General features: G+C 41.3%; 1 protein-coding gene across 1 annotated transcript; it reads right to left on the reverse strand.

Annotated features, from left to right (window-relative positions):
• Positions 1 to 15202: 15202 nt before the first annotated feature.
• Positions 15203 to 57667, reverse strand: LOC102076239 (uncharacterized). The gene is made up of 10 exons (XM_025904484.1): positions 57589 to 57667; positions 55974 to 56052; positions 55669 to 55891; positions 54263 to 54543; positions 39449 to 44688; positions 24320 to 24536; positions 20453 to 20679; positions 19589 to 20096; positions 19391 to 19500; positions 15203 to 18046 (listed from the first exon to the last, which is right to left on the reverse strand). The coding sequence occupies exons 2-8, from the start codon at positions 56040 to 56042 to the stop codon at positions 19721 to 19723; spliced, it is 6633 nt and encodes a 2210-aa protein (XP_025760269.1). The 5' UTR covers positions 56043 to 56052; positions 57589 to 57667; the 3' UTR covers positions 15203 to 18046; positions 19391 to 19500; positions 19589 to 19720.
• Between the last annotated feature and the right edge of the window lie 14422 nt (positions 57668 to 72089).

A 72089-nucleotide genomic window follows, 5' to 3' on the forward strand; every position in this document is an offset into this window, starting at 1 on the left:
TTTTTTGGGGTGCACATGTATATACAGGCAATATGTCCATACAGACAATATTGAAAAATGATTAACTAACAATCTTGTCAAAACAAAGTTCTTCATTCAGAGCACATTTCTACAAGAAACATAAGTTACTGAAAAAGTACTTGTGCTTAAAGTGCATAGCCAATCCTTGATAATATTGTAGACAAAGTTAAACGTAATCATCACATCGGCCTCCTCTGACGACCTGTTTGCTGCTGCCTGCCGCTGAAAGGCAGTGGGGAGAGGGGACGCTTGGGCAGTGGACTTATCGCAGCATGTAATGTGTTTTCTGGATACACTGTGCTTTTTCAGTGTTCACAGACTGAAGGCTCCATGTCAGAGCACTGGCTATGAATTTCAGATGGATCAGGCCTTAACAAAAAAGTTATCAATCGTGCTTTTCATCTTTTCTTATTACGCACAGCTACATCCACTTCTGTCGAGCATAGGCTACTCAGTAGGGCTTGGGGTGATCGTGGCTCAAAAGATGGGAGTTTGCCTTGTAATTCGAAGGTTGCTGGTTCGAACCCCAGCTTGGACAGTCACTGATGGCAGCCTATTTAGCATTAACTTCTCACATCATTATGACACAAGAGAACAGGGTATTAGTGTTAGCTACTAATGCTTATCCACCTCAAATTAGCTTTAGCTGCTCACATTGCTCAGCATTAACTCTTCACATTGTTATAACGCAAGGGAAAAGTGTCACTCATGGCAGCCTATTTAGCATTAACTTCTCACATTATGACACAAGAGAAAAGGGTATTAGCATTAGCTACTAATGCTGATGTAACGGGTGTATTAAAAAATAATTTATATTTCACCAAAGATTGATCCTGCAGTGTTTTTTTTTTTTTTTTTTTTTTCTTTGTTAGTATTGGTTATGTATATTTGTTTATTTATATATGTTTATTTTCTGTATTTATATTTTGGGAGCTTTTATTTTATTTGTGTGACCTTTGACTTTCCACGAAGTCACTTCCTGTAGCTGCGCGCTATTTTCCTCAGTCGCCTAGAGGCCCCGCTGAGGAGAGGTGAGCATACGCTAGTGTTCTCAGTTACAGAGCGAATAAACATAGTTAAAGTAATTCAAGCACTGCTCGTTCCCTTTGTGCATTTTGTCTCACAGTTATGCTAGATGTTTTAGTATGAATTATTGTTTCTCTGTCAAGTATAGCTTTTTTTTGTAACATGCTAGTTAGCCATTCTCAGATGAGAGCATAAGAACATGCACGTGGCTTCTCATGTGGTCCGCTATCCTTCTCTCTCCCTTGAAGGTGTTCATGCTGAAGTCCAGTAAAGTGAAGTTGCTGTACTGTTTTATTTTTATTTTAAACAGTTATGGGAGAATAAATCTGCCCCAGCTGGGAAAGTGAGAGCTGACTCTGGTCATTCGCACAATACAACACGGCAATCAGAGTTTAAGGCCAGACCGGCTACACTTATTCACCTCAAATTACCTTTGGCTGCTAATGGCAGCCTACTTAGCATTAACTCCTCACTAATATAATGCTAATTCACATCAAATTAGCATTAGCTGCTCACATTGTTACAAGGAAAGAGAAAATGGTATTAGCATTAGCTGCTAATAATTATTCACCCGTAATTAGAATAAGCGGCTAATGGCAGCCTACTTAGAATTAACTCCTCACATCGTTGTAGCCCAAGGGAAGAGAGTATTAGTATTAGCTACTATTATTGTTAAACTGTAAGAGAAAACAGTGTTAGCATTATTTGATAATGCTAACTCACATTAATTTAGCATTAGCTATTAAGCATTAGCTGCTCACATTGTTATAATGCAAGGGAAAAGCGGTAGCATTAACGGATGATGCTATTTCAAGTCAAATTAGCATTGGCTAGTAACGGCAGCCTACTTAGCATTAACTCTTCACAGCGTTATAATGCAAGGGCAATTTTTAGCATTATCGGATAATGCTAATTCACATCAAATTAGCATTAGTTAATAACGGCAACCTACTCGGTATTAGCTGCTCACATTGTTAAAATTGAAGGAAAAACAGTGTTACCATCAGCAACTCATATTGTTAAGAAAAAACATTGTTAGCATTAGCAGATAAATTAGCATTAGCTAATAACGACAACCTACTTAGCATTAGCTGCTCACGTTGTTATAATGCAGGGGTAAAGAGTGTTAGCCTTAGCCGTTCACATTGTTATAAAGCAAGGGACAACGGTATTAGGATTAGCTACTAATAATTTTTTAAATCTCAAATTAGCATTAGCTGCCAATGGCAGCCTACTTAGCATTTGTTGCTCACATTGTTTGAAACCACAGGAAAACGTGTCAGTGTTAAATGCTAATTCACATCCTGCCTGAGAGGGATGTGAGGTGGACAAATGAACTGAATAATTTCTTCAACAGATTTGATTCAGCCATGAGGCTGCTCTACCTCTGACATCTCTTCACACGTCCTCTACTCACCCTGTTCACTCCTCCCCACCCCCAACAACAACATCCAATACACACTCAACACAAGGCTCCAGCCTGTCTCCCTCAACCACCCAGGTTAGGAGGGAACTGAGGAGGATTGAAGCCAAGAAGGCAGCGGGCCCAGATGGCATCAGCTCAAGGATCATCAGGTCCTGCGCAGACCAACTGTGTGGGGTGATGGAGCACATCTTCAACCTGAGCCTGAGGCTGGGAAGAGTCCCACAGGTCTGGTAAACCTCCTGTATTGTACCAGTGCCAAAGACTTCACGCCCCAAGGACCTCAACAGCTATAGGCCCGTGGCTCTGGCATCCCACCTGATGAAGACCCTGGAGCGGCTGGTCCTGGCTCAGCTTCGGCACCTGGTGAGCTCATCACTGGACCCACTTCAGTCTGCCTACCAGCCTGGCATTGGAGCGGATGATGCCGTCATTCACCTCCTACATCGTTCCCTCGCTCACCTGGAGACCGCTGGGAGCACTGTGAGAATCATGTTCTTTGATTTCTCCAGTGCCTTCAACACCATTCTTCCCTCAGTTCTGAAGGACAAGCTGGAGAACTCAGGAGTGGACCATCACCTCACTACCTGGATTTTGGACTACCTCACCGACGGACCACAGTATGTGAGGACTCAGAGCTGTGTGTTGGACAGGGTCGTCTGCAGTACGGGGGCCCCACAGGGAATGGTTCTGGCTCCGTTCCTCTTCACCATCTACACTGCAGACTTCTCCCACAACTCCACCCAGTGCTTCCTGCAGAAGTTCTCTGATGACTCTGCAATAGTCGGCCTCATCACTGATGGGGACGACAAGGAGTACAGAGGACTGACTCAGGATTTTGTGGACTGGTGCCAGCTGAACTACCTCCAGATCAATGCCAGTAAAACCAAGGAGCTGGTGGTAGACTTCCGCAGGCACAAGCATCCTCCACTGCAACCACTGAACATCCAAGGTATGGACATTGAGGCTGTGGACAGCTACAGGTACCTTGGTGTTCATCTGAACAGCAAATTGGACTGAACTCATAACTCAGACGCCCTCTACAGGAAAGGGCAGAGCAGACTGTACCTGCTGCGGAGACTCAGGTCGTTTGGAGCGGAGGGCCCACTCCTGAAGACCTTCTATGACTCTGTGGTGGCCTCAGCCATCTTTTATGGTGTTGTCTGCTGGGGAGGCAGCATCTCTGCTGGGGACAGGAAGAGACTGAACAGGCTGATCCGAAGGGCCAGCTCTGTTCTAGGATGCCCTCTGGACCCAGTGGAGGTGGTGAGTGACAGGAGAATGGTGGCTAAGCTGTCATCCCTGTTGGACAACATCTCCCACCCCATGCATGAGACTCTGACAGCACTGAGCAGCTCCTTCAGTGGGAGACTGCGGCACCCACGGTGTGGGACGGAGAGATTTCGCAGGTCTTTCCCCCCGACTGCTGTCAGACTCCACAACAAAGACTTCAACTGATCAACACACACATCCACACATGTGCAATAAGACTATGTACAATACAGGGAGTGCAGAATTATTAGGCAAGTTGTATTTTTGAGGAATAATTTTATTATTGAACAACAACCATGTTCTCAATGAACCCAAAAAACTCATTAATATCAAAGCTGAATGTTTTTGGAAGTAGTTTTTAGTTTTAGCTATTTTCGGGGGATATCTGTGTGTGCAGGTGACTATTACTGTGCATAATTATTAGGCAACTTAACAAAAAACAAATATATACCCATTTCAATTATTTATTTTTAGCAGTGAAACCAATATAACATCTCCACATTCACAAATATACATTTCTGACATTCAAAAACAAAACAAAAACAAATCAGCGACCAATATAGCCACCTTTCTTTGCAAGGACACTCAAAAGCCTGCCATCCATGGATTCTGTCAGTGTTTTGATCTGTTCACCATCAACATTGCGTGCAGCAGCAACCACAGCCTCCCAGACACTGTTCAGAGAGGTGTACTGTTTTCCCTCCTTGTAAATCTCACATTTGATGATGGACCACAGGTTCTCAATGGGGTTCAGATCAGGTGAACAAGGAGGCCATGTCATTAGTTTTTCTTCTTTTATACCCTTTCTTGCCAGCCACGCTGTGGAGTACTTGGACGCGTGTGATGGAGCATTGTCCTGCATGAAAATCATGTTTTTCTTGAAGGATGCAGACTTCTTCCTGTACCACTGCTTGAAGAAGGTGTCTTCCAGAAACTGGCAGTAGGACTGGGAGTTGAGCTTGACTCCATCCTCAACCCGAAAAGGCCCCACAAGCTCATCTTTGATGATACCAGCCCAAACCAGTACTCCACCTCCACCTTGCTGGCGTCTGAGTCGGACCGGAGCTCTCTGCCCTTTACCAATCCAGCCACGGGCCCATCCATCTGGCCCATCAAGACTCACTCTCATTTCATCAGTCCATAAAACCTTAGAAAAATCAGTCTTGAGATATTTCTTGGCCAATCTTGACGTTTCAGCTTGTGTGTCTTGTTCAGTGGTGGTCGTCTTTCAGCCTTTCTTACCTTGGCCATGTCTCTGAGTATTGCACACCTTGTGCTTTTGGGCACTCCAGTGATGTTCCAGCTCTGAAATATGGCCAAACTGGTGGCAAGTGGCATCTTGGCAGCTGCACGCTTGACTTTTCTCAGTTCATGGGCAGTTATTTTGCACCTTGGTTTTTCCTCATGCTTCTTGCGACCCTGTTGACTATTTTGAATGAAACGCTTGATTGTTCGATGATCACGCTTCAGAAGCTTTGCAATTTTAAGACTGCTGCATCCCTCTGCAAGATATCTCACTATTTTTGACTTTTCTGAGCCTGTCAAGTCCTTCTTTTGACCCATTTTGCCAAAGGAAAGGAGGTTGGCTAATAATTATGCACACCTGATATAGGGTGTTGATGTCATTAGACCACACCCCTTCTCATTACAGAGATGCACATCACCTAATATGCTTAATTGGTAGTAGGCTTTCGAGCCTATACAGCTTGGAGTAAGACAACATGCATGAAGAGGATGATGTGGACAAAATACTCATTTGCCTAATAATTCTGCACTCCCTGTACTCTTTTCTAGCATCGTTGTATTTTTACTCAGTTGTATATAGAATTTTTATTCTATTTTTATCCTATTGTATAGCTTCTTCTATTTTATTCTACCGTATATAGTATTTTATTTTATTTTATTCTGTACAGTTGTGTACTGTATTTTATTCTTATTGTATTCTAATTTTTGCTACATAAGTTTTGCAATGTCCACTTCCTGCTGTGACAAAACAAATTAACCACGTGTCGGACTAATAAAGGTTATCTTATCTTATCAAAATGGCATTTGCTGTAACAGGAGCCTACTTAGCATTAGCTGCTCACATTGTTATAAATTAAGGGACAACGGTATTATCATTTTCACCTTAAATTAGCGTTAGCTGCTAATGGCAGCCTATTTAGCATTAACATCTCACATTGTCTTAACGCAAGGGTAAAGGGTATAAGTGTTAGCTATTCAGATAGTTAAAAGGGAAGGGAAAACGGTGTTAGCACTAGCAGATAATGCTAATAATTTATAATGCTAATACACATGAAATTAGTAGAGCGATTAGAGCATGTTGTAGGTATTACAGGTACTGCGCTGCAGTGGTTTGTATCATATCTATCTAATAGACTCCAATTTGTACATGTAAATGGAGAGTCCTCTTCACACACTAAGGTCAATTATGGAGTTCCACAGGGTTCAGTGCTAGGACCAATTCTGTTTACATTATACATGCTTCCCTTAGGCAGTATCATTAGAAGACATAGGATACATTTTCACTGCTATGCAGATGACACGCAGCTCTATCTGTCCATGAAGCCAGATAACACACACCAATTAGTTAAACTGCAGGAATGTCTTAAAGACATAAAGACCTGGATGGCCGCTAACGTTCTGCGTCTTAATTCAGATCAAACTGAGGTTTTTGTACTCGGCTCTGAAAATCTTAGAAATATGGTATCTAACCAGATTCTGTCAAGAGGAGAGATGTTATACTGCTATTATTTGCTGCTATTTTTATAATCATCATTACCATTTCATTATAAATAGTGATGTTGCATGCAGATGCATTCAGATGTTCGAATATATTGGTATTATATTAGTCTTTATTACAGGTCCAAGAAGAACCACCTTAAACTGTTGAGTTGAATCTATAACCCGAAATGCTTTTGAATTTATAATCTTAAATGTTTGTATGCAGACTGCATGGGGAAAGAAAAGGCCCCACGTAGAGTAACTCCAAAATGAGACAGGAAGTTACATGTGTTTGAAGTTGCATGCTTCTGCAGAAGTGAAACCGAAAGCAGAGTCTGAGTGCAAGCCAAGAGTAGGTTATTTTATTATGCATTAATATCTCTGATTAAGTTTTAAGTAGTTGTGTTAGATTGAAACAGTTGTTTTATACATTTTACATATAAGTCAAGATCAGTACACACAGGATGGCCTTAGCCTGGTTGCCTAAGTTGAGGTCAACTAAGGTGCAGAGAGCATCTGTGCACGCACAGACAGACATACACACACATACACACACACACATAGTTTCAGTTGAGCTGGCCTTCTGTCTAGTGGAAAGGTTACAAGGTTTAGCTGGGGGGCTGAGAGGTGAAATAAAGGGCAGCAGAAGCTGACATATACATACACACACATATTAGATAGACGCATTTATATAGGTAAGAGTTTAATCATGTTTTGCTATGGCTGCAAAGTGGGGGTGCGTACGTGTTAATCTGTTCCAGGAAGTACACCAGATGTCCCAGAGATAAGCGACAGCGAAGACGAGCTGAGGGGAAGCACCGAGCCGAAGACGATGACTGGGTTCAAAGTTAACTGAATATTTGTGGTTTTGAGTTGACGTATGCTGTATTGTGTCTGAGAGGGGGGGGGAGCAGTATCACCCCCAACCCTATAAAGCTTTTGTCTGACTATTGTAAGGTAGTTCGACGCTGAAATCTGCACAGCATTCGGACTCCGCACGTGTGTACATTAAAATGCCGTCTAATTGCACCCGGCCGGATCTGTGCTTATTTTGAATTCCTCCTCAACATTTTTGAACCTTAACAATTCTTACTCTGGATGGCATTACCTTGGCCTCCAGTAACACTGTGAGGAACCTTGGAGTCTTTTTTGTCCAGGACATGTCCTTCAATGCACATATTAAACAAATATGTAAGACTGCTTTCTTCCATTTGTGCAACATCTCTAAAGTTAGAAATATCCTCTTCTGTGGAACCAGCTTCCAGTTTGGATTCGGGAGACAGACACTATCTCTACTTTCAAGATTAGGCTTCAAACTTTCCTTTTTGCTAAAGCATATAGTTAGGGCTGGACCAGGTGTCCCTGAATCCTCCCTTAGTTATGCTGCAATAGACGTAGGCTGCCGGGGATTCCCATGATGCATTGAGTTTTTCCTTTCCAGTCACCTTCTCACTCACTATGTGTTAATAGACCTCTCTGCATCGAATCATATCTGTTATTAATCTCTGTCTCTCTTCCACAGCATGTCTTTATCCTGTCTTCCTTCTCTCACCCCAACCGGTCGCAGCAGATGGCCCCGCCCCTCCCTGATCCTGGTTCTGCCGAGGGTTCTTCCTGTTAAAAGGGAGTTTTTCCTTCCCGCTGTCTCCAAAGTGCTTGCTCATAGGGGGTCATATGATTGTTAGGTTTTTGTCTGTATCTATGAAGCATCTTGAGGCAACTTTTGTTGTAATTTGATGCTATATAAATGAAATTGAATTGAATTGAATCCTTGAAGTGTATTTGTGAAAATGTTGGGGTGTTCCTTTATCAGTGTCTAACAGTATGTTTATGAGAGCCATATAATGTCGAGAGAGAGAGAGTGAGTTTTGATACGTGAGAGATTTGTGATGTTTAGCGTGTTTGGAGGCTACAGTTAGTGTGTCGTTAGTGTGTAGTTAGTGTGTAGTGTAGTCGTTGTTGTGTTTGTGTCAGTTCTATAGTGAACGTCACAGTTGCTGCCTTAAAGCCACCAAAGCCAGATTGCAGTGTAAACACTGTCTCCACATGGAAAAGAGGAGTGATCCACCTCCTGCTGTCTGTGCTGAGAAACACTCTGACTGTTGAACAGATAGTTCAGTCTGTACATGTCTTTCTCTTTCACTCACAAACACATTTTCAGGTTCATTGATTCAATCAGTTGATGTTAGAAACTGTTCTAAATTGTTCTGGACAGTCTCGGTCGTTGTGTCCTTGGGCAAGACACTTCACCCGTTGCCTACTGGTGGTGGTCAGAGGGCCAGGTGGCGCCAGTGTCCGGCAGCCTCGCCTCTATCAGTGCGCCCCAGGGTGGCTGTGGCTACAATGTAGCTTGCCATCACCAGTGTGTGAATGTGTGTGTGAATGAGTGGATGACTGGATATGTAAAGCGCTTTGGGGTCCTTAGGGACTATTAAAGCGCTATATAAATACAGGCCATTTACCATTTACCATTTAAATGATTCCTTGTAAACTTCTTCCTCTTCAGTCCTTTAAAGATGGAAGCTCCCATTATTCTAGGATCCACATGTTGGTTAGTTAGTTGTTTGATTGCCAGCCGAGCCTCCTGTGAGGAAAAGCCAGAGGCGGCTGCCAGTGATGTAGCCGACTGTCTAGGATCAGTGGTAACTATCATGATCTATGTGTTATACAAAACATGACGTCACTGGGGGCGCTAGTGAGCACCGAATGGAGTAGACGTGTTTCTGTGGAGCTCCTCATACGCTCTTCACATTTTGGACTTTATTGTCTTATCCCTCACAATTCTTGGTTTCACTGAAGAATACTTGTTTCCTAACTCAAGCAGGATGCTCAAATCAAAAGCTGAAAAAGCTAAAAAGCAGGATAAGCCTCCAAACGGGACCGACACCGCTCCCCTTGAACCAGTCGACGAAGCTGTGCTAACCTCGGAGCCTGCTAAAGAAGCAGACAATTGTGATAAAAGTTTTCTCAAGGTTCTTTCTGAAATTCAGAAAATAAATATCACGATGACTGAAAGGTTTGACGGTCTTGAAGCGTCTCTGGCTACAGCACAGGCATCTTTGACAAGTATCTGCGGTCGGCTACAGGAGGTTGAAAACGCTAGCTCTGATCACGATCATCGTCTTTCTCTTGTTGAGAAAACATGTTTAAAATTGCAAGCGGATAACGAGGCACTTCGTCTAAAAGTATTAGATCTGGAGGGTCGGTCCAGACGGCAGAATATTAAAATTGTTGGTCTACCCGAAAAAATTGAAAATGGACGTATGGTGGAATTTTTGTCTAAGTTTCTCCCGAAACTTTTGGGCACGGACAATTTTGACAAGCCTTTGGACACACCGCTTGGGCGGTCGCACCCCGAAAGAGATCATCCCCGGGTAATTATAGCGCGGATTCATCGCGTTCAAGTGAGAGAGAGAAGATACTACAGCTTGCTCGGGAGCAGTTTCCCTTGAGCTATAATGGCAAACGCCTAATAGATGTTGGAGCTCGGTGTAGTTTCCACTATCCAGCGCGTTTTCGAGTAATGCATGGCTCCATGCTCAAAGTGTTCTCCACGGCACGTGAGGCTGAGGATTTTTTGGGAACTATACAGGAAGGCAGTGACTAATTTAAAATCTTTGACATCTCATTTGAAACTCATTGCATCGGGATGTATGTGACTATTTCATTTTTCTCTCAACTATGTTGGCATTGAGGGTATATATATATGTATTATTTTTTCTTTTGTGGGGGGAGGTTGGAAAGCTCATCACCTTGGACCGTTTATTTCGTAATGGTCATGCGGACCCTCTGTGAGTATGCAGGGTTTTTTCTTTGTCTGGGAAAGTGGGATGAGGGGGAAGAGGGTTATGTTTTTTGTGTTGTCGGTATGTTGTACTTATTAATGTTATACAAGGGCAATTCATGTGTACACTGCTATTTATTATTTCTGGAGTGAATTCTAATTCATCATCGCTAAGTGGTGGCATTAGATTTGTGAGCTGGAATGTGCGAGGACTTGGGCATGTGCACAAACGAGCTAAGGTTTTTTCTCACTTAAAATCGCTAGTTGCTGATGTTGTGTATCTTCAGGAAACCCATATGAAACCGACTAAAGAGAGGTTGCTCAGGTGCTCCTGGGCTAATCAGATTTTTCAGTCGACATTCTCCAGTAAAGCCTGTGGAGTGGCTATATTGATCCGTAGAACAGTCCCATTTAGACATGAGTCCACGGTTAGTGATCCGAATGGTCGATTTGTTCTGGTGACGGGCCATATTCATGCAACCCATTTTACTTTACTGAATTCATATGGTCCTAATTTTGATAGCCCAGCTTTCTTTCGACAGATATTTAATTTAGTACCTAGTCTCGCTGATACTCATGTAATTTTAGGAGGCGATTTTAATTGTGTACTTGATAAACAATTAGATAGATCAACTCAAACCTCCCAGTTGTCTAACGCTTTGACTGTTCTGAATAATATGTTGAGTTCTACTAACCCTAGTTGATGTTTGGAGACTATGTAACCCTACTGGTAGAGATTACTCTTATTTTTCACAAGTGCACAAATCGTACTCCAGAATAGATTATTTTTTGCTTGATTCTAAATTGATGTCTAAAGTTATATGCTCAACTTATCACAACATCTTGATCTCGGATCCCTCTCCAACCTCTTTAGTCCTGGACTTCGGTGGTATGAAACAACAGGGTAACGGGCGTTTTCACCCGTCACTCCTGTCTGAGGAGTCTGTCTGTCTGTCTCCTATCTGTCCTGTCTCCTGTCCTTTTGCCAATTTATGACAAGTAAAATATCAGAATTCTTGGAAACTAATGATAAACAAGACATTTCTGATTCGATTTTATGGGAAACATTTAAAGTGGTAATGCAAGGAGAAATTATTTCTTTCGAATCTTCGTTAAAAAAAGAACACCGGAAATGCCTGTTAGAAATAGAAATTGAATTAACACAGTTAGAACAGGACCTCTTTGTTTCAAGACATCATTAAAAGGAAGTTTGAGTATAACACAATTTTATCTAGTCAAGTACCAGATCAGCTATTTAGGATCAGACAGAAGCATTTTGAGTTTGGAGATAATAGGCTTCTTTCTTGGCAGCTGAGAGGCCTACAGGCCAGTAGGGCTATACATAAAATTAAATCAAGATCAGGTGAAATTTTAATTAGCCCTAAAGCTATTAATGAGTGATTTAGAGAATATTATGAAGAGCTCTATATGTCGAATTCTTGGGGCAATATTTCTGATTGGTTAGGGAAGCTGGATCTCCCGAAAATGAATGATGCTGCACGAGAGGCTTTAAACTCAGATATTACTATTGAAGAAGTTTCAAAAGCTGTTAAGTCATTCCCCAATGGAAAGTCCCCAGACCCAGATGGGTTTGGCATTGAATTGTATAAAAAATACTCTGAAAAGGTGGCCCCACTTTTATTGAGAATGTTTAAGCATTCTTTCCATACTCAAGCATTTCACAGTACGCTATATGAAGCTAATATTTCTTTGTTGTTGAAAGAAGGAAAGGATGAAACAGAATGTTCCTCTTATCGACCTATTGCTTTGTTGAATTTGGATATGAAAATTTTCACTAAAATTTTGGCAAACAGATTAAATGGACATGTTGGATCAATTATCCACCCAGATCAAACTGGGTTTGTCCCCCAGAGGTTTTCCTTCTTTAATGTTCGAAGATTGATGAATATTATGTATCATAGGCACTGGGGGGCTTCCAAGATCGCAGTACTGAGCTTAGATGCTGAAAAGGCGTTTGAACAGGTCGAGTGGGCCTATATGCTTCGGGTATTGGAGAAGTTTGGTTTAGGTGAACAGTTTATATCATGGGTTGATATGATATATAGGCACCCCTCTTCTTCCATTCTTACTAACCAAGATAGATCAGTGCCTTTTTTTTTTTACACCGCGCGACACGACAAGGCTGCCCTTTGAGCCCTTTGCTCTTCGCAATGTCTATTGAACCTCTTGCAGCAGCCATTAGGAATGAGCCCTCCATTGACCCTGTCCGATTGGGGAATATCAAGCACTACATTTCTTTATATGCGGATGATGTTGTTTTGTTCTTGTCTAATCCTGAGCGATCTGTTCCTGAACTTTTAGATGTGGTCATTTTGGGGAAATCTCAGGTTATACAATTAATTGGCAGAAGAGTGAGTTTGTGGCTTTAACTGCAAACTTGTGTAACCCAGAGTAAAATCTGTTTTACTAGATTTTAGTAGTTTCCTGCACTTATTTCCTGCCATTGAACACATCACAAATACATGACTCCAGCCACATGACTTTGCTCAGCCAATCGGATAGCATGTAGGTCATAGTAAGCCTGTCCCGGCTTCCTCCTGTCAGATGCGTGGAGGCAAGCCAGGTGACAGAGCTGTTGCAGGTTTGTATTGGCAAACGCTTGCTTTTCCCGTTTTAATGCATCTTTTTTAACACCAACTAACTTTTGCAATTTAGACGCTGATTACTGTGAGCCAGAGCCATAGTGTTGTTGTGCACTGAACAGAACGGAATTGGTGAGTTTGAACTTTTAATTGACTGTTTGTATTGCTACCAGCTGAGGCTAATTGGCTGCTGCCGGTCCAAACAATTTGATTTTGATTTTTGATGTGACCTTTAGTTGTTGAATAACAAATGTTGTGAAGCTATGTAATATGTATATAGCAGTTGAAATGTTTTAGTTAAATCCTTATTGGTTAAATATACTGTTTGTTTATTTATTTATAAATTGTGTACACAGGAACAAGAATAACTTAATGTAGCTTTAATTGGCTGACATTTTTGTATTATTATTGTGATTTCTTATTGGCCTTGTTTATTTAATGCAGGCCAGGTGAACCTTTTTGGGTATGAAAAAGGATGGCGAGCCAATGAACGGTTAGGAGCAGGAATCATTCTGCATTGAAGCTTCCACTGGTTGGGTAGGAAGCTATCAAAGACGACGCTCTGTCCCCATTTTCCAAATACACTGATTTCCACAATCATACACACCATTCCCCACATTTATGGACAATAGCGCTTGGACATCTCTCATGGACATTCAGATAAAACTCATGGACTTCAGTGTGGATCAGTGGCTTTGATGTTAACATGTTATTTATGGGGAACAGTTTTTTTTTTTTTTTTTGAGAATCTATATTGCTTGGTATAAGCCAGAAGAATTTGCTTAGTTGTCTTTGTGCACCCCCACTGGGTTTTTGATTAATTGAATAGCTGCAGCAGGAGTGAGTATTTAAGTTTTCCTTTTCTTTTCTTGTTGTTTTTCTTTGGGGTTTGGTTAAATACATGGTACCTGCAAAAGCATTTTGTGTTGTGTGTATTTATTAATTACTGCCCATCAGCTCCAGTAGCATTCCTAAATCTTCTGATTAATAATAACCATAATATTTCACTCAATACCTACCCTGTATTAATTCATTAGCGCTTCATCAGTGTTACACTTGGATGTTGATTTTTTTTTTTGAAAATATTTCCCTTTTAAAATTACAGACAGATTGAAATACTTGGGTGTTATTTTGCCTAAGGATCCTAAATTGATCTTTAAGTTGAATTAACTTGAACAAGTTGAAAAATTGAAAAAGGACATTGAGAAATGGAGGGCTCTCCCTATTTCCATGGTAGGTCGCATTAATGTAATCAAAATGGTTTCCCTTCCTAAATTTCTAAATTATTTTTAAACTTACCTATTTTTTTGAATAAGCAATTTTTTAAAGTGATCGACTCAGTAGTATTACCATTTGTTTGGGGCTTTAAAACTCACAGGATATCAGAAGTTCATCTATGTAAGTGTAAACTTAAGGGTGGATTTGCTCTGCCACTGTTTCAGTTTGATTATTGGGCTGCAAATGCTAGAACTCCTGCTTACTGGCAGGAAGGGTACAAAAAGGTCATGTCTGCCGACCCCCCCCCCCCCCAATTTTACAGTCCTTCTGAGTTCCCCGGATTCTAAAAACTTGGTTTCTGGTTTTGTGAAAGCCTTTTCTGAGTAAATAAATTTTAAATCAGACTTTTTGAAGATGGCATGGGAGGAAGAGCTTGGTTTGCAAATTGGAGATGAGGTGTGGAGGAGGAGTCTGTGTAGGATCCATTCTTGCTCTATAAATGCAAGGCATCAGTTAATTCAATTCAAAGTGCTTCACAGACTTCATTATTCAAAAACTAAGCTGCACAGGATTTTTCCTTCTATTAGTCTGATATGTGACCTTTGTAAACTTGGAGAAGGCTCTCTCACTCATTTATTTTGGACTTGTCCCAAATTGCATAACTATTGGTTGGACATTTTTAAATGTTTTTCTGATATCTATAATAGCACCTTTCGAGCCGGACCCAATAATTGCATTGTTTGGATCTTCCTCTTCCCTTTTACACCTCAGCTCTGCTGCACAAACTACAATTCTGTTCGCAATGGTAATTGCTAAGAAAGTTATCTTGACTCTCTGGAAATCGGATATTGTACCTCAATTTAAAATGTGGCTGACAGAACTGACTGCTCTACTGCATATGGAGAGAATTAGGTATACATTAGTGGACAAACTTAGTAATTTCTTTGATGTGTGGCAGCCATTTTTAGATCATGTATTAAAACAAAGTCCTGTTTGATCGATCACCAATAACTCAGCCTACTACCCTTGGCGTTTTTCTGTTTATTGCCATTGTTGAAGTAGTATTTTTGTTGTTGCAGTGTAATCTTTTGCCTTATTCATGTGTTTTTGCCCTTGCTGTTGTGTTGTCTGTTTTTTTTTTTTTTTTTTTTTTTTTTTTGTTTGTTTTGTCTCTTTTTTTTCCTTATATCAAAAAATTTCAAACATACTTCAAAAAAACCCCCCCAAAAACATGACGTCACTGGTTTGTTGGTGCTCATAGGCTTGCATGAGTATATGTTAGCTAACTAGTGACGGTGAAAATAAGAACTGTAAATGTAAAATCAGTTCAAGGGGATCACTTTTGTCAGGCTAATGAATGTGTGTAAAAAAACAAGCGTATACAGCCCACTTTACCTGCTTTTTCCCGTGCTGGATTTGTATATCTAAAACTGAAGAAGAGAAACAGAAGTTAATCAAAGTTACTTTGTTTAGTTTTCAGCTCTTAATTTTCAAAATCTGACTGAAAGAAGAAACATGAAGAAGCTTTACAAAGAATGAAGGAACAAGGGTTTCTAGGTTTTGTTTTAGTTTTGTAAGTCATTATTTTTTGTGCAAGTTGCCACGGTCACTATGTGCTGAAAGGTCTTCTGCATGTGTGTCATACACAAACATGTTGGTCTCTATAGATAACTTTCCCCGTGATAACTATCATGAATTATGTGTTATACAAAACATGACGTCACTGGTTGGTTGGTGCTAATAGTTGCATTAGAATATGTTAGCTAACTAGTGACTGAGGGGTCCGACAAAATGCTTTTGCCATTATGTAATCTGTAACTTCCACATAGTATGCTGATCAGTGTCATTTTCAATGATTAAACTGTAGTAGAGACGAGCAAACATATTGGCAGATCTGACAAGAGAGAACCTTTGTTATGAAACTGATTTTAATCTTTTACACATGATTGCATTTGAGCTTATTAAAGAGTTGTGGCTCCTGGTCAAGTGAAGGTCAGAAACTCTTGGCAGGCGTTAATGATCAGCCAACACACGGTGAGGATGACAGGAGCTCTGAAAGGAATTGCAATACACCTGCTTACATGACATATGCCTAGAGCTATTTTTATCTTTTATTACTTATATCCTTTAGAGTTAAGATTTAAGTTTTTATCATTTACACCTTATAGCCTTTTGAGTAAGTTTAAGTTTCATGTGATGTTCATTTTAAGTAAGTTTTCTTCATGGGGTGAGTAGCACCCGTTGAGTGTGACATTTAGTCTAGAAGTCACACATAGTTCAGCTGTGCACGAGCGCAGGCTTTGTGTCTCAGGATGACTGAAGGTGTGAGGTGAGCTGGGGGCAGGAGAGGTCATGACACATGCACAGCAGACGCAGCAGACACTCACACATACACGTACACACCATAAGAGATCGATTTTAGTAGGTAAGAAATTAAGATGTGTTTTTGCTGCAATTGCAAGTTGTGCCGGCATATTGTCAGATGCTTACAGGAAGTGCGCTTGATGTTCGGGGAGATAAGAACGCGTACATGGTGCGACACCGGGATGGAGATGAGACGTAATGTTCTGTAAAACTATGTTAAAAGTTCACGGAACATTTTGTGGTTTAGGTTGACGCAAGCTGTACTATGTCTGTTTTGTAAAAGAGGGGGGGTTTGTTGTTGTACCCATATAAAACCTTTGTCTAATTATTGTAAGTTCAGTCCGGTCACTGACTTTGCCCAGTGGCTGAACTCCGCGCGTGAATCAATAAATCTTCGCTTTGATCACATCTTCTGGACCAGAGTTGTTATTTGCTTGTGAGCCCTCCGTACTCCTTTTCTCCAATTTTTGAACCTTAACATGACCGAACTCAGTGAAAACAAGAACTGTAAATGTAAAATCAGTCCAAGGGGATCACTTTTGTCAGGCTAACGAATGTGTGTAAAAACAAGCGTATACAGCCCACTTTACCTGCTTTTTCCAATGCTTGCTCTTTCTCTTCTAAAACAGGAGGAGAGAAACAAAAGTTAATCAAAGTTATTTTGTGCTCTTAATTTACAAAATCTGACTGAAAGGAGAAACATGAAGCTTTACAAAGAATGAAGGAACAAGGGTCCAAGAGGAGGAGGACAGAGTGATGTGGGATTAATGTTAAAACTGCCTTAGTAAGTCCATGAAGGACAGTCCTCGTAATCAAAATGTATCATTACAAACACAGATAACATATTATTAATATATGATCAAATCATAAATGGCAGGATAGCAGCACTGAGCTGAAATGACCAGGTATTAAAGCCAGCTGGTCTCTCAGTTTGCGCCTTGTGATATTTTCAGTTAAACACAGATTGTTCATTCTAACAGAGTGAACGTAATATCATATTACAATAATAAAGTGATGTAACACAGGCAGAGTGCAGTACTAGTAAACTGAATGATGAAGTCAAATATAGACTGTAACATGTCTGCTCACTGATTACAAACTTCAGTGTGAGTGGATCATGTTTCTGATGGCTGGTTAAAATGTGCAGCTGTTTTTCACCTTTTGTCTTTTCTTTGAATATTTCTTTAAGAATTTCTTTGCACAATTGAGCCACGTCTGGATCCAAACAAACATCAAAGAGAATTTTTTCCAACAGAGCTTTTTCTTGTTCCAAACCAACATCATAGAGAAGTTGTTCCAACAGAGCTTCGTTTTGTTTCAACCAAACATTAAAGAGAAACTCTTCCAACAGATCTTTTTTCGACCCAACATCATAGGGAAGTTGTTCCAACAGAGGTTTGATTTGTTCCAAACAAACATCAGGGTTGCCTTTTTTCAACTGAGCTTCTTTTCGTTCCAACCATTTATAAAGCTTTACTTTTTCCGGCTCTGTGATGACCTTCTGGTTCTTGTAATATTCCACCAACAGCTTGTCTCCAATGTGATGGTATATCCTATCATTTTCATCAAACTTCTCTTCGTTGATCTTCATTTTTGACTTGGAAAATATTTCTGTTAAAAATAAAATTTACACTCATTAAGGAGAGAAAACGTTGTTTCATTGCTGACACACAGTAAATGTTATTGACACCACAGCTGACTAATGTTAAAGTTTACACAATCATTCATAGTTTAAAGGATCATACACAAACATGTTGGTCTCTATAGATGACTTCCCCCGTAGTAACTATCATGATCTATGTGTTATACAAAACATGACGTCACCAGTCATTCAGTTGGTGCTAATAGACTTGCATTAGTATATGTTAGCTAACTACTGATCGAACTCAGTGAAAACAAGAACTGTAAAATACCAGTGCTTAATCTTTTGTTTTTAAAACAAGAGGACAGAAATGGGAGAATCCAGCTTTTACCCTGTAATGTTGAGACATTCTATCGACACTTTCTAAATGATGGCATTGGAGGAGAGCTTGAATAAGCCATGTGACTCAAGCTGGAGTGGACACTTTCCCCTCTGTATTTGATTTTTGGATCACAGGCCGAGCAGGACATCAGCTGACAGTATTAAGGTGTTACTTAATCTTCAGTTATCCCGAGTACATCCAACTAATTTGTAGCATGACAGGTTGGTACATGTGTCACATGACAGATATAACTGTGTTTCTGATCAAAGGATGACCTGGTCTCCTAAGATTCATCAACATCAGTTTTCTACTCTTACGTTTCCTCAATCCTGTTTTGCTCTGTACTCTCTGGCTAAAGATCAACAAATCCACACCACCAAACAATAAAAACAATAACAGTTTTTATCATAAGGCGTTTGAACATGTACACAACACATGAACCACAAGATTTTGTCTTATTTAATCTAGTCTAAAGACTATCTGTACCTTTTTTATGGGTTTATGTTAGATTCACTGTTTTTACATCATGCTGCACTTCACCTGTGTCCTTGTACCTCCTGAAGATGATTAAATGTCAATGAGCTATTTTTGATCGAAAAAGGTGTTTTATTTTGTTATGTTGCTTTCTTGACTCTTTGATTTTTGTGCCAGTCCCTTGTCTTGCTTTAACCTACTTCACTTGTCTCATCGTTGGTGTTTAATCTAGCTGTTCTCCACACCTGTGTCTTTTCGTGTAGTAATGTTACCCAGTATGTGTATATATATATTTGTTGTTGTATCCTCCCTTATGCTTGTGAGCTGCTTGTTTGTATAGTTTAATATTTCAGTCCCAGGCTCCTGTGGATTCTGGGTCCACTCTTTACCTTCCACACACGTTTCATGATATTATGAGTGCTCACACACACACACACACACACACACACACACACACACACACACACACACACACACACACACACACACTGTATATACATTAGTAAAAATCACTTACCTTTAACAACCTTTTTGATGGGTATTGACACCTCTGGATTTGCTGCCATCAGTGACCATTTTATCAGTTTTTCTCCATCACCAGAAAGAAGGGCATGTTGAAGGATTGCACTTTGAGAAAGAACAGAAGAAAGGGAGCTATGCAGAAAAACATCACATTGAGTTCAACTTAAACAAAAAAATATATATTTCCTCTTACCTGATAGCCTGAGCACATGTAGAGTTGCCATAAGTGAGGCCTTTTTCGTGATGTGATTTAAGAACATTTCTGCATGCCCCGTTATCTCCACTTTTACAAATCAGATCATAAAGACTCATCTTCTCAGACATTTTATTTCCAAGGTCCTCCAGTTTTTTTTTTGCTATTCTGATCAGCTTCAAGCTTCATTTTTTTAAGAATCATCTTCTCATACTTATTATTCACAATGCAAATTTCAATGGCTTTTTGTTCAGTGGTTTTCATGATCCAAATCTGTCTCTCCTTGATCTTTTTTATTGTTTGATCTTCATCCTCTATAATTTTCTCAAAGTTCTCAATGGTCTCCTTTACTTTTTTAGAAAGAAGATTTGTAAGTTCTTTATGTTCGGTATCATTGTGCCACTTTGCCACTCTGTAGAAAGGATTTTCATGTAGATTTTTAAAGACACATTTAGGAGGGATATGGTCTGCTTCCACTTTCTCACCCTCGGTCTCTATGTTTTTTAACCTTTAGAAAAGAAACATATTAATGAGAAGGTTACATTCATGTCAGGACTAAATATCATGTCATATGTCATCATATCATTTTGTCCATGGCTGTTGTAACAAATACAGAACCACCAATCATTTCTGTCCCAGCTGACAGTGTGCAAAAGGCAGGTTACATCCTGAACATACAGCAAAACTAACTCAAAGAGACAGACAAGCTGGAGTGAAGCCACACAGGAACAGGGACAATTCATCATTTAGGCTGTGGCACTCATAACGCAAATCATCATCTGTATCTATGTTTTGGCATTTATTTTTACTGCACTTTTAAAATATACTAATTAATACATTAAATGCTTTTCTAAAAATACTTACACATCATGCTTTCCAACCAAACCAAGTTTGCCTGTCTCAATTTTAGGTTTATTACTCCAGCTAGTTATCGAGTTAATTTCATTTTCCCAATCCTTGACAATTTCAGGTTTTTCTTGTTCTTTGTTTTCTCCTCCACAGATGTAATATCTTCCAGGAGATGTACATGTTTCTTCAAATTCTTTCTGCAGCTTCAAAACTTCCACGTATCTCGGTAAGTTTTGTTGAAGCTGAGTGGAGATCAGAGAGCAGAGGAGACAAGTTACCTCAGCAGCAAAATTATTCATGCGTATTGTGAAGAGTAGAAATATTTTACTGCTATTATTTGCTGCTATTTTTTATGATCATTATTACTATTCCATTAATTATTAATATTGATATTGTATTTGGATGTTTAAACATATTGGCACCCAAGTAAGCTTTTATTACAGGTCCAGTAAGAACCACTTTAAACTGTTGAGTTGAATCCATAATTTTAAAGGCTTTTGAAGGTTTTTATATTCTTACACTGAAGTCTTCAGTGGGGGAGAAACTGAGCTGCAGGGACAGGAAATATACTCTGTGCCAAAATGAGACAGGAAGTTACATGTTTTTGAAGTTGCATGCTTTGCAAAAGTGAAACTGAAAGCAGAGTCTGAGTGCAAGTTAAGAGCAGGGTGTTTTATTATGCATTTATATTTTTGATTAAGCTTTAAGTAGTTGTATTAGATTGAAACATTTGTTTTATATATTTTACATATAAGTCAAGATCAGTACACACAGGATGGCCTTAGCCTGGTTGCTTAAGCTGAGGTCAATTAAGGTGCAGCGTGAGGATCACACATGTACAGACATACACACACATAGTTTCAGTTGTGTACATGCTGGCCTTCTGTCTGGTGGAAAGGTTACAAGGTTTAGCTGATGAAGTGAAGGGTGAAATAAAGGGCAGCAGAGGCTGACACCCACATACACACACAGTATTAGACTCATTTATATAGGTAAGAGTTTAATCATGGTTTGCTTGCAACTGCAAAATTGTGCCTGCATGAGTGACAGTTTGTGCAGAACGTGGACCTGATGTTCCAGAAGATAAGCCTGGGCAGGATGGTGACAGGAAGCACCTGGGTTCGAGCCGAAGACAATGTTCTTTTAAACTATGTTAAAAGTCGTCAACAGAACGTTTGTGGTTTTGGATTGACAGCTGTATTGAGTCTGCCTGGTAACAGGCAGACTGCCAACCCTATAAAGTCTTTGTTCTGACTATTGTAAGACAGTTGAAACACTGAATCTGCACAAGTGTTGGACTCCACATGTGTGCATTAAAATCTTCGTCTAATTGCACCAGGCCGGATCAGTGGTTATTATTTTTGGTCTTCCTCCTCAATATCTGAACCCTTAACATATTAAAAGAACAATGTTTGTCTCTTATATATAATACATCTGTATATACACTGTCAGAGATACTTGTCTTTGAGTGATGATTTAAGGTGATAGGAAATATAAATAACTGCAACTTTAATCTTTACTGAAGCTCAGTATTTGACACAGAGTTCAAACTCACTGCTGTAATAACTTATGATGATTAATATAATAACTATAATATTGCCATATCATATTTACACTGACTTTAGTCCCATGAACAACATTAGCTAATTGTTATTTACTAGCTAATCTTAAATGACTGTTCAGTACAGATATAAAGGCCAACAATCATGTTTTACAGTCCTGTGGTCTCAGCCTCAGATACTTATCAAATCACACAAAGCTCATGTAGAAACAAACAAATGAACAAAATATGTTCTCCTTCATTTCTGTCAAACAAAGCTGTATGAAACGTTTCCAGCTGTTAGTATCATGTTCGCTAGGCAACCTGGGCAGAGCGACGGAGGCTAGACCGTCCCATTTCAGAAGCCTACAAGCCTCGCATTTCCGGCCTTAGCGGTCTTTGAGTACGCGGCCCTTGAGGACCGTTGAGGCTGCGTACTTTAAGGCTGCAGACCCTGAATAGGGATACATCCTCTGATGCCATTAGTCCCGGTGTTCTCAAAGGTTATTTCAGCTCTCTGGGTGTTTGACCACATCTTCAGGATGAACCTGAATCTACAAAGGCTCCATGCAAGAGCTCATGACTCGTTCCTTTGCCAAAGACATGATACCCCAGTGGCCCTAAGCACTGCAGACCTGTGGCACTGACATCACACGTCAAGAAGACCACGGGGGACTCATCCTGGACCAGCTCCAGCCCAGTTTGTGTACTAGTCCAGATTTAGAGTTGAAAACATTCTTCCGTCCCTGACTCACCTGTCTAAACACACCTGGATGAGCCAGTGAGCACTTTACAAGTCATGGTGAACAGCTGTGAGAGTTGCAGCAGCTCCCGTCGTGTTTTATGTTTGTGTTTAAAGTTGCGGTTTTAAAAAGATTCTACTTTTTATACACTAAAACCTTAGTGTACTGTGTGTTTCTCTGTTTTTATGGTCCTCATGGCCTTTTAAATAATAATGATAGATTTTATTTGTGGGCACCTTTCTGAAACCCAAGGAAACTGTACAAAGAAAAGATAAACAGTATAAAGGATTAAAAAAAAACAGCATTAGACAAGAATTGGAGTCAATGGTAAAGAGAGTTAGCCAGTTTAAATAGGTGGGTTTAAATCTGAATAAGGCAAGAGTACCAGATATCAGGAGGATATCTGAACCTGATATTAAGAGGAAGTGAATTCCAAAGTCAGGAAGCAGAGTGGCTAAAAGGTTTGTTCTCCATAATGGTGAGACGAGCAGAGGGAACAATAAGGTGAATGGAGGACTAAGATTTAAGGGAACGAGAGGGAGCAGCACTGTGAATTAAATCTGGATGATTTACTTCATCCAGATTTACTTGGATGAAGTAAATCATCCAAGTAAATCTGGATGAGGGGCCAGTTTATCGATAGGTATGACAGTGAGAAGCATTATTTTGAAGGAGACTCTGGAGTCTACAGGCAGCCAGTGGAGCTGATGAAGATGTATGTGCTCTCTGCAGGCTTTGTGAGTTATGATCCAGGCTGCAGAAATCTGCAGAAATCAGCAGCAGCTGGAGTTTGACTTGTTAGGGAGACCAAAGAGAAGAGAATTACAGTAATCAGTCTGAGAAGTGACAAGGCTGTAGACGAGGATAGCAGCAACATGTGGGCTGAGGAAAGGATGGCTGACGCTGCGTGAGTGGAAGTAGGTGGATGGGTGGTGTCATTAACATGAAACTGAAATGACATGCTGTTGAGGAGGACACCCATGCTCTTAACCTGAGGGAAGGGAAGGATGGAACCATCCCTGTTGTTTTAATAGTACTGCTGTTGGTAATGAATCTGTGTTATTAGTGCACAGAGACCATACTGAAATTGTTCATGTACCCCCACAGACATGTCCATGTATGTCTGTGCACTACAAACTAACCACAGAAGACAGCACACTAACAACAGCATGCCAAAATGAAAGAAATGACTGTAAATGCAGACATGTGAGGTTGTGCTGAAAACAATTATACCAAACATTGGTGTCAAACAGCATGAGATGGGGGGAAGGGCAACATATTCTCTATATTACTACTTTTCTTCATTTTTCTAAGAAACATTTCATTATTGACAGCAAGATAAATTAGTAAAGCATACTCATTCTGTAAGCATGCAAAAGAACCTAGTTATGTCACACTTATAACATACTTAAGAATGACTCACAAAGTCTGAAGACATGTTTTTCTAAATAGACTTCAAGATTAGACTGTGGTTAAACCTGCTTTGTGGTACATGAATATGATCATTTTTTTTCTATATTTGCTTGACTAGAAAACCTCTGTTTTTATTTATGAATAACACATTTTTCTGAATGTGTCAACTGATGATCAAATACTTACAGTATGTTTGATTTGATTCCTGAGGATAACCGCCTCATTTCTCATATCACCTTGGTTTTTCCAGGTTGCCTGGACTACAGCATGATAGAGGCAGTTTTGACCCTCTGAATTTACAGGGATCAGAGTGCCATCTGGGCTCAGGATTTCAAAGTGACCACTGCATTGGTTCTGTTCACCCCAGATCCCCTCAGTCATCTCTGAGAAGGATCCTTCTGTCCTGTTTAAAGGAAAAGATTAAAGAATCAACTCAATCAATTAAACATTCATAAGAAAATAGGAAAACTGTAAGAACATCAACAAATCTACCTGCAATTCAAAGCAAGCAATTCTCCAGGCTATTCTAATCTACAAGAGCAGTTTATTAGTGTAAAAATTGTGCTGGATCACATGTTTTCTAACTTTGTGTAGCTCAAGTCTATTAAAATACAACAGTATGCAATATTTCATGTACAATAATGCTAGGAGCTAATGATTTAAACATTTGACATTTCACTTTTAAACTTTTGAAAAATTGGTGATATACAACAAAGGTCAGTTATGGAGAAAACTTATCTGGTGACAGGAAAATCATTAAATAATTAATTTCCTGTCAATACGGGTGCTATTAGTCCATGGATCCTGAATTAGTTTCTTCCCAAAAGGAAGGCTAATTTTGTTGATACTTTAATTAAAAAAAGAGGAAAGACCAGGATAAAGTACAAACAGAACAGAAGACCATACTAGCTGCAACGTCTACATGCTTTGACTGTGTGGGGATGATAATGGCTTTGCCCTATTCTATTAAGTTTCGAAGTAGAAATCTATGATGTAAAGAAAGGGGAAAAGGTGGACGAAGCTTCCAAGACTTTGGCAGAGGACCCTTGAAGGATAGACCAGCAAATTTTTGTGAGAGGCAAATTTTTTATATACATATACATACATATACATATATATATATATATATATATATATATATATATATATATATATATATATATAACTCAGCTCGCCCCTGTGGGCGGTCAATCCTTCAAGCTTTGGTCCTCTACCAGAGGCCTGGGAGCTTGAGGGTCCTGAGTAGTATCTTAGCTGTTCCAGGACTGCGCTCTTCTGGACAGAGATCTCCGATGTTGTTCGTGGTTGTGACCGCACCTAGTGCTCCAATTACCACTGGGACCACCGTTACCTTCACCCTCCACATCCTCTCGAGCTCTTCTCTGAGCCCTTGGTATTTCCCCAGCTTCTCGTGTTCCTTCGTTCTGATTTTGCTGTCATTCTGAGCCGCTACATCGATCACTACCGCCGTCTTCTTCTGTTTGTCTACCACCACTATGTCCGGTTGGTTAGCCACCACCATTTTCTCCGTCTGTATCTGGAAGTCCCACAGGATCTTAGCTCGGTCATTCTCCACCACCCTTGGGGGCGTCTCCCATTTTGACCTCGGCACTTCCAGGTTATACTCAGCACAGATGTTCCTGTACACTATGCCGGCCACGTGGTTATGGCGTTCCATGTATGCCCTGCCTGCTAGCATCTTGCACCCTGCTGTTATGTGCTGGATTGTCTCAGGGGCATCTTTACACAGCCTGCACCTGGGGTCTTGCCTGGTGTGATAGACCCCAGCCTCTATGGATCTTGTGCTCAGTGCTTGTTCCTGTGCTGCCATGATTAGTGCCTCTGTGCTGTCTTTCAGTCCAGCTTTGTCCAGCCACTGGTAGGATTTCTGGATATCAGCCACCTCCTCTATCTGCCGGTGGTACATACCGTGCAGGGGCCTGTCCTTCCATGATGGTTCCTTGTCTCCCTCCTCTTTCTTGGGTTTCTGCTGCCTGAGGTATTCACTGAGCACTCGGTCAGTTGGGGCCATCTTCCTGGACTGTGGCGCTGACACTCACCAGTCCCCGGCCCCCTTCCTTCCGCTTAGCGTACAGCCTCAGGGTGCTGGACTTGGGGTGAAACCCTCCATGCATGGTAAGGAGCTTTCTCATCTTGATGTCAGTGGCTTCTATCTCCTCCTTTGGCCAGCCTATTACCCCAGCAGGGTACCTGATCACGGGCAGGGCGTAGGTGTTGATAGCCTGGATCTTGTTGTTACCGTTCAGCTGACTCCTCAGGACGTGCCTGACCCTCTGCAGGTACTTGGTGGTTGCAGCTTTCCTAGCGGCCTCTTCATGGTTCCCATTTGCCTGCGGGATCCCCAGGTACTTGTAACTGTCCTCTATGTCTGCAATGTTGCCTTCTGGTAGTTTGATCCCCCCCGTTCTGACTACCTTTCCTCTCTTTGTTACCATCCGACTACACTTCTCCAGTCCAAACGACATTCCTATGTCATTGCTGTATAGCCCGGTAGTGTGGATCAGTGAATCGATGTCTCGCTCACACTTGGCATACAACTTGATGTCATCCATGTACAGGAGGTGGCTGACAACTGCTCCATTCCGTAGTCTGTATCCGTAGCCAGTCTTGTCAATTATCTCACTGAGGGGGTTCACTCGCACTTGATGGTGACTTGTGCTATGGGCTTGAAGTTGGCCTCTAGTGTTGTACGCCACATCCCCATTGAGTTCCTGATGAAGGCTCTTAGGGTCCTGTTGATCTTGTACAATTCTAGGCATTCTAGGATCCAGCTGTGGGGCATTGAGTCATAGGCCTTCTTGTAATCAATCCAGGCAGAGCACAGGTTAGTCAACCTAGTCTTGCAGTCTCGGCTGACTGTTCTGTCTACCAGTAGCTGGTGTTTTGCGCCTTTGGTATTTAATCGGGGCACAGAAAGGAATTGGCAAAAACTACACAGAAGCTCCTGTCAGGCAAGGCTGCTCAAAGAATTACTACCATTAATTACATAAAGACTTTTATGCAATTAGTCTCCATTGGTCCACCATCCTATTCTGCATCCGGTAATCAAGTGTTGGTATATCAAAGCTGGAAGTTGACTATCAGTTCTGCCTGATCAACATTAGGTCATATCTATTACCTGCTGCTTGCATCTGTCTGTATTAATAAAGTCTCTCATTGCCTTTCCTAGTTTCTAGCTCTGTGCTCTCACTGACAAATTGCTCTTGTGGAAACACACTCATTTGTTGTTCTTGGTTAGAGTTAAAGCCAGTTAAAAGTTTGGACCTATCTTCTTATTTAATGGTTTTTCTTTATTTTTTAACTATTTTCTACATTGTAGATACAAACTGAAGACCTCAAAGATATGAAGACATATGGAACTATGTAGAAAAAAAGTGATATTTAACTCTAAATATATTTTATACACTGTGTGCACAATTATTAGGCAAGTGGGTATTTTGGCCATATTATAATTCTTACACATATTGTCAAACTTCAAGCTGTAGAAACTTGAGTGCTTATTGGATTCAAGTATATCAGGTGATCTGTATTTGTGTAACGAGTGAGGGTGTGACCTGAGGAGATCAACACTCTATATAAAGGTGTGCATAATTATTAGGCAGCTTCTCTCCCTCAGGCAAAATGGGCAACAAAAGACATTTAAAGCACTTTGAAAAGTCAAAAATTGTAAAAGGTCTTTCAGGAGAATCCAGCACTCTTGCAATTGCGAAGATATTGGGGTGTGACCACCAGTGTTGGTCAAGTTACTTAAAAAAAGTAATCAGTACCTAATTACTGAATACCCCCCCCCCCCCCCAAAAAAAAAGTAATCCTGTTACTTTACTGATTACTTATTTTCAAAAGTAATTCATTACTTAGTTACTTCGTTACTTTTTAAAAACACAATTTACAACCTGAACAGGTGATAAAGCAATAGATCTTTCAGCCCAGTTCTACTTTTTCTGCATAGTCTATAATACAAAATGTAATCAAATGGAAATGTCTCTGTTTAAAACTTGTTTTATTAGTTTTAATATTTTAACTTTATGCATCAAGCAAACATTAAATTATATGCAACATTCTCTGACTGGAAGAAATTTGTTTAACATTTAAACCTATTTTCTACACATTCCAGCACATAAAATAAAATATTTTTTTGTGTTTGCACTCAGTCTTTCAAATAAATGCAAGTGAAACACAGCAGAAAATAAATAAAAATCAAAGACTCAGCGGTCCTGTTGCTCTATTTTCACCTGTATAGCAGGCGGAGGTTTGCCCTGGTGCAGGTGTGCCGCAGCGGTTAGTTGAAGAATCCGTGAGTTTCTCTGTGAATTTCCCATTACAGTCGTAGCGCACTCGGTGCTTGCTCGGAAGTTAAGGGGTTTTTCGCTGTAAAAAGAAGTTTTCTTCCCACGCAGTGAACAGCGGACTCTAATGTTTTTGTCACTTTTTATGGAATCAAACTCAAAGTAAGGTCAGTACTTCCACGCAGTACTATCCATTGTTGATCTGCACACAGCTGTTGCCACGAACGTCGCACTCGCTTACATGATTGTCATGAGACACTCTAGCAAAAAAAAAATCACGGTTTTAGTAACGCAGTAACTCAGCTTACTTACGGGAAAGTAACAGTAATCTAATTACCTTTTTTGCGATAGTAATCCCTTACTTTACTTGTTACTTGAAAGAAAGTAATCGGATTACAGTAACGCGTTACTGCCCATCTCTGGTGACACAGAACTATCAATTTGCAAATAGCAAACAGGGTCGCAAGATATGTATTAAGAAAAAAAGACGCAAGTTAACTGCCAAAGATTTGAGAAGAATCATACGTGAAGCTACCAGGAACCCATTATTCTCCAGTGCTGCCATATTCCTGAACTGCAACCTACCCAGAGTGTTCAGAAGTATGAGGTGTTCAGTGCCTAGAGACATGGCCAAGGAAAGGAAGGCTGAAACCCGACAAAGAGCTCCACTTCGACTCAGACGCCAGCAAGGTGGAGGTGGGGTACTGGTGTGGGCTGGTATTAGGGCGATCGTGGCTTGGACAGTCTCGGTCGTTGTGTCCTTGGGCAAGACACTTCACCCGTTGCCTACTGGTGGTGGTCAGAGGGCCCTCGCCTCTACAATGTAGCTTGCCATCACCAGTGTGTGAATGGGTGGATGACTGTTTGTGTAAAGCGCTAGTCCTTAGGGACTAGTAAAGCGCTATGCAGGCCATTTACCATTTTATCATTAAAGATGAGCTGGTTGGACCTTTTCAGGTTGAAGATGGCCTGAAAATCAACCCCATAACCTACTGACAGTTTTTAGAAGACACTTTCTTCAAGCAGTGGTAAAGGAAAAAGTCTGCATCTTTTAAAAAGGCCATGATTTTTATGCAGGATAATGCTCCATCGCATGCATCGAAGTACTCCACTTCATGGTTAGCCAGTAAAGGCCTTAAGGATGAAAAAATAATGACATGGCCCCCTTCCTTCCCTGACCTAAACCCTACTGAGACCCTGTGGGCCCTGCTTACATGGGAAATTCACAGTGTAGGGAAACAGTCCACCTCTCGGGACATTGTCTGGGAGGCTGTGGTTGCTGCTGCACAAAAAATTGATGGTCATCAATCCAATCCTATCCAACTTTATTTATAGAGCACTTAAACAATAAAGTTGACCAAAGTTCTTTCTAATAATAATACAGAGATAAAAGGTAAAAACCATACATTAAGCAGACAAAGAAATGAATATAAATAACAATAAAATAATTACATAAATGATAAAAAATAAATCAGTACATATATTAAATATTAAAACATGAGTAAAATAGACAATAAAAAATAAAATGAATAAAATTAACAAAATAAAAAGATTAAGAGTGACCAACAGCTGACTCTGTACTACTCCTATAACTAATAATCTACTCCACTTTTAAAATACAGTGCGTTTTTAAAAGTGAACATTTCAAGTGTTGGGGCCAGCCTGATATGGAGGGGCAGCTTATTCAATAATTTGGGGGCAACAGCGAAAGCTTGGCCCCCCAGGTGTTTCAGTCTCGACATGGGGACAGCAATGAGTGAGTGGTCAGTTGATCGGAGAGACCTTTGTGAAGTATGAAGGTGTAGAAGGTCTGACAGGTAAAAAGGAGCCAGGCCATTTAAAACTTTAAAAGCAAACAATAAGATTTTAAAATGAATTCTAAAATGGACAGGCAACCAGTGTAAGGAGGCAAGAACAGGGGTAATGTGGTCACATTTGTTCCTGTCAGCAGGCGAGCAGCAGCATTCTGGACCATTTGTAAGCGAAGCCTGATCAATACCAACATAAAGTGTATTACAATAATCATGGCGAGTGGTCATAAATGCATGTAAAACTTTCTCTAAGTCACAAAAAGAGATAAAAGGTTTGACTTTAGAGAGCTGCCTCAGTTGAAAAAAAGCTTTTTTTTTTCTCACCACTGAGTTTATCTGTTTTTTCCCATGTATGAGCTGTGTCAAATTTGGTTGGTGGCAACAGGTTTGACACAGGATGTGAGAGGACCCGTGTCAGATGGTGGGACACCAAGGCCACTCAGGACAAATATAATGATGTCAGTCTTCTTTTCATTAAAATTTAAAAGATTCAGAGCCACGCTCTGATATCCTTGAGACATTTTAAAATAGGCCTGAGGGGGTTAGGTTCGTTGTGTTTCAGGGGTAGATAAATCTGTCAGTCGTCTGCATAAAAATGAAATGAGACTTCATGTCTTTTTAATTATATGGCCAAGGGGAAGTAAATAAATGCTAAAAAGAAGGGGCTGGAGGATGGGTCCTTGAGGTACGCCACATGGGAGGGGGGCGGAGGATGAATAAAATTTACCAAGTGAGAGAGAAACTTCTGTCAGACAGGTATGACTTGAACCACTCCATGGCAGTGCCTCTAATTCCAACATGATGTTCTAGGCGAGAAATTAAAATGATGTGATTTACTGTATCAAAAGCTGCTGTGAGATCCAAAAGCACAAGTAAGACGGAGTTCCCAGATTCAGCAGTTAGTAAAATATCATTAAAAACTCTCAGAAGTGCAGACTCTGTGCTGTGAAGTGGTTTAAAACCTGACTGAAATTTCCAGGTGGAGGCTGACCATTGGTGGAAGAGGCAATGAGGCCAGCTACAAATTGGCGCCTGACTGGGCCGGCAGCCCCTCCTCCTACTTCCTGTTTCCAGTGAGCTGCGCATTTGGGGCCCTTCGTGCCGTGTGACGGAGTTTTCCGGAATGAGAAGAGCTAGGCTGCAGTAAAAATAGTGTAGAGAGTCGTCTATCTGCACATGGTAGCTGAAGGGGTGGGAAACCGTTTCTTTTTCAACCTTTTTCTCCTATTTTGGGTCAGGGAGACAGGTTAGAGGCTTGTATTTTCTTTTGGGGTTGACTCACTATACAGGGAGTGCAGAATTATTAGGCAAGTTGTATTTTTGAGGAATAATTTTATTATTGAACAAAAACCATGTTCTCAATGAACCCAAAAAACTCATTAATATCAAAGCTGAATGTTTTTGGAAGTAGTTTGTAGTTTGTTTTTAGTTTTAGCTATTTTAGGGGGATATCTGTGTGTGCAGGTGACTATTAATGTGCATAATTATTAGGCAACTTAACAAAAAACAAATATATACCCATTTCAATTATTTATTTTTACCAGTGAAACCAATATAACATCTCCACATTCACAAATATACATTTCTGACATTCAAAAACAAAACAAAAACAAATCAGCGACCAATATAGCCACCTTTCTTTGCAAGGACACTCAAAAGCCTGCCATCCATGGATTCTGTCAGTGTTTTGATCTGTTCACCATCAACATTGCGTGCAGCAGCAACCACAGCCTCCCAGACACTGTTCAGAGAGGTGTACTGTTTTCCCTCCTTGTAAATCTCACATTTGATGATGGACCACAGGTTCTCAATGGGGTTCAGATCAGGTGAACAAGGAGGCCATGTCATTAGTTTTTCTTCTTTTATACCCTTTCTTGCCAGCCACGCTGTGGAGTACTTGGACGCGTGTGATGGAGCATTGTCCTGCATGAAAATCATGTTTTTCTTGAAGGATGCAGACTTCTTCCTGTACCACTGCTTGAAGAAGGTGTCTTCCAGAAACTGGCAGTAGGACTGGGAGTTGAGCTTGACTCCATCCTCAACCCGAAAAGGCCCCACAAGCTCATCTTTGATGATACCAGCCCAAACCAGTACTCCACCTCCACCTTGCTGGCGTCTGAGTGGGACTGGAGCTCTCTGCCCTTTACCAATCCAGCCACGGGCCCATCCATCTGGCCCATCAAGACTCACTCTCATTTCATCAGTCCATAAAACCTTAGAAAAATCAGTCTTGAGATATTTCTTGGCCCAGTCTTGACGTTTCAGCTTGTGTGTCTTGTTCAGTGGTGGTCGTCTTTCAGCCTTTCTTACCTTGGCCATGTCTCTGAGTATTGCACACCTTGTGCTTTTGGGCACTCCAGTGATGTTGCAGCTCTGAAATATGGCCAAACTGGTGGCAAGTGGCATCTTGGCAGCTGCACGCTTGACTTTTCTCAGTTCATGGGCAGTTATTTTGCGCCTTGGTTTTTCCACACGCTTCTTGCGACCCTGTTGACTACTTTGAATGAAACGCGTGATTGTTCAATGATCACGCTTCAGAAGCTTTGCAATTTTAAGACTGCTGCATCCCTCTGCAAGATATCTCACTATTTTTGACTTTTCTGAGCCTGTCAAGTCCTTCTTTTGACCCATTTTGCCAAAGGAAAGGAAGTTGCCTAATAATTATGCACAACTGATATAGGGTGTTGATGTCATTAGACCACACCCCTTCTCATTACAGAGATGCACATCACCTAATATGCTTAATTGGTAGTAGGCTTTCGAGCCTATACAGCTTGGAGTAAGACAACATGCATGAAAAGGATGATGTGGACAAAATACTCATTTGCCTAATAATTCTGCACTCCCTGTATAACGGTGTGCAGAAAGAGTTGATCGCGCACGGGCAGAAATGTTGAGAGCGCGAGCAACTCATTGCGAGCGAGCGCAAATGCAAAAACTGAGCGAGAGGGGCTGCTATTGTGTGTGTGTGTGTGTGTGTGGATAATAGCAAACACTGAAATACATTTTTTGCACGCAGGAATGAATTTTGTTCACTCAAATTCAGCTTTTCTTTGCTCAAAATAAATTTCTCCTCAAAATACAACACTTGCACCTGCAAACTTTTTTACGTGCGCTCAATTTTTTTTTACATGCGCTCAGAATAGTGGCACAAAAATAACGCCATAATAATATGCTTCTTCCCTCGTCTTGAGCAGTTACTCACTACTCGGCCCACTCAGTTAGACAGGTTTCCTGTCAGAGTTTGAATAGAAAACTGACGGCCAGTATTAAAAAGTAATACTGCGAGAAATCACTGAATAATATAAATTTACAAATGTACAAATAACTTCTAAGAATTAGAGCTAACCTAAGTGCTAAAGCCTTTCATGGGTACTAGGTAACAATTATTAAAAATATACGAACATTAAATATACATAAGTACAATATTAAATTATACGATGCTGAGAGATGGTAAACATCCATACTGAGGATGTTTAACATAAGCACTAATATACTCTACGTGGTAAAAGCCAGAGAAACCTACTCTAAAAACGAAAACCAATAAAAACTCACTACCCTACATTCAAACAAGTTGGAGCAGTAAGGCTGGTTTTAATTTTCACCCCCGTGTCTACAGTAGAGACTTTCACTTCAGTAAATCTTCATGGTCTCTGGTCATTTACACTCACAAAGGCAACACTTTGTATGAGCCTGTGTCCACAGTAAAACCTTAAAAACACATAGCATTTTAACAGTGCTGTGAAGGAAGGTGTGGCATTTTCCTTTATCCAGGATCAACTTGCCTAATAATTGTGCACACAGTGTATTTCAGATTCCTGTAAGTATCCTCTCTTTTTTGTTTTGTTGACAGCACTGCAAACCCTCGGCATTCTCTCAGTGAGCTTCATGATGTCGTCACCTGAAATGGTTTCACTTCACAGGTGGGCCTGTCAGGGTTCATTGGTGGAGTTTCTTGCCTTCTTAATGAGGTTGGGACCATCAGTTGTGTTGTGCAGAAGTCAGGTTGGTGCACAGCTGACAGCCCTGTTTCACAACTGTTAGAATTCATATTATGGCAACAACCAGTCCGCTGAGTAATGAGAAACAGCAGTCCATCATTACTTTAAGAACAGTAGGACAGTCAGTCTGGAAAACTGCTAAAATATCGAATGTGTCCCCAAGTGCAGTCACAAAACCCATTAAGTGCTACGCTGAAACTGTCTTACATGAGGACCGCCCCGGGAAAGGAAGACCAAGGCTCACCTCTGCTGCTGAGGATCAGTGTTGGGCAAGTTACTTTGAAAAAGTAATTAATTATAGTTACTAGTTACTTCTTCAAAAAAGTAACTGAGTTAGTAACTGAGTTACAAGATTCTAAAAGTAATTAATTACTTGAAAAGTAACTATTGCGTTACTTAAAAAAAAAAAAAAACGTTTAACCCTCTGGGGTCCAGGGTAGAATTGGCCATTTTTAACTACTTCTGATGTTTCCTCCACATTTTACCTTTAAAATCTATTTACTTTGCCTTGTTTGGTATCATCCTTTTCAGCACAACCTCACGTGTCAGAATTTACAGTTATGTTTTCATTTTGACAAACTGTATTAACACAATTGATCTAAAATCAGACAAAAACATAAAATCAGAGTAGAAAGAGTTATATTTTAGGAGATATTTTAGTAATATGTTAGGAGAGACGGCATCCATCCCACTTTTGATGGAGCAGCTCTCATTTCTAGAAATATGGACCAATTTATTAAACTCCCCAAAATATGACTATCCAGAGTTGGGACCAGGAAGCAGAGTTGCAGTCCTACAAGCCTCTCTGCAGCTTCTCTCCTCCTGCTACCCCCCCAAAAACCCATCTCCATAGAGACTGTGTCAGCTCCCAAACAGACAAAAAACAAACTAAAAACCAGCAATAAACAACTTAAACCAGCGGTCCCCAACCCCCGGGCCTCGGACCGGTACCGGTCCGTGAGTCGTTTGGTACCGGGCCGCGAGAGTTGAGGCTCAGGTGTGAAATGTATGGTTTTCAGGGTTATTTTGTTATCGTTTTTATCGTTAACTCTGTTTTCCTGGGTCTTTTCACGTGTGTTATGAATGAATATTCTTTTTTTCGGTACCGGTACTAGTTTTATTTTGTTGTATTTATCCGCGACACCTTAAAGGCCGGTCCGTGAAAATATTGTCGGGCGTAAACCGGTCCGTGGCGCAAAAAAGGTTGGGGACCGCTGATTTAAACATAAAAAATCACAAAGAAAGAACAATACAGTATCCACATCTGAACCAAAGAGTAAAACAGTGAAATGTGGATTATTAAATATTAGGTCTCTCTCCTCCAAGTCTCTGTTAGTACATGACTTAATAATTGATCAACAAATCGATTTACTCTGCCTTACAGAAACCTGGTTGCAGCCGGATGATTATGTTAGTTTAAATGAATCAACACCCCCGAGTCATTCTAACTACCAGAAACCTCGAAGCACAGGCCAAGGGGGCGGTGTGGCAGCAATTTTTCACACCAGCCTATTAATTAATGAAAGACCAAGACAGACTTTTAATTCATTTGAAAGCCTGATGCTTAGCCTCGTCCACCCCAGCTGTAAAACTCAGAAACCAGTCTTACTTGTTATCATCTATCGTCCACCTGGGCCTTACACAGAGTTTCTCTCTGATTTCTCAGACTTTTTATCTGATTTAGTGCTCAGCTCAGATAAAATAATTATTGTGGGTGATTTTAACATCCATGTAGATGCTAAAAATGACAGGAAGTCCTAAAAACTCCCTGAAAAGTCTTCAGTTAATCCAAAATGCTGCAGCAAGAGTCCTGACAGGGACTAGAAAGAGAGAGCAGATTTCTCCTGTTTTGGCTTCCCTTCATTGGCTTCCTGTTAAATCCAGAATTGAATTCAAAATCCTGCTCCTCACATACAAGGTCTTAAACAATCAGGCCCCATCTTATCTTAATGACCTTGTAGTACCATATCACCCTATTAGAGCACTTCGCTCTCACACTGCAGGCCTACTTGTTGTTCCTAGAGTATTTAAAAGTAGAATGGGAGGCAGAGCCTTCAGTTTTCAGGCCCCTCTTCTGTGGAACCAGCTTCCAGTTTGGATTCAGGAGACAGACACTATCTCTACTTTCAAGATTAGGCTTCAAACTTTCCTTTTTGCTAAAGCATATAGTTAGGGCTGGACCAGGTGACCCTGAATCCTCCCTTAGGCTATGTCCACACGTACCCGGGTATTTTTGAAAACGCAGATTTTTCTATGCGTTTGCACCTTTCGTCCACACGTAAACGGCGTTTTCGGTCACTGAAAACGGAGATTTCTAAAAACTCCGGCCAGGGTGGATATTTTCTAAAACTCCGTTTTTGCATTTACGTGTAGACGAGAAAAACGGAGAAAACGCAGCGTCAAAGGTGTGCGCCTTTTTTGACGTCACACTGTGCGCCACGTTGTTGTTTCGGTGAAATGAATTTTTACAATACTGTTACTGTTAATTGTCCTCTCTGCAGTGTTTAAATGCTTACATATACACACACAGTTACTGTCCCTCCACACATACGACTCGGTTCTGCTTATATGGCCCAGCTTTGTTTACTATTTCCCACCGAGGCTTCTAGACTTCTGATTGGCCAACATTTCTACACGGTTAGGAATATAGCGCCACCTGCTGCTTTGGCATGTTCCTAGCAGCGTTTTCCTTCATTTCTGTCTTTACGTGTGGACGGGATTATTTTTTAAAACGAAAACGGAAAATCTCCGTTTTCAAAAATACCCGTGTACGTGTGGACATAGCCTTAGTTATGCTGCAATAGACGTAGGCTGCCGGGGATTCCCATGATGCATTGAGTTTTTCCTTTCCAGTCACCTTCTCACTCACTATGTGTCAATAGACCTCTCTGCACTGAATCATACTTGATATTAATCTCTGTCTCTCTTCCACAGCATGTCTTTCATCCTGTTTTCCTTCTCTCACCCCAACCAGTCACAGCAGATAGGCCCCGCCCCTCCCTGAGCCTGGTTCTGCCGGAGGTTTCTTCCTGTTAAAAGGGAGTTTTTCCTTCCCACTGTCGCCAAAGTGCTTGCTCATAGGGGGTCATATGATTGTTGGGTTTTTCTCTGTATCTATGAAGCGTCTTGAGGCGACTTTTGTTGTGATTTGGTGCTATATAAATACAATTGAATTGAAATTGAATTGAATTGAATATTTTTTACTGTAACAACCACAAACATGTTTAATGAATCATATTTCATAACTTTAAATGCAAATATAAATTGAAAATTTTAAAATTATATGCACAAGTTCTGCAAACAACATCACAAGCCTGATGCCTGCAGGTCTGACAGCAGCAGGTGTATCACTCATCTCATTGTTCTGACACACAACACAAAACTATCCACAACACTACACACTAACTACACAAGACAACACGTCACTCCTAAAACTTCCCCCTATTTCTAAACAACCAAATGTCATGTTGCCATATCATTTTTTGATTGGTCATGCAGCTGCTTAAAGCTGTAACGCCCAGATTACTTACAGCAACTTCCGTGCAACTGATATAAGATGCGGTAAGCTGAACACAGCTTCAACCGTCTGTTGAAAAATAGTAACGCGACCGCATTTTCTTGTTAGTAACTGTAACGCCGTTGTAACAATAGGAATATTAATTAGTTAGATTACTGTGTCAACAGTTACTTGTAACACCGTTATTCCCATCACTGCTGAGGATACATTTATCTGAGTCACCAGCCTCAGAAATCACAAGTTAACAGCACCTCAGATTAGAGCCCAGATAAATGCCACATAGAGTTCCAGTAACAGACAAATCTCTACATCAGCTGTTCAGAGGAGACTCTGTGAATCAGGCCTTTATGGCCAAATAGCTGCTACAAAACCATGACTAAGGAAAAGCAACAAGCAGAAGAGATTTGTTCGGGCCAAGAAACACAAGGAATGGACATTAGACCAGTGGAAATCTGTACTTTGGTCTGATGAGTCCAAAATTGAGATCTTTGATTCCACCTGCCGTGTCTTTGTGCAGAAAAGGTAAACTGGTGGTATCTACATGCATGGTTCCAACTGTGAAGCATGGAGGAGGAGATGCGATGGCACACTGAACCAGCATGGCTACCACAGCAGTCAAGATGGTTTGGGATGAGATGGACCACAGAGTGAAGGGAAAAGGACCAACAAGTGCTAAGTATCTCTGAGAACTCCTTGAAGAACATTTCATCAGGTGACGACCTCATGAAGCCCATCAAGAGAATGCCAATAGAAGCGGGGGGGGGGCTACTCAACAGAATCTAAAATATAAAACATGTTTAAACTTATTTCACACATTTGTGTTTGCTACATATGTGTTCATTCATACTTATGATGCCTTCAGTGAGAATCTAGAATGTATAGAGCCATAAAAATAAAGAAAACCATTAAATAAGAAGTTGTGTCCAAACTGTAAACTGCTAGTTTGCATGAATGTTAAAGTAACCCACTATAAGGATTTAAACTGTTACGGAATAAATATATATTCTTAGTGCTTATTTTCTGATTATATTGTTTTATGTATTTTAATAATAAAGGCCTGTATAAAGCAAGGCCAGCTGTGAGAGAGAACCAGGTCAGAGGGTGACAGGTCGCCTTAGCAACAGAGGCTTAAGTTAGTGGAAGTTTAAGAAACAGGAAGTTTAGAGCAGAGCTGCAGAGGCATGCTAATAAAATACAGGAAACCAGACAGAAAAAACAGAACTAGTAACACAGAAGGAGTTGTTTTTATCGAAACTATGTGTGACGTGTAACGGACCAAAATAAAATAACACCAACAAAATAACACCTATATGATACACATTTTTGGTTTCTAATGCTAGAGATTTTGCAACTAGCTTTGGGCTGTGCAGGTCTCTCTCTTCCGGAAGATGATTACATAAAAAAATATAAATATTTTGACTAACTGAGTCGTGTTCTCTCTATTCAGTAAAAGAATGGCAAGAACCAGATTTAATAAAACCGAGCATTAAAATTGCACATTGCTTTTAAAGTCCATGAGATTATAACATCTTGAAATGAATGCTTTTAGTCTTTGTTACAATTGAAACTAGCAGTGAAGTGGAAACTTTATGAGGGTCCTGCCAATATCTGATGATTTTAGAATAAAACATTTTAGTGATGACTTATATGATTTCAAATAATTAATATCTGTCACTCACTGTGTTGGATTTTTTGGCTCCTTCTTCAGCTGGAGGACTATATCACCTGCTGAGTCCTCCTTCCCTGGAAAATAGTCTTCTGAAAGCTTCTTCCCATCGTTGTCCACCGTAACCAGTTTGATGCCTTTGCCTTCCAGAGCATCACTTTGAGTGAGGACATGGATGTCCAAAGCTGTAGCAGGGTGGTTAACATCAGAAATTTTCTCTATGTAAGACTCCAAGTCCCTCTTCTCAGACTGTGACAACAGCTCATGTGGACTTTGGATTGCCTTTTTCATATGATGCTTATAAAGCTGGTTTTCACCGAAACTTTGGGCGTCGACACTGCTGAGAATGTTTCTAACAGCACCACCAGCAGCATGGTTTATTTGACTCATGCACATTTTGCTCATGATGGAGGTCATATGTCTGAAACAGGCCTCAACATAAGAGCTTGAAGCACTTTCTGCAATCATGTTGATGAGTTCATGTTTAAAGCGTTTCACATCTGATAGACCACGTCTTCCATCCTGGTCATTCCTTTCTTGGGGTAGATTTTCCATGCTTTGCAACAGCTGAGGAACAAAAGTGTTGTTAATGACCTTCTCCGTAGGTATTGAATCCAGTGTTTGTACATTAACTTGTACATTTTCAGCTGATTTTTCCATTAGATCCAACCCTTTGAGGCCTCCTGTGTGTTGTGTTACAGCACCACACAGTTCTGAAAGTATATTAAGAACCTTAAGAACCATGGTACAATTCATCATCAGGGCAGGAATGACTTCTCTTGTTATCAGATCCACTGACTGAAGCATTTGTTCCTCACACCCTCTGTCAATTATGAATTCACTGGACCCATTCTCCAGGGCAGTCTTTGGTATCCCTGAGCAAATGAAGTTTGTGAGAACTTCATCCAGCTCACGGTTGGCTTTTATCAGTGAAAACACCTTTTTCTCAAAGACGTCCTTCAGAACCTTTTGGAAAAAAGCATCAGTTTCCTTCTCAACAGTATGAGTCAGATCACTGATACATCCTTGCTTCCCCAGTTCCTGAACTGCATACTTTCCCACCTTCAGAAAACACTGTTTTACTGTACAGACAGATGTACTCTTTGCTCCTGTGATCAGACTTTTTGTGCCACTTCGCACTGCACTTCTAGCTTTCTTTAGTCGGCTGAATCCACCAGAGATCAGAGATAATCCAATGGTGATGGCCTTGGAGATTGCCCATTCAGCCCAGTCAAAGCCTCCTTGTATCATTCCTTTGATCCCTTGAATCATGTCAGATACCCCCTCACAAGTCAGTCCAAGTCCAAACTGACTGGCACCACCACATGACAGAGCACAAACAAGAACACCTGCTGCTACTTGAAGGGCACCAAGAACAAAACAAGCAAGGGCATCATAGCAGAACTCAGGCTTCTTCTTAACCTCAAAGACTATGCTAAGGCCATTTTCACAGAGCATCATCAGCTCATTGGTGGTGATTAAGTCTTTATCTTTTGAAAGATGGTACACACTGGAATCCTCTACTTCTGCATCACTTTCGCTGCCGTCGAGCTCTCTCAGAGTTGTCAGGGCACTTTCAATGTATCCTTTCCAAGATTTGAAGATATTCATTCTGGCTTGCATTTGGATCTGGAGGTTGCAGTTTGTGTTGTGTGGAACAAAGGCACTCATCACTGACAAATTACAAAACATCATCGTATTTGTTGATTCTGAGAGATAGACATCCACTGCAGTCTTCGCTTCCTCCAGTAATTTCTTTGCCTCAGCTATGTAGTCTTCTTTTCTGAGGTTGAGTGTGATGTAAGCTTGATTATAAAGCGCCACAGCACTGTAGAAATGATCACACTCTGCAGCTCTCTGCCAGTAAGTCTTTGCTCCAAAGTCACATTTAGTTTTGTTCATGCAGTGCAGGTCAGTTCTGCTTGCTGCCTGTTTGATGTAATCATAGAAATTACAACTGGTCCCCTGCAGAAGGAAGTCACCAGTCTTCTTCAAGTCTTTGGTGAGGTCTTCTCTCAGCTTGCTGATATCATCATGTCTGCTGATGTGCTCTTCATGAAGGATGAGCCACAAAGCCCAAGATTCTTTCAAAGCATTCAGTGCAGTCTGATAGTCAAACTTGTTCTGGTGGATCTTAAAATATTCAGGAACATCCTTCAGTTTTACCTTGGACAGGTCACTCCTTTCTTCCACTGTGTAATTCTTGTCAAAGTCACACAGAAATTCACAAAATGTGGAGAAGAGAGCTTCTTTAATTTCAATGTCACACTTATATTTCTCTATGCTGTCTAAATGTCTGAGCTCATACTCCTCTCTGAGATGCCTCATGGTTTCGATTGAATGGCCTTGGTACGCTGGTGCAAGATGGCCCTGGTTGAGAACCATCTGGACCATCCCTGGGTTTCCTTTCCGGGCAGTGCGTCCAAAGACCTGTTGCTCCACACGGTGACTTCTAGGAAAGTATGTGAGGAGCACAAAGAGACCTCCACACTCATTTACGTCCTGCTGAACATTAATGTCTGTACCTCGGCCACCAAGGTTTGTAGCAATGATAATGTTTCCCTGGCTAAAGTTTTGTTTCTCGATGTTGTGCTTCTCACTGATTGTGTACATGGTGAGCTCACTGGCTTCTCTTTCTGGACGAACCATTTTTGTCTTCAGCTCATCTGCAGTGTTGACATCTTCACAAATGATCAAAACAACTTGCCCTCTGACTGCGGCTCTCTGTGCAGTTTCACAGATCACCTGGATCCACTGAGTGCTGCCTCCACTCACCTGAACTGCTGGCAACTCAACAAGCTTCGTATGGCGGTGAGCTGGAATGACATAGCTTGCTGTTTTGTAATGCCGTTCTAGAAATACTTTCTCAGCTTCATCCCCCAGTGTCCCAGAAACACCAAAAATGCCTTTTCCACTGAGGTACCTTTTAAAGAAATGGACATTGGACATGTAATTTGTCACATTGGACAGCTGTGAAATGGCCAGCTGGTGCTTCATCTCCAGAAACTGTTGTAGGCCCTCACCCCATCGCTTGTTTTTCTCCAACATCCCACTGGCCTCAAAGTCCACAGGAATTATGGCATCATACTGATGACTGTCAGCATCACTGAAACCACCTGTGTCAGCTTCAGGTGCTTTTTCAATCATGTACTCTCTTCCCGGAGTCATTCTAATGGCTTTTAAGGCGTTCTCTGCAAAAAGTGGTAACCGATTCTCAATGTATGTTTTCAAAAATGAAGGGACGATGATAAATCCCTTACATTCATCCAATGATTTCACAGAACACTGGTCAGAATATTTAATTGTTGATTTTAATTTGTCCACAGCTCCTTGGACGAGGGATTCCTCTGACATGATTTCACAGGCACCGCCATTCTCCAGGAGAAGCAGGCTGACATCAGGGTCTCTATGAGAGCTGTCCTTCCGGTAAAGTTTGGCTTTGCTGTCCATTAGTGAGTAACAATCTACAGACACATTCTTTTCTATTTTTGTCTCAAGTTGTCTCAGAAGCTTACACTGTTTTTCCGGTCCAATGTTGGCCATGATGTTCTCTGTGGCTGTCCACTTGGCATCCTTAAAGCTGTCGGTCTCTGTTTGTGTCAGACCCTCTGCTTTATTTAATTCATCCACATCCTCCTGTGAATAAAACCCCAGCTGGGCACCAAGCATCAGTAGGTCAGCGGCTGAAAAATCTTCTGATTCTGAGCCAACCACTGCTTGCATTACAGCCTTGTGGAAGTGCTGGATCCTGGTTCCCCACCTGATCTCCCCCGTTTCAAACATTTCTATTGGCCAGCAGGCAGACATCATGGCCCAGATACTTGCCAGGACTTGCTCCACGTGTCTTAGGCTACGGGCTTGGTCTGACAGATATGTGACCTGCACTCCACAGTCTAGTGTCATGTAGTCCACCTCATCTGCTACCACACATTCAAACCCCCTCAGACCTCGAGTAGTCTTCTTCTCAAACTCTTGCCTCAGTATGTCTGCTGCAAAGGTACCAACTGTACCATAAACGACCTGCTGGCTGTATGCATCCTCAAGCAGCTTGTCATGATCTTTAAAAGAGCAGTTATCCATGTGTGTTGGAGGCACCGTGGATGATGTAATACCAAACATATCATATAATTTTCTCCACTCATCCTGATCACGACTTGCTAACAAAGAAGAGTTTGTCACAATGTCCACCTTTACGCCTCGTGTGGCCTGTATTGTAGCAAACATGGCTAAAATACAAGTTTTGCCCTCTCCGGTGCCAATTTCCAACAGACTACCTTTCTTATCCCCAGACTGTGGCAACAGGAGTAGCAGCAATGAGGCCAGCTGACTGAGTCTTGGGAAGTAGCCCTGAACTTGTTCACCGCTTTGAGTGGTAAAGGTGGTGCATTCCTTTACAGCTCTGGATATGATCATCAGGACTTTCTTCAGAGCATCAATCTTATGATTGTTAAAATCAAGAGAATTTATTATCTTTTTACAATCTTCAATCTTCTTCACCTTAATGGGCTTACTTACATATTTGGGTAGCTCTTCTTCAATATACGTCAGGACTTTTCGCAGGAGTGACAGGATACACTCTGGAAAGTTTTTGTCTTCCAGTTCAGCCAATAGTGTGTCAGCATCTTTGTCACGCTCAGCTCTGTCCACACAATGTTGGATGTAGTCTACAGGATTTTTCTTTTTCAGGGAAGAGAGAGCGTCGTTACAGCTCAGCCTGTAGGTGCACGCTTTGTGGAGAATTTTTGCGACTGTTTCCTGATCCACTCTCGAGGTCTGTCTAATGAAAAGCCTGATTTCTTTTGGTTTCCAGATGTTGTTGAAGACTATGTGACAGAGGATCTCCTTACATGATTGGGACAGCTTTGAGGACAGATCCAGAACATTTGCTAACACGTGTCTGGCCAGTGTTGGATTTTTAGTTTGTAGCTGTTCCTGCAAATTGAAGAGGAACTCAGTCTTCCTGTCTTGTCCAGTCGTGAGGAAACATTTGATATCAGAGTCACCATCTAAGGTCAACTTCACAACTGAATTCAGAATGTTGAACCGCTCAGTCAGAGACAGGTTCACATATCCAGTAGCCTGATCCAAAGCCCACTGTAATGAAGTGGGGATGTGGTGCTCTTTAAAATATTGTAATGTCAGCTCATTTTGGAGAGTTTTCATCCTGTTTTTCAGTGGAATCTTCACATTTTGATCCTCTCTGATGTCATACTTTGATAATAGTTCTTTAAACTTGTCATTAACATCAGTGACCTGTATTGAAAAGGAACACAGAGCATAACATTAGTCTCAGTGAGCAAAACTGGAAGCATTGATATTATGTACAGTGTTATAGCCTATGTAACTTTTAATTGTCCATAATTTTAGTATTAAAAGGAGGCCAGTTTTAAGATGTAGGAAAAGCAAAACAAAATAAAACAGTAATTATTGGATATCATGCAGTACCCCATCTGAATAGCAGTTAAAGTGTATGCTATGCCTTCTGATGATACTGCCTATGGGAAGCATGTATAATGTAAACAGAATTGGTCCTAGCACTGAACCCTGTGGAACACCATAATTAACCTCAGTGTGTGAAGAGGACTCTCCTTTTACATGAACAAATTGGAGTCTATTAGATATGATACAAACCACTGCAGTGCAGTACCTGTAATACCTACAGCATGTTCTAATCGCTCTAGGATATTATGGTCAACAGTATCGACCCCTGACAGTGGTCTCATGTCTGTGCTCATCCTGCTAGACCTCAATGTAGAGAACAAGAGATCTTTTGTAACCTGTGATTAGGACTGTTTGATGTGAGGAAAATTTAACATTGTGATATACAATATATATCGCAATATGTCTTGAGCCCCAGTGCCCCCGGTACTGAAGGCAAAGGAGGTGAGCTGCAGTTTAAGCCTCACCGAAGTCAGGTTTTTTATGTAAATGCCGGCATGTGTGGTATCCACAGAAACCTAGGGATGGGTATCGAAACCCGGTTCTTGTTGAGAACCGGTTCCCACTGTTTCAGTTCCTTGGAATTGTTTGGCATTTTTGCAAACGATTCCCTTATCAATTCCAGTCGCCCCGAATGACGTCACCACGTTGCAGAGCGTCATTTACCTGGCAGGAAACATGGCGCCTAAGCTGCTCAAACGCTCAAAAGTTTGGTTATACTTTACGAGAACGGATGACAACAGGGCAACTTGCAATACTTGCAAAGTAGATATTTCATTTAAGGGAGGAAACACTACGAATATGCAAAAGCATTTGCTCACAAAACACGCGATGACCTTAAATGAATGTCGTGTTTTTAATTCCACTCCGGACTCGTGAATCTCAACCCAGCAGCAGGTAAATAATCAACTAACAGTGCATATTATGTTAGCATGATCTGCCTTATTACAAAACCTGCCATTACTGTGCATTTAGGTGACCATGATGAGAGAGACAGAGTCTGGCTGGCTCAGATGCTGGCAGTTCTCACTGCAGTCTACCGGTAGCGTCTCCTTTCAGGCCCGGATAGACGAATGTCACCGAGCAGTGAATAAGTTTGTGGTAAAAGGCTTGCATAGCAGATGCCCCCGATTTTCAGTAAGTGAATGTGTTTAATTGTAGGCAGGGACATTACTGGACATTTTTGTGTAATTGCTACAGAATAATTTATGTTATACTTTGTTATTGCTACAGAAGAATATTTATTTTATTATTTTACATTTACAATTTTTTTCCTGGGGACCCTGTGACACCACTTTGAAGAGACATAGGCTGTGGATCTCTTAAGATCTCACTGTTGGGTTTGTAAGGCCATGTTACTCCTAAATTTCTATCTTGTTCAAAGAGAAGATATAAAACAAAGTTCTAAGCTAATCGACCTTAGTGTTCTCCTTTTTTTAAAAGAATCGATAAAGAATCGAATCGTTAAACAGAATCGAAAATGGAATCGGAATTGTGAAAATCTTATTCAATTCAATTCAATTCAATTTTATTTATATAGCGCCAAATCACAACAAAAGTCGCCTCAAGGCGCTTTATATTGTACAGTAGATAGCACAATAATAAATACAGAGAAAAACCCAACAATCATATGACCCCCTATGAGCAAGCACTTTGGCGACAGTGGGAAGGAAAAACTCCCTTTTAACAGGAAGAAACCTCCGGCAGAACCAGGCTCAGGGAGGGGCGGCCATCTGCTGCGACCGGTTGGGGTGAAAGAAGGAAAACAGGATGAAAGACATGCTGTGGAAGAGAGACAGAGATTAATAACAGATATGATTCGATGCAGAGAGGTCTATTAACACATAGTGAGTGAGAAAGGTGACTGGAAGGGAAAAACTCAATGCATCATGGGAATCCCCGGCAGCCTACGTCTATTGCAGCATAACTAAGGGAGGATTCAGGGTCACCTGGTCCAGCCCTAACTATATGCTTTAGCAAAAAGGAAAGTTTTAAGCCTAATCTTGAAAGTAGAGATAGTGTCTGTCTCCCGAATCCAAACTGGAAGTTGGTTCCACAGAAGAGGGGCCTGAAAACTGAAGGCTCTGCCTCCCATTCTACTTTTAAATACTCTAGGAACAACAAGTAGGCCTGCAGTGCAAGAGCGAAGTGCTCTAATAGGGTGATATGGTACTACAAGGTCATTAAGATAAGATGGGGCCTGATTATTTAAGACCTTGTATGTGAGGAGCAGGATTTTGAAATCAATTCTGGATTTAACAGGAAGCCAATGAAGGGAAGCCAAAACAGGAGAAATATGCTCTCTCTTTCTAGTCCCTGTCAGTACTCTTGCTGCAGCATTTTGGATTAGCTGAAGGCTTCTCAGCGAGTTTTTAGGACTTCCTGATAATAGTGAATTACAGTAGTCCAGCCTGGAAGTAATAAATGCATGAACTAGTTTTTCAGCATCACTCTGAGACAGGATATTTCTAATTTTAGAGATATTGCGCAAATGGAAGAAAGCAGTCTTACATATTTGTTTAATATGTGCATTGAAGGACATATCCTGGTCAAAAATGACTCCAAGGTTTCTCACAGTGTTACTGGAGGCCAAGGTAATGCCATCCAGAGTAAGAATCTGCTTAGATACCATATTTCTAAGATTTTCAGGGCCGAGTACAATAACCTCAGTTTTATCTGAATTAAGAAGCAGAAAGTTAGCGGCCATCCAGGTCTTTATGTCTTTAAGACATTCCTGCAGTTTAACTAATTGGTGTGTGTTACCTGGCTTCATGGATAGATAGAGCTGCGTGTCATCTGCATAGCAGTGAAAATTTATGCTATGTCTTCTAATGATGTTGCCTAGGGGAAGCATGTATAATGTAAATAGAATTGGTCCTAGCACTGAACCCTGTGGAACACCATAATTGACCTTAGTGTCTGAAGAGGACTCTCCATTTACATGTACAAACTGGAGTCTATTAGATAGATATGATACAAACCACTGCAGTGCAGTACCTGTAATACCTACAGCATGTTCTAATCGCTCTAATAGGATATTATGGTCAACAGTATCGAACGCAGCACTGAGGTCTAGCAGGACAAGCACAGAGATGAGTCCACTGTCAGAGGCCATAAGAAGATCATTTGTAACCTTCACTAAAGCTGTTTCTGTGCTGTGATGAGCTCTGAAACCTGACTGAAACTCTTCAAATAAGCCATTCCTCTGCAGATGATCTGTTAGCTGTTTGACAAGTACTCTTTCAAGGATTTTTGATATGAAAGGAAGGTTGGAGATTGGCCTATAATTAGCTAAGACAGCTGGGTCTAGAGATGGCTTTTTAAGTAAAGGTTTAACTACAGCCAGCTTGAAGGCCTGTGGTACATAGCCGATTATTAGAGATAGGTTGATCATATTTAAGATCGAAGAATTAATTAATGGCAGGACTTCTTTGAGCAGTTTTGTAGGAATGGGGTCTAAAAGACACGTTGATGGTTTGGAGGAATTAATTATTGAAGTTAACTCAGAAAGATCAATTGGAGAAAAAGAGTCTAACTTAACATCGATGGTACTAAAAGTAGCTGTAGATAATATTACATCTGTGGGATGATTATTGGTAATTTTTTCTCTAATGATAAAAATTTTATTTGTGAAGAAGTTCATGAAGTCATTACTAGTTAACGTTAAAGGGATGGTTGGCTCAGTAGAGCTCTGACTTTTTGTCAGCCTGGCTACAGTGCTGAAGAGAAACCTGGGGTTGTTCTTATTTTCTTCAATCAGTGACGAATAGTAAGATGTTCTGGCTTTGCGGAGGGCTTTCTTATAAAGCAGCAAACTATTTCTCCAGGCTAAATGATGATCCTCTAAATTTGTGACACGCCATTTCCTCTCCAGCTTACGAGTTATCTGCTTTAGGCTACGTGTTTGAGAATTATACCACGGAGTCAGGGACTTTGGATTTGAGGCCTTAGTTTTCACAGGAGCTACAGTATCCAGAGTCGTACGTAGTGAGGAGGTAAAATTATTAACAAGATAATCGACCTCTGTTGGAGTAGCGTTCAGATAGCTGCTCTGCTCTATGTTGGTACAGGGCATTGAAGATGATAACAGTGGGTGGATTATATTCTTAAACTTAGTTACAGCACTTTCAGAAAGACATCTACTTTGATAAAGTCTACTCTCCACTGCTGTGTAATCAATTATTGTAAATGTAAATGTTATCAGGAAATGATCAGACAGCAGAGGGTTTTCAGGAAACACTGTTAAATATTCAGTTTCTATGCCATATGTTAAAACAAGATCTAGAGTGTGATTAAAGTGGTGGGTGGGTTCTTTTACATTTTGAGAGAAGCCAATTGAGTCTAGTAACAGATTAAATGCGATGTTGAGGCTGTCATTTTTAGCATCTACATGGATGTTAAAATCACCCACAATAATTATTTTATCTGAGCTGAGCACTAAATCAGATAAAAAGTCTGAGAAATCAGAGAGAAACTCTGTGTAAGGCCCAGGTGGACGATAGATGATAACAAGTAAGACTGGTTTCTGAGTTTTACAGCTGGGGTGGACGAGGCTAAGCATCAGGCTTTCAAATGAATTAAAAGTCTGTCTTGGTCTTTCGTTAATTAATAGGCTGGTGTGAAAAATTGCTGCCACACCGCCCCCTCGGCCTGTGCTTCGGGATTTCTGGTAGTTAGAATGACTCGGGGGTGTTGATTCATTTAAACTAACATACTCATCCTGCTGCAACCAGGTTTCTGTAAGGCAGAGTAAATCGATTTGTTGATCAATTATTAAGTCATGTACTAACAGAGACTTGGAGGAGAGAGACCTAATATTTAATAATCCACATTTCACTGTTTTACTCTTTGGTTCAGATGTGGATACTGTATTGTTCTTTCTTTGTGATTTTTTATGTTTAAGTTGTTTATTGCTGGTTTTTAGTTTGTTTTTTGTCTTTTTGGGAGCTGACACAGTCTCAATGGAGATGGGTTTTTGGGGGGGTAGCAGGAGGAGAGAAGCTGCAGAGAGGCGTGTAAGACTGCAACTCTGCTTCCTGGTCCCAACTCTGGATAGTCATATTTTGGGGGGTTTAATGAATTTGTCCATATTTCTAGAAATGAGAGCTGCTCCATCCAAAGTGGGATGGATGCCGTCTCTCCTAACAAGACCAGGTTTCCTCCAGAAGGTTTGCCAATTATCTATGAAGCCCACATCGTTTCTGGGACACCACTCAGACAGCCAGCAATTTAAGGAGAACATGCGGCTAAACATGTCACTCCTGGTCTGATTGGGGAGGGGACCAGAGAAAACTACAGAGTCCGACATTGTTTTTGCAAAGTTACACACCGATTCAATATTGATTTTAGTGACCTCCGATTGGCGTAACCGGGTGTCATTACTGCCGACGTGAATTATGATCTTACTGTATTTACGTTTACCCTTAGCCAGCAGTTTTAAATTTCCTTCAATGTCGCCTGCTCTGGCCCCTGGAAGACAATTGACTATGGTTGCCGGTGTCTCTAGCTTCACATGTCTGAGAACAGAATCACCAATTACCAGAGTTTGACCCCCGGCGGGTGTGTCGCCGAGTGGGGAAAAACGGTTAGACACATGAACAGGTTGGTGGTGTACCTGGGGCTTCAAAATCAATTCCCATCCTTACAGAAACCTCTGAATCGCAGCTAAAACTCATATAAACCATTTCTACAACCACAGCAAAAACAACAAACAATTAATTAGTCAAAAGAGCAGTTATGTAATTTTGCAAAATGTCAACACAAACAGCAAAGCCACAAACTCAGCAAATGGCACATTGTGTAAAAGCAGAGATCTCACAGATTCCTAAAGTACAAGTTCAGTTTTGGGTGGCTGCATCACCGATGACTAATCCTCGCGCTCTTCTGGACAAACTTGCCCCGGACACCAAGTTGTTAATCTCCTGGCGATCCCTGGAATCAGTTCACCGATGGATCGTACCAGTGACCCTGCATCTCAGCATCTGGCATCACGGCATCTGTCCCCTCGCCTTCGCAGAGGGGGACTGGATCACCAGAATCTCCGTCCTCTGGGTCGATCACCCCAGCCAGCTAGCAAGACTGTGTTTGCTAGATTGGCTCTGGTTAATGCTAGGGTGCTAGCAAACAAGACCTTTATTTTGAATGACTTCTTCACCGGTCGTCGCTTGGATTTTCTTCTGGTGACAGAGACTTGGCTAAACTTGGGTGAGTTGAGCCCACTTTCTGAACTTATCCCTCCAGACTGTAACTATCTCAACTCGCCTCGGACTACCGGCCGGGGTGGAAGGTTTTTTTTTATAAAAAACTGTTTCAACTGTCAGTAGCTAACAGCTGATGCTTATGCTCGCTTTGAACTGCAGTTGTTTGAAATTCAGCTGTCCACTCTGGTGCTGTGTGCACTGGTGTACCGACCACCGAAGTACAATTAGAATTTTATCAAGTACTTCTCTGAATTCTAGGCAGGAATTATGCCAAGGTATGGCAGTGTTTTAATTGTAGGGGATTTTAATATCCACATTTGCTGCTTAAACACACCGCTGACTAGTGACTTCTTAAACCTTATAGACTCTTTTAATTTTGTTCAGTCAGTTAAAGGCCCAACACCCGAACATGGGCATACCTTGGACCTCGTACTGTCTAGTGGCCTGACTCTCTGTGACACTGAGATCTGCAACATTAATTTCTCTGACCACATGCCTGTAATATTTCCCTTTTTCATGTCAGTCTGTTAGACCTGATGTACCCAAATACCGATCTCGCATGATTACCTCAGATACAGCTGATCGTTTTGTTTGTTCTTATAAAAACTCTAATCATGCCTTACTTTCTAATGAGTCCTCTCAATTGACCACTGATTGCCTACCTTTTCTGTTTAATTCAACCTGCTTGGAAATACTCGATTTCATTGCTCCCATCAATACCAGGTGTCTTAAACCTAAAACCCAGCCTTGGTTGAATAATGCTACCAGGAACTCAGACAGGTGTGTAGAACAGCTGAGCAAAAATGGAAAAAGGACAGACTTCGGGTATCGTTTCATGTACTTACTCGTTAAATTATCAAAAGGCCGTGAGAGCAGAAAAAACAAAGTACTTCTCTAAGATTGTGTCTAATAATTGTCACAAACCTCATATTTTATTCAGCATTATTAACTCTGTTCTTAATCCGCCTACTGCTGCTCCCCATGTGGCATCAAAAGCAAAAACTTATTGAAATTCTTCATTAATAGGACTGTGGATATCAGGTCTCATATTATCCCTCCTGCTACCGACCCATCTGTTCACACACCAGCTTCAGTTGCATTTGACCATTTTGAGACTGTGTCCTTTTCATTACTGAGTGAAGTGGTCAACAACTTGAAACTCACAAGATGTACTTTGGATATTGTTCCATCCAATTTACAGAAAGATGTGTTTGAAACTGTGAGTGCGAGTTTGCTTTCTATTGTCAATAGCAGTCTTCAGTCTGGGTGTGTCCTTGCTGACTTCAAACATGCTGTGGTGGAACCTATTCTGAAAAAGCCAAACCTGGATCCAGCAGTTTTATCCAACTACAGACCAATTTCTTTCTAAAGTCCTGGGGAAAGTTGTCTTCTGTCAGCTTTCTAGATAAAATGGCATTGGTGAAGTATTCCAGTCTGGTTTCAAAGTGCACCACAGCACTAAAACTGCTCTTTTAAAAGTTTTTAATGACCTTTTAACTTTTACTGACTGGGGAAAATTTGCCATGTTAATGCTATTAGACCTCAGTGCTGCCTTTGATATCGTAGATCAGGGGTCACCAACTCCAGGCCTTGGGGCCGGTGTCCTGCAATGTTTTAGATCTCACCCTGGGTCAACACACCTGAATCCAATGATTAGTTCAGCAGGCCTCTGGAGAACTTCAAGACATGTTGTGGAGGTAATTTATACATTTAATTCAGCTGTGTTGGATCAAGGACACATCTAAAACCTGCAGGACACCGGCCCTCCAGGCCTGGAGTTGGTGACCCCTGCTGTAGATCATAGGATTGGAATGGTTTAAATCCTACCTGTCCAACCAAAGCTTTTCTGTTAGACTGGGGGATACATCATGCCTCACTTTCTTGTGGGGTCCCCCAGGGGTCCATTCTTGATCCAGTTCTCTTTTCTATTTACATGCTCCCCATGGGTTAAATTTATAAAAAAACAAAAAAAACAAACATGGCATCTCATTCCACGGACAGGCACAAGCTTAAATCTCTGATCTTCTACAGCCCTATGTCCCTAGCAGGTCCCTGAGATCATCTGATCAGGGCTTAAATGCTATAAAACACACTAAGATGAGAACTAATGGTCATACAGCTTTTGCCACTGTGGCCCCAAGACTGTGGAACTGTCTCCCTAAACCTTAAGAACTGTGGACTCAGAAGTTGTTTTTTAAAAACAACTCAAAACTTGCCTTTTTAAAACTGCTTTTGGTTATTTTTTTGCCTGTTTTATATTGTCTGTTGAACTTTTTTATGACTTGCTATCTTATGTGCAGCACTTTGTATTTCTATTGCACTTTTCTAGACAGAATCACAATGTTATTGTTATTATTATTATTGTTGTTGTTATTATTATTATTAAGTTTCTTCATGCACCTACCAAAATTCACTGAACCAGTCACAAAAGAGGGCAACAAATATACTTATAATAATATTAGTATACTACTGATATTATGATAGTATACTAATAATATAAGTCCTTAATATATTTCGGGTTTGATAAACATTAATATGGAATCAGATTTATGCGTGCCATTTTTCTGTGTTTCGGCCAATAGTTGTTGTAGCTCATTTCACAGCTGATTTATTTAACCTTTTCTTTGCTGTGTGGGGAGACGTTGATGCGGAGTTTAAAACGGTCTTGGATTTGCAGTGGATGACCTTTCAGCTTTGTCGAATAAATCCATGGTACTGCTACATTTTGCTGCAATAATTTTCTTAGCATGTTTTTCGAATAATTTTGTTCGACATCCTTCTTGTGAAATCCAAAAGAAACTCCTGCTATCAGCTTCTATTTCTCTATCTTTTGTATATAAACACGCATGCTCAGCACGGTGTGCCAAGTAGAAAATTATCTCATTGGGGCGAATTAGGGACGCATTCGCAGCATGTGGAAGAACCCCCTCCCCCCCACATACAATGAATCATTTGCAGAGAGCTTAATATTTCCATGGCAAGCTATACCTATACTCAGTGGTTACAATAAAGCCATTTTAACCATGGGCCATTTTCCAATCACCTGACCTGGTCCTGAGGATCATTGGTTTAAAATCAAAAACTTCAAATACCTGCACGCCCCACCTAACTCACCCTTGTTTCAAATGCATTTACGTGGGTTACATTTACATTTCCAAAAAGATTAAGATGTTAGCTTACAACCCTACCTCATCCCTTTCTATTCCGTGCTCCTCCGCCACAAGCTCATGCAGGACTTGAGAGTGCTGCTGGTGGTAATGCTCCTGGGCTTTGAGGTTTAGCTCCAGCTGAAGCCTGTCATGTGCTTCAGAAAGCAGTTCCCTCAGTTTTTTATTCTCCTTTTCAATCTGCTCTTGGATTGTCCTCTTCCGGTCCAGTGCTGCCTGCCGCCTCGTCTCATCTTCTATTTTCCTGCGTTTCTTCTGTTGTTGGCATCTCTCATACTCTTGTTTCTGGTCATCAATTCTTCCTGCAGGGAAATGAATGACTCTTATAGTTAATGAAGTTTGCTTTAAATTAGTAAAACAATAAAGATTTATTTGAACTTGTAAACTGGTCTCTACCACAAGCTGCACTCTGCTGTGTTCTATTCAGTTGAATTCAATTCTTTTTTTTTTATATAACACAAAATAAGTATCACACTAGAAGGTAACCTGTAGGATGGCAGGCTGAACGAGACACATGCCCTTTTGTTCACATGTAAAATACATGTAAAAGGAGGGACTGTTAGGGTTGAACATTTTTCTTTTTTCTATTAAATAAAGCTCTTTTAATTATGTTATTTATACACAATGCAGTTGTGCTCATAAATAATTTGGCGCTCCATGTTTTGAGAGTAAAGAGCTTCATTCAGCATTATTGTCTGGATTTGAAATATTAAAGAGTGGACGTTGAGTGCAGAGGGGTATTTTGCAACACGCTTACACACACTGATAGCGTTTATAATAAGTCTCTGTGTCAGAGAGTCCAGACAAGATATCCTGAACCAGACCTAAAATAAGCAGAAGAACAATGAATAAAAACATTAGATAATCAAGGCTATGCAGGGTGTTTTTGTGTCCATGTCTCTCTGAGTCCAGGAAAAAGAGCAGATAGGAGGTCGAGGAAGTAAGCGGACGTGGACAGAATGAGGAGGATTCGGAGCAAACTGCCACGTTTGTGTTGGGAGAAGACAGCAATAACAATCTTTGTTATTGTCTCACTATACAAGCTGTAAGTTTCAAGGTTATCTTTGATAATAATAATAATAATAATAATAATAATAATAATGTATACTTTATTGATCCCCATGGGGAAATGTGAGGCAGACTATTATATCACGCAAAGGTCCAGCGCTGTAAACTTGTAATTTCATTTGTTCATTTTTTAGGGAATTATCTGATTCTTGTGTCAAGTTTTGGTGCTTAACGTTATATTATTATTATATTCATGTAAAAACTGTTCAGACATTTGTTTAGGCAAAATGACTGGTTAGGTTTAGGTGATAAAACCTAAATAGTCGTATTAACAAATCTTCAGCCTTTCCTCTTAAATTTCAAATGACTCTCTCCAAAATGTGCAAACACACAACCAGGCACTTATTACTTATACATACCAAAGTTTGCACAGCAGTCAGCAATGACATTCAGTCTTCCATTGACCAGTTCAATTTTTTCACCGTCATCGCTTTCTCTTAAGGTGTACGGAGCACTGTGACCTGCACACCTGAGGTCCCACTCTGGGTGATCTCCATATCTAAAACGGAGGCCCTCAGAATTGAAAGGAGGTATTGGATGTAAGTACTTTCCTGTGCTATGGCCATGCACTGTACGAACACCCTGTAAACAGAGAAGGGTGGGCATATAGATGAGTATATCATCACAATGGTAAAATCATTTTATATACTGTTTTCTAACTTACCCCTCTACCCACACTAGAGTAGTGAAAGGCATAGGGAGTCTTATTATGTATTGTAAAGGAGCTCCCCATGGTCCAGGCTCTGTAAGAAAACAAACCAAATATACTTATTATTCTTAAATTAATATTTATTTATGAAGTGGTTCTGTATCACTGCTCCTCAGAAAACAAACTGAGTTAACAGAAAACCTGTTTGTCTGTTCAGCAGTTGTCATGAGTAGCCAACACTGGAGCTGTGTGAAAAATAAAATCTTATCTGGAACTTGGGAACAGATATGTTTACTCAGCTTATGGTTCAGCAGCAAACTCTGGGATCAGCTGGCAAGCTTAAAACTCACTCTGTGGGAATCAGTGGATTAGCCCTCTAAGGAGAAACCGGAGTCATGTGGCTGAAACACAGTCAAACCTTACTGCACACTGGGTTTCTGGCAAGAATAAAATGTTATAGTTTTCTTTCTCATAATTCTGATACTGCCTGACCCTGATACTTCTGTATGTGTACAGCATTGTTCCATGGTGTGATCTGTGGCTCAGCAGCAAGGGAGGGGTGGTGCAGTGGGTTCAGGGGCGGCGAGGAGCAGACAGCTGCACAAGGATCAGCTGTGACAAGGAAACATTGTGAGCTAGAGAACAATGTCAGCCTTGTTGGCTGATATTGTTTTGATGGCTGACCAGTTTTGATGGCTGACCTGGTTTGATAAGCTCTGGGACGGTATTTTAACAACACTGGATTTAAATATTGGCTACTCATAGATTAATTGATCTCAATTTAAATTCAATTCAATTGTATTTATAGATATATTTGAATGTTTATTGAGTGCAAATTACAACAACAACTGCCCCAAGGTGCTTTATATTGTAAGACCCTAAAATCATACAGGTGAGTAGTTACTGCTCCCTGTATGTCTCCTTCTCATTCACACATATATTCTGTCTTGATTTTGTTGACTTTTTATTCCTCTTCTCTTCGGAGCATACTCAGACACTCTGCTACCTGCACCTTAAACATCACATCTGTAGAGCTCTTTCTCAGCATGAAGCCATACTGCTGCTCACTGATCCTCACCTCCCTTCTTAACCTAGCTTCAACAACTCAACAAAGCACCTTTAAAAAAGTGCACTTAAGGATGGTACAAAGAAAAAGGAAACTTGATTCCAAGAGGAACAGCACCAGGAATCAAAAGTATCAGGGGTGGACAGACATGGGAACAAGACAGAAAGAGGAGACGAGATAAAACATGAAGTGAACATGAAGATGATACATGTGTGACTAAAAATAAAGCGCAGAATAGGACACGTAGGATGAAACACAAAGAGAGGAACATGGGAACGGGTCAGTGCAAGCTGGCTCCCCCCAGTCTGCATGCCAAATATGCCCCCCCATAAATCAGTCCATTTACACGACTAAGACATGGAGAGCAAGGTAGCGAGACACACACACACACACAGAGGGTTAGGGAGTGAGACAGAGGGTGATGGAGACGCAAACAGAGATGTGTTTATAGGCATCAATATGGAAAACATCAGCAAGGACAATAAAACTAAAAAGGAAGACAACGATTTATTAGACTCATATTCTAAATTATCACAAGAGCCAAAATCAATGAGATTTACTTACAAGAGTCTCAACACTGAACTTGAAGAGTTGGGTCCCTGCAGACAGACAAATCTTTTTGATATGATGGGTGCTACTAAAAACAGACTGAAGAGGAATGAGGGAGGGCTGGAAACAGGGAGGCCACTCCAGGGTCCACTCACACATTTTTTTTGTAAATCACGTGATTTACAAAAAGCTGAGCAGCAGAGGGAGGGTATAACAATGTGTGAGTGGACCCTGGAGTGACCTCCCTTCCTCTCCCTCTGCTACTCAGCTTTTTGTAAGTCATGTGATTTACAAAAAGCTGAGCAGCAGTGCATGCTCAAGCTACAAGCACCACAGGAAGCAAGAAGGAAAGAGGCCTCTATCCAGTGTCCATGGCAAACAGTGAATCAATAAATCAATGCATTTATAAGCACATTTAAAAACAACACAGGTTAACCAAAGTGCTGTACATAGTAAAAAAGTAAAAAGTAGAACAAACACTCACAAAGAATAAAACAGAAACTCAGTCAGAATTAAAAGCTAAAGAGTAAAGATGAGTTTTCAAATGGGTTTTAAAAATGTGAGTGTTGGAGAGATCCTAATCTGAAGAGGCAGACTGTTGCAAAGTTTGGGCGCAGCAGTCACAAAGGCATGGTCTCCTCTGTTTCAGCCTGTTTATAGGGACAATCAGAAGCAACATCTGCTGACTTCAGCTGACCTGAGAGTTCAATTTGGAGTATTTTAGTTAAAAGATCAGAGAGATTTGATTTTTCCTCAACATAGAGTCTAATGGGAGCATGTAAGGGAAAAGAGTACTGGGCCCAAGATAGATCCTTGATGGACCCCAAATGTAAGGGGGGTGGATGTGGATGAAAAGTCACCAAACCTGAAAGAAAAACCTCTATCAGTTAAATAGGATCTGAACCATTCAAGTGTAGTTCGTTTAATACACACAAAACCCTCCAGAGTTACCAGAGTCAGTGATTAAAAAAATTAAAAACATTTAAAAACACAGTTTCAGTGCTGTGTAGTGCTTTGAAACCAGACTAAAATGTTTCTGAGATGTCATTCATTTCCAGAAAAGCCTGGAGCTGAAGGAACACAACTTTTTCCAGGATTCTGGACAGGAAGGGGAGTTTAGAGATTGCCCTAAAATTTGAAAGAAGATTTGCTTTTCAATGTGAAACACTGTGAAAGGCAGCAACAACTTTAATATTCAGAAACCTAAAGTATGTATCAGCAGCAGAATGGAGCTAAAAATAAATGTTTGTTTCAGTTCTATGAAGCTTTGAGTATTTTGGATTAGTAGCACTGCTGTGTTTGTTGCATCATATTGCTGTAATTGTTTATATGCTTTATATATTCTGAGGTAAGTTGATCTATAGTGTTACATCATATTCTATAAGGATGTTATGTGTTTGTAGACTTTCTGCCCAGTTTGACCCATTTAGCAGAAGTCAGCCTGTTTAAGGCTCTGATATCTATTCTGTATGACTTAAAGCAGTTATGACATGGTCTGATTTTCTCACCCAATAAAGGAATATTTCATATATCAGTCTACTCTTCATTCTATCAGACACAGTTATCACAGCTCGTACATTTGCTTTTTACACATATATGTAAGCATTGGGCCAAATGTAATACAGGGAGTGCAGAATTATTAGGCAAATGAGTATTTTGTCCACATCATCCTCTTCATGCATGTTGTCTCACTCCAAGCTGTATAGGCTCGAAAGCCTACTACCAATTAAGCATATTAGGTGATGTGCATCTCTGTAATGAGAAGGGGTGTGGTCTAATGACATCAACACCCTATATCAGGTGTGCATAATTATTAGGCAACCTCCTTTCCTTTGGCAAAATGGGTCAAAAGAAGGACTTGACAGGCTCAGAAAAGTCAAAAATAGTGAGATATCTTGCAGAGGGATGCAGCAGTCTTAAAATTGCAAAGCTTCTGAAGCGTGATCATCGAACAATCAAGCGTTTCATTCAAAATGGTCAACAGGGTCGCAAGAAGCATGTGGAAAAACCAAGGCGCAAAATAACTGCCCATGAACTGAGAAAAGTCAAGCGTGCAGCTGCCAAGATGCCACTTGCCACCAGTTTGGCCATATTTCAGAGCTGCAACATCACTGGAGTGCCCAAAAGCACAAGGTGTGCAATACTCAGAGACATGGCCAAGGTAAGAAAGGCTGAAAGACGACCACCACTGAACAAGACACACAAGCTGAAACGTCAAGACTGGGCCAAGAAATATCTCAAGACTGATTTTTCTAAGGTTTTATGGACTGATGAAATGAGAGTGAGTCTTGATGGGCCAGATGGATGGGCCCGTGGCTGGATTGGTAAAGGGCAGAGAGCTCCAGTCCGACTCAGACACCAGCAAGGTGGAGGTGGAGTACTGGTTTGGGCTGGTATCATCAAAGATGAGCTTGTGGGGCCTTTTCGGGTTGAGGATGGAGTCAAGCTCAACTCCCAGTCCTACTGCCAGTTTCTGGAAGACACCTTCTTCAAGCAGTGGTACAGGAAGAAGTCTGCATCCTTCAAGAAAAACATGATTTTCATGCAGGACAATGCTCCATCACACGCGTCCAAGTACTCCACAGCGTGGCTGGCAAGAAAGGGTATAAAAGAAGAAAAACTAATGACATGGCCTCCTTGTTCACCTGATCTGAACCCCATTGAGAACCTGTGGTCCATCATCACATGTGAGATTTACAAGGAGGGAAAACAGTACACCTCTCTGAACAGTGTCTGGGAGGCTGTGGTTGCTGCTGCACGCAATGTTGATGGTGAACAGATCAAAACACTGACAGAATCCATGGATGGCAGGCTTTTGAGTGTCCTTGCAAAGAAAGGTGGCTATATTCAGAATCAGAATCAGAATACTTTATTGATCCCTGGGGGAAATTATTTCTTTGTTACAGTGCTCCATTATACACCAACATTAACAAAACAGACAACACGCTAACTAAGAATAGTACAATATATATATATATATCTATATATATATATACATAAGTCACAATAATAAATAGCAGGAAAGAAACATAAGTCACACAATAATAAATAGCGGGAAAGAACCGTGTAGTTGTGGCAGTAAACAGTGTGTTAAGTGGATGCGTTGTACAGGGAGATGGCCACAGGCAGGAATGATTTCCTGTGACGTTCAGTGGTGCTTTTCGGTACTCTCAGTCTCTCACTGAACGTGCTCCTATGACTGACCAGCATGTCATGGAGTGGGTGGGAGGTGTTATCCAACATTGTCTTTATTTTGGACAGCATCCGCCTCTCCGACACCACCTTGAGGGAGTCCAGCTCCATCCCAACAACATTGCTGGCCTTACGGATCAGTTTATCGAGTCTGTTGGCATCTGCGACCCTCAGCCTGCTCCCCCAGCATGCCACAGCATAGAGGATCGCACTGGCCACCACAGACTCGTAGAAAATCCTCAGCATTTTCTGGCAGATGTTGAAGGACCTCAGTCGCCTCAAAAAATAGAGACGACTCTGGCCCTTCCTGTAGAGTGCTTTGGTGTTTTTAGCCCAGTCCAGTTTATTGTCAATGTGGACTCCAAGGTATTTATAATCCTCCACAATGTCAACACTGACCCCCTGGATTTAAACAGGGGTCAAGTGTTTCCTTGTCTTCCTGAAGTCCACGATCAGTTCTTTGGTCTTTGCCACGTTGAGCTGCAGGTGATTCTGCTCACACCACGTGACAAAGGAGTCAATCACAGCCCGGTACTCCGTCTCATCATCCCTGCTGATGCATCCAACCACCGCTGAGTCATCAGAAAACTTCTGAAGATGGCAGGTCTCTGTGCAGTGGCTGAAGTCTGTGGTGTAGAGGGTGAAAAGGAAGGGCGAGAGGACAGTCCCCTGTGGTGCCCCTGTGTTGCTGATCACCTTGTCAGACACACACTGTGGGAGACGTACATATTGCGGTCTTCCTGACAGGTAATCAACAATCCAGGACACCAGAGAAGCATCCACCTGCATCGCTGCTAACTTATCACCCAGCAGGGTCGGCCTGATGGTGTTGAAAGCACTGGAAAAGTCAAAAAACATGACCCTCACAGTGCTTGCTGGCTGGTCCAGATGGGTGTAGACACGATCGAGCAGGTAGATGATGGCGTCCTCTGTTCCGAGACGAGGCTGATAGGCAAATTGAAGGGGATCCAGATGTGGTCTGACAATGGGTCGCAGCTGGTCCAGGATGAGCCTTTCCAGGGTCTTCATGATGTGGGAGGTCAGTGCCACGGGCCTGTAATCCTGGGGGCCACTGGGACGTGGCGTCTTTGGTACAGGGACGAGGCATGATGTCTTCCACAACACTGGTACCCTCTGCAGACTCAGACTCAGCATAAACAGTTTATGAAAGACTCCACACAGCTGGGGGGCACAGGTCTTCAGGACGCGGGGACTCACTCTGTCTGGTCCAGCAGACTTGCCTGAGTGCAGTCTCCTCATTTGCATCTCCACCTGGTATTGAGTGAAGGTGATGGGTGGGGGAGGGGTGTCAGGAATCTCACAGGAGGCAACAGTGCTATGGGAAGAGAGAGGCTGGCACAGTGGTGTGGCTCTGGGTTCCAGGCTGACTACAGGTGAGGTTGAGGGGGTGTGAGCAGACACTGTGGTGTCGAATCTATTGAAAAACAGATTCAACTCGTTAGCTCGATCCTCACCTCCCTCAGCTCCCCTGCTGTTGGTTGGCCTGAATCCAGTGATGGTCTTCATGCCCCTCCACACCTCTCTCATGCTGTTCTGCTGGAGTTTCCACTCCAGCTTCTTCCTGTAATTGTCCTTAGCCTCTCTGATCTTGTCCTTTAGTAACACCTGGACCTTCCTCACCTCCTCTTTATTGCCCCCTCTGAAAGCCCTCTTCTTGTCGTTGACGAGGGCTTTGATGTCCTTAGTCACCCACGGCTTGTTATTTGGGTAACAATGAACAGTCTGAGTTGGAACAATGGAGTCGGTGCAGAAAGTTATGTAGTCTGTGATACACTCAGTAAGCCCATTGATGTCCTCAGCGTGAGGCTCACAGAGTGTCTCCCAGTCGGTCACCTCGAAACAGCCCTGTAGTTCCGCTAAGGCCTCCTCTGACCACCTCCTAACGCTCCTCGTGGTCACAGGTTCCCTCCTCACAATTGGCACATAGCGGGGGGTGAGGTGAATCAGATTATGATCTGACCTACCAAGTGGGGGGAGGGAGGAGGAGCTGTATGCATCCTTGACATTAGCATACAGTAGGTCTAGAATTTTTTCTCCCCTGGTCGGACAGTCCACATATTGTCTGAATGTTGGTAGTGTATTGTCCAGTGATACATGGTTGAAGTCACCCGAGATCACAATAAAGGCACTCGGGTGCTGAGTCTGTAACCGGGCTATGGCAGAGTGGATAGTGTCACATGCAGCTGTGGGGTTAGCAGAGGGAGGAACATAAACAGCCACCAAGATGACGTGAGAGAATTCCCTGGGTAAATAATACGGCCTGAGTCCAACAGCACACAGTTCAATGATCGGGCAACAAATCCTTTCCTTGATTGTTATGTTGGCAGGGTTACACCACCGGTTGTTAACTAAAACAGCAAGCCCACCTCCTTTCCGCTTACCGCTAGCGATGCTGTCCCTGTCCACCCGAACAGTGTGGAAGCCTTCCACTGAAGCATTCTCATCGGGAATATCCTGGTGCATCCATGATTCGGTGAAACACATCAGGCTACACTCTCGGTATTCCCTCTGACTCCGTGCCAGTGCTGCGAGCTCGTCGATTTTATTTGATAACGACCGCACATTTCCCATCACGATAGACGGCAGACACGGTTTATACCTCCTCCTCACTTCGAGCCTCCGCTGTCTCACCATCTCCTTCTTTTTTCTCTTCTGTCCTTGACCTCTGCATCCCCGATGTATTTTCCTCCAAATTTCAGCTGGTACTTCTGCGGGCCTGGCCAGTGAGCCAGCTGGCATCAGGGCGATCAGCTGATCTCTGGAGTAAACAGTCCGTGCGTGTAGGAGATGTGCCGCGGTCCTGTTCCTTGATAAAAGTAGCAGTTCCACGACCACCAGAAGAAGAAAAACTCTCTCAATCCACATGATTGAGTAAAATATAATAAACGGGTGAAAATACAAGTCAGGAAAAAAAAAAGAATACGTAAGAAAAAGAGCTAAACTAAAAGAAAAGGCTGGAGCGACTGTAACAGGCTGCACGCTGGTTGACGCATGCGCACTACGCACTAAAAGTGAACCACGCAGCTTTTTTATTTTCTGTATAATGGGATGACTTAAGACACAAGTTATTTAAACAGTTATAAATGACAGTGTGACGGCCATAGTACTTTATGCGGGTCAAATATGTTAAGGATAATGTTTCTCAATGTAACATTGCAAAGAACTTTTGGATAGGATACAACATTTTGTAAACACTTATGGTGATGGTGTAATGTTGTAGTAATAATGGTGATAGCAGCTTGTCCATCTCTTTTAGTTGAGCTACTTTAATAAAACTCTTTAATTTAACCCTTTTGCCTCCTTGACTCCTTTTTCTGACCCGGACACTTTTTGTTACTTCCCCTCACCACCTAGACCCCTCAGGGGAACGTAACAACAGAAACATGAGAGACGCTGAATGTCTTTAATATTTGATACACCATGTACTATTGGATGTTCACTTATTCAGCCATGATGGAAACATCCCATTAAGAAAAAGAAATCAAACATTTGGATTCATTTCAATGAGCTCAGACATGCAGAAAATGCAGAGGAGCTGGTTGTGAACGGAGCTTCAGAGAAACACAACATACTGATATTCACTGTGAAGCTTTGAGTGGAAAAAGACAGAAAACAACATGTGGATCCTGGAATAATGGGAGCTTCCATCTTTAAAGGACTGAAGAGGAAGAAGTTTACAAGGAATCATTTAGAAGAGTTTCAAACATCAACTGATTGAATCCATGAATCTGAAAACGTGTTTGTGAGTGAAAGAGACAGACATGTACAGACTGAACTATCTGTTCAACAGTCAGAGTGTTTCTCTAACAGGAGACACTCTTTACACTCCACTCAGCACAGGGACACTGAGGATTGAGGAAACCTGACTCTAAACCCAGGATAAAGAGGTTCAGTGAATGTGGTGTTGATAGTGTGGAGGTGGATCAGAGTGTCAGAGGAGACTCTGTAGAAGGACAGAGTGCCAGCAGGACAGTCCACATACACTGCTGCTCTGTTAGAGACAGAGGAGGAGAAAGAGGAGGAGGAGGAGATAGGCGTGTCTCTGTTATTGTGCCAGACAGAACAAGGACCATCATCAGTGCAGTACATACTCCAGGACTGCTTGTTGTATCCAAACAAACAGTCATAACTGTTTCCTTTCCTGCTGATTCTTCTGTAACTCACTGATATATAAACATGTCCCTTCCACTCGACCTCCCAGTAACAGCGACCAGTCAGATCATTTCTACATAGCAGCTGTTCATGGATATCAAATCTGTCTGGATGATCAGGATATGACTGAACCTCCTCCACATGTGTCACCTTCCTGTTGTTGTCAGACAGTTGGAGGTTTGTGTTCACTGTGTTTGTGTCGATTGTGAGTTGACAGGAATCTGATGGAGAGAGCAAACACAATCCAGCTGCAGTTATTGATCCATCATCTGTTCATTGATTGACACTTTGATGATGACTCCTGACATGATGAAGATGGTTGAATGTGTGCTGCTTTGTTTTCATGAATCCCATTAAAAACACACTTACACTTCCTCAGACCTGGTGTCAACCATCGGACTCCAGCAGGCTCCACCCTGAAAGGAGGAGGGGAGTCAGAGCAGCACAGTCAGCATGCACACATGGACATTACATGGCTCTCACACACACACACACTGTTACACACTGATAAAGGAACAGTCCAACATTTTCACAGATACACTTCAATCCACATGTGGATCAAAATGCTGATGATTTGGACTGATCCTGGATCTGTCAGTACACCGCTGTATTGAATGAAATGTGACTGATTCAAACTGTGACCTTCATTATCTTTATATTCATCTTCTGTTTAGCTGGAAAGGACACCTCCCTGCCTTTGCTGCCAGCTGTTTTTCTCCTCTTGGTGTCAGTGTGGTTACTCTACATGATCTCTGACCTCTGAGTGAGTGCAGTGTTGTTTTCATGAGTTTTAATGCCACCTGAAACCTGTTGATGTTCTGATTTAACAGCAGATTTCTCCACATGCACACAGAGACATTTCTGTCTTTGTCACACAAACAGTGGACCATATATTTGTTTTTTAATTATTTCATGTCGAAACTCTTAAGGGACCAGTGTATTTCCTCAGCAAACACTCTGATCCTCATGTTAGTGCACTGAATCATTCTGTTGTCAGCTGACATCACAGAGAGTCACCTGTCAGTCTCCTTCTGTCCTCTGAACGTCTGAAAATTTATTTGCCATTATGATTACTTCCAGTCTGAGTTATTGTCATATGACTGACAACTCAATGAAGACAAATTGGGAAGTAGAAAATCATTCATTTTATAACATTTATTCTATTCCATCAAAATAGAACAATACATATTAAACTGTGACTGCTGTTGGTTAGCATACAATGTTGAAAACAATCAAATGAACAACAGCAGCATCTCTGACTTTGTTAATAGAAACTTAACCTCTTAGGACCTGGGTTGTCCAGACCAAAAGACTAAATTTTGCACTGATGATGCACTGATGATGGTAGCAGTGGCCTGATATCCACTTTTATACATTATACTGCCACTTTTCTATTGAAATTTAAAATGAATGTCCTCACATGTGCATCTCATTTTTGTCTGAAACAGAAAACAGGTTTAAAAAAATCTGGTGATTCTTTGTTTTCATAATCAGCCCAATAGTAAAGAGATATTAAAAATGCATGCCATGGAAGATTTCAGTGAGGTTATGGAAGCACTTATATGTGACCTCAGAGGGTCAGAGGAGCCTGTCCAGCATCATGCCTTGTCAGCTGAAGGGTCCGAGGAGCCTGCTGTGCGGCACGGCAGGTGCCAGGTCCTTATGGTCATGGACTGCTAAGCTGTCGACCTCCGGGTCGACCTTACGAACTGAGTAATAACGTACTCTTGTGCTGCCAGCCTTCGGGCCGGCCTCCTGAAACTCAGAGTTTTGGACTTTGTGCCTTGGCCCCAGAGTTATGTTCTTTTGGTCTCATTTGTTCAGTCTTTGCTCTGGGGTTCCAAGTTGGGATTTTAGGTTTTCTGGAATGGGTCTGTTTCTGGCCCCTCCACCCACCCATGGCTGGTTTTCCCTTGTTTTGGTTACGGCCCTCGGGAGTTGGCCCTTAGGGGAGGGTGTACTGTCATGGTCCTGGGTCGTATGACTCAGTGTTCTGAGTTTCTTGATGTTTTGTTGTTCATTTATGTCTAGTTTCATTTTAGTTTATCTAGTTACAGTCTGTCATGCCCAGGTTACAGTTTAAGTTCATGGTTTATCAAGCTTCCCTTTTGTCTCATCCCTGTGTTAAGTTTCCCGTGTTAGTTCGTCGTGTTGAGTCTACGTGTGTTTATCTGTCGTGTTTCATGTCCAAGGTTTTTTTGTTGTCAAGTTTGAGTCATGTCTGTGTCTCGTTATGTTTCCTGTATTATTTTGAAGGTCTTGTTTCTTTGTTCATTGTTCTTAGAGTTACTTTTCCCTGTAATGTCTCTGTGTTCATTAGTGTCACCTGTTTTCTCATGTGTTTTCATTTCCCTCATCACCTCAAGAGTGTATTTAAGTCCTCAGTCTTCCTGAATTGAGTGTCACGTCGTCTACCTACATACCCCCATGTATTCCTCATCATGGTCACAGTTTAAAAAGTCATTATGTTGTTCATAGTTGAGTCTTGTTTGCCATTTCTTTGTTTATTCATATTTTTGAAATTTAGTTTTGTCTACACCGTGTCTGCTTCTGGGTCCACCTCATCATCACACCGGTGCACCCCGCCGGTGACAATTTTAGACCTGGAAGCTAGATTTTAGACCTGGAATTGCTGATGAACATTTTTTTTGTTTGTTTGTTTTAATAAGCAGAGCATCCTCTTTTGATTTGTGTTTGTTAGCAGCCTTAATAAACATAAATGTAATTTTTGCCTCTCAGTGTCTCTGTTTGTGACACTTTACCAATCTGAAGTTTGTGACTATGATTCTGATTCACAGATTTCTGATTTATAAGAAGAACACTAAACAACGTCATGCTGTTTGTGTTCAGAAACTTTATGAAAAGCAACTCTTGATGCATGAATGTCACATCCACAACTTAGTTACAGCTTACATGTCTGGAGGAGAGGACACTGAGGAGTCCTTGCACTGAACACTTCCCATGGATCCATAGCCGGAATCTATTTCAGAAACGTTCTTGATGCAAAGAGGAGAGGAATACCACAAGGAATTCTGTTCAGCACTGACAGATAGAGAGAAAAGAATATTAGTTAGTCATTTTCCAGTGAAGCTTTTCTCTACTCTTCTCAGACTCTCATCCTCTGGTTCTGTTAGTGATGTCCTCCTGTTAAAAGTTAGGTTTTTTCCCCACTGTCACCAAGTGCTGTTCTTAGTGGATAATCTAATTGTTGTTTTCTTTCTCTAATATTGTGCATTTTTATCTTACAAGAAAAATTCTGTAAGCTTTTGTTGTTCTAATCTTTTGATTAGAATGTAAAGTCAAACCTGACATCGATTAAAAATATTTTAAATGGATTCGAATAACTCCTCAGCCTCCCTGGGAAAGTCTAGTTCAGGGTGCTGGAGAGGAGAGTTCGTCTGTCAGTCGAACCTCAGATACAGGAGGAACAATGCGGTTTTCGTCCTGGTCGTGGAACACTAGATCAGCTTTTCATCCTCTCAAGGATTCTTGAGAGTGCATGGGAGTTTGCCCAACCAATCTACATGTGTTTTGTGGACTTGGAGAAGGCACTCGACCGTGTCCCTTGGGGGGGTCCTGTGGGGGGTGCTCCGGGAGTAATGGGTGTCTGGCCTATTGTTACGGGCCATTCAGTCCTTATACAACCGTTGCAAGAGCTTGGTCCGTATAGCTGGCAGTAATTCGGACTCGTTCCAGGTGGGTGATGGGCTCCACCAGGGCTGCTCTTTGTCACCGATTCTGTTCATAATTTTTATGGACAGAATTTCTAGGCGTAGCCAAGTGGCGGAGGGCTTTCACCAAGGCGACGTGACACTCAATTCAGGAAGACTGAGGACTTAAATACACACATGAGATGATGAGGGAAATGAAAGGCCTCAAAACATTATCCAAAGCAGTGCATGAGCATTCCGGAATTGACAATCCTTTAGAGGGGTGGATGACATTGGTGTTTGGGCAATGGAAAGGTTTTGTTTTGTCTATTATGGTTTCTCTTGCTACATTCTTAGCTATCGCTGTCACATGTGTGTATTGTTGCGTTCCCTCCATTAGAGCGTTGGTGGTGTGTCTCATCAACAGAGGCATCATGGACCCAGTGCCGGAAGGTCAGGGGCCCATGATGCCTCTGTTTGCTGGGGACCCGGAGGAGCACATGCGGGACGTGTTAATGACTGAAATCTGGGATTAGTTGATCTCTCATTAGGAGAGATCAAAAGGGGGAATTGTCATAAAACATAAACCAAGTACCTATTTGCTAAGTACTCTTTTTTATGCATTCAATAACAGGCCAGTATATTGAAGGCCAGCTTTGAAGGTTTATACACTGTGCTCTGGGTCATTAGTCTGCTTGGCGACATGAAACTGTGATAAAAAGGATTTTTAGTGCAGACCTTGCAGAGAACATCACCTACATTGGCACCGGTAGACGATAACAACAGTAGAGGACCTTTGGGTCGTAGAAACTAGATATGAGGGGTGGGGTGTAGACTATATAACACACATCCTGTCTGTAATGCATTAGATCTGCCGGAGGCTTTGCGCGGTGCACATCTCCCTTCCGGAAGGTTTTACACTGAGTCTGCGTCTTCTCTGTCCAGCCTGAGGACTAAAAGAATCGGGTCAATAGTAGTGACCGAAAGAACGAGATCATGGATACAAGAGGCGGAAATGAGCTTCCTCCGAAGAGTGGCTGGCCTCTCCCTTAGAGATAGGGTGAGAAGTGCGGCCATCCGGGAGGGGCTCAGAGTAGAGCCGCTGCTCCTCCATATCAAAAGGAACCAGTTAAGGTGGTTCGGGCATCTGACAAGGATGCCTCCTGGAGTCCTCCTGGGTGAGGTGTTCCTGGCATGTCCTGCCGGGAGGAGGCCCAGGGGCAGACCCAGGACAAGAGATTGTATCTCTCGGCTGGGTTGGGAACGCCTTGGTGTTCCCCCGGACAAGCTGGAGGAGGTGGCTGGGGAGAGGGAGGTCTTTTTTTCTTAGGGTTCTACCCCTGTGACCCTGCCCTAGATAAGCAGGAGAAGATGGATGGATGGATGGATGGATGGATGGATGGATGCAATATATTATTGATTGATACTAAAATTTATCTGTAAATTTATTAATAAAACTCACAATTACCAGGAGTCTGTGCATTACTAACTTGGAAAGAGGGAACTTGCATCAAGGGACAGAGACATACAGCGCAAAGAATTAAACTACAGTGGTACCTCGTTTATCGCGGGAGTTACGTTCTTAAAAATAACTTGCGATAGGTGAAATCCGCGAAGTAGCCAGCTTTATTTTTTTACAATTATTATAGATGTTTTAAGACTATAAAACCCCTAACTACATGCTTTATACACTTTTCTCAGACAGGCATGAACGTTTTCACACTTTTTAAGTACTATGTTCGTTTAGCATGTTCAGAAGTCCAACTTTTTGTGCTATGGTTAGCATCTTCCTCTGCCTCTTAGGTGCTACCGCAGGTGCCTTTGGGGGTGAGAAACATTTCGTCGACATTGTTGTATTTGTTGGGGAGAAAACTTACAAACATACAGTACAGCACTTCAGAGTCACACTGCTAGCGATCAAAGATTTATGTAAATTTGACAAGCTTAACAGAAGCTTAACGCATTCTGTACTGTGTAGAAGATTGATTGACAATGGTCTCCAGCCAAGATGCAGAACACAATGCTCTGTAAAAGAAAAAAAAAGCATGCAAAATTGCAGACAAAAAATTCCACGAAACAGCGAGGCTGCGAAAGGTTAAGCGCATTATAGCGAGGGACTAATGTGCTTTGTTATTTTTTTTTATTTAAAACCTTTATTTAAAACCATGCATGTGCTGGCCATAATTGGATGCAAGAGGTCATCATGTAAGAGTCAAAGTTTTTTGTGACCGACCATGTTGCATATATATTACTCAGAGTTACTTCCTTAAAGAGCAAAATATAGGGAGGAGATTTTAAATCTATGGAGCTTGAAAAGAAAAGTTTCTGGACTTCTTTATGTTAACTTATGGAAGTCCAGATGCTTTTCTTTACAACTTCTTTAGACTACGATGACCTGAGATGAATCAAGCACACAAATTGACTATGATATGTGGCATGCAGGTTACTGCTTCTGTCAATATTTAACAAAGCAAAAACCCCAAAAACAATTTTTTTTTTTTTTTCTTGAACTCAAAATGCATATTGAGATGACCTGTCTGAGTCTCTGTTTAGAAAACAGTATAAACTTTTGTAAATCATTCATAAAAATAGCCAAACCTATAAATACTATTTTGGGATGATACATGCATATTATTTTTGCCTCTTTATTAAATTTGGCCCATAGTCCAAACATATCTAAACTGAACAAGCTTACACTTGATCATTTCAGGGCAAAAAAAGAATTGAATTCCTAGTACTGATAATTGGATTGATTCAAGCATCAAAGGTAACTAATCCAACTGAACAGCAGAAGATGATTCCTTTGTGTTTAAAGACACATCCACACAATTATGCATTACTGAGTGTATTGAAACAGCTGATATTTAATTTCTTTAGAAACTGTCTCGTGCTTTAATTTCCTGATAGAAACCTGTCTTCTTTGCATTAAAGCCAAACAACAGCATGCTTTTCTCTGAAAACTAGCGTTCAGACTGAATGCAATTTAAGAAGCAAGTTCTGATGGTCAGGTTGAGTTTTGAGTGTAAGTGTTTTTACTTAACTGAGTTTACCCTAACTTTCTCCAACATCCAGCCTAACATGACTGATGGAAGAAAACATGAGCACGAGCATCACTTCCTGTTTGCTGAAGTGGATTTTCCGCTGTTTACAAACCAAAGGCTTGTTTTTAAGAGACAGTTAAAATGGGATTAAAGAAAATGGCATGTTTGCACTGCAGTTTATATCCAACAACATTAAACAGTTAAATCAAAGAGTTCATGTTACTAACAGCTCACCTCCTTAGTTCAGAGACCGCATTTCTTCTAAAGACGTAAGGTAATCTGGGGGACATGACAGACATACAGTTGCGTCCAGGTTCAGGTCCAGCAGGTCTCCCATGGATCCTGTTAGAGAAGAAAAATGTGTTTTTGTTTGCAGCCACTAAAGCTGATGGAATCTTAGAATAGCTTCATCATCTCAAAGAGAAACTGGTTTGTAGGCTGAGCATGAGCAGAAGGAAAC

The sequence above is a fragment of the Oreochromis niloticus genome, unplaced genomic scaffold (assembly GCF_001858045.2).
Source record: "Oreochromis niloticus isolate F11D_XX unplaced genomic scaffold, O_niloticus_UMD_NMBU tig00001906_pilon, whole genome shotgun sequence".
NCBI classification, from domain to species: Eukaryota; Metazoa; Chordata; class Actinopteri; order Cichliformes; family Cichlidae; genus Oreochromis; species Oreochromis niloticus.

Coding starts and splice junctions, on each gene's coding strand:
- LOC102076239 (XM_025904484.1), bottom strand. CDS start 56,042: ATGGGGAGCTCCTTTACAATACATAATAAGACTCCCTATGCCTTTCAC. Junction 24,537..39,448: donor GAGCCAAAAAATCCAACACA/GTGAGTGACAGA, acceptor TCCTTTAAACAG/GACAGAAGGATCCTTCTCAG. Junction 20,680..24,319: donor GGAATCAAATCAAACATACT/GTAAGTATTTGA, acceptor ATCTCCACTCAG/CTTCAACAAAACTTACCGAG.